The sequence below is a fragment of the Diabrotica virgifera genome, chromosome 9 (genome assembly GCF_917563875.1).
Source record: "Diabrotica virgifera virgifera chromosome 9, PGI_DIABVI_V3a".
Lineage (NCBI taxonomy): Eukaryota > Metazoa > Arthropoda > Insecta > Coleoptera > Chrysomelidae > Diabrotica > Diabrotica virgifera.
In genome coordinates this window covers 125,140,617-125,201,564 of record NC_065451.1, presented here as the reverse complement: position 1 = coordinate 125,201,564, position 60,948 = coordinate 125,140,617, and the positions used below count along the sequence as shown (strand labels likewise).

The 60,948-nt window shown below is 33.3% G+C and overlaps 3 protein-coding genes across 3 annotated transcripts; 1 reads left to right on the top strand and 2 right to left on the bottom strand.

Moving 5' to 3' along the window:
* The first annotated feature begins 474 nt into the window (after positions 1–474).
* LOC126891317 (uncharacterized) lies at positions 475–2,142 on the top strand. The gene has a single exon (XM_050660493.1). The coding sequence runs from the start codon at positions 475–477 to the stop codon at positions 2,140–2,142; it is 1,668 nt and encodes a 555-aa protein (XP_050516450.1).
* Positions 2,143–6,778: 4,636 nt separating this feature from the next.
* On the bottom strand, positions 6,779–22,636 carry LOC114341224 (uncharacterized). The gene is made up of 3 exons (XM_028292019.1): positions 22,412–22,636; positions 22,160–22,354; positions 6,779–7,003 (listed from the first exon to the last, which is right to left on the bottom strand). The coding sequence occupies exons 1-3, from the start codon at positions 22,634–22,636 to the stop codon at positions 6,779–6,781; spliced, it is 645 nt and encodes a 214-aa protein (XP_028147820.1).
* An 8,531-nt stretch (positions 22,637–31,167) lies between these two features.
* LOC114341225 (jerky protein homolog-like) lies at positions 31,168–32,017 on the bottom strand. The gene is made up of 2 exons (XM_028292020.1): positions 31,618–32,017; positions 31,168–31,412 (listed from the first exon to the last, which is right to left on the bottom strand). Exons 1-2 carry the CDS (start codon positions 32,015–32,017, stop codon positions 31,168–31,170), a joined length of 645 nt encoding a protein of 214 aa, XP_028147821.1.
* Positions 32,018–60,948: the final 28,931 nt, after the last annotated feature.

The window sequence follows — 60,948 nt, the reverse complement described above, 5'->3', positions numbered from 1 at the left end:
CCTGTACAACCAAATACAAATTCTAGTAGAATATCCTCATATCCACATTTTTCAAGTGTTCTAAAATATGATAACATTGATTTCCCAATGAGATTAAAATATATATGGAAATTTGAACAAATGAATAATATATCCATAAACGTTTTTGGTATTTTTGAACATAACAGCATAGCACCAGTCTGTTTAAGTAAATTTGACTTTAGAAAACGTGTCAATCTACTAATACTTCCTTATACAAATGAAAATATTGAATATGACAATCGAGATAATAATATTAATTTTGAAAATATTTGTATTGATCACTATCAGATTTACCATTATGTCCTTATAAAAAATTTATCAAAATTAGTTTTTACACAATTAAATAATAGTAATACTAAAAAGTGGATATGTGATCGATGTTTAAATTATTTTTCATCTGAACCTCTTCTTCAACAACATTGGGTGGACTGTTTTACAATGAATAATACTAAAATGATAATTCCCAATTGGAATAAGAGAATCTTGAAATTTTCTAATTTTAAGAACAAAATTAAAGTTTCCTTTGTCATTTACGCAGATATAGAATGTCTCCTATTAAAGTATTCCGATCCTACCATTCCAACGGCGAACATGAGAAAAATTCAACATCATGTACCTTATAGTGTAGCTTTTCTACTAAAATGTTCATATGATGATTCATTAACACAATTTAAAATTTATACAGGAGAGGACTGTATATCCTGGTTTGTTAAAGAATTAGGGTTAATCAGTAAAAAACTGGATGATATCTATTCAAACGTTGTTCCAATGACACCTTTGACAAATCTAGAAGAAAATCAATTTTTAAATGCAGAATTATGTTATATTTGCACACAACCCTTTTCAGATGATGATATTAAATGCAAAGATCATTGCCACAGGACTGGAACCTATAGGGGTCCTTCACATCAATGTTGCAATTTACAGTTACGTGAAACTTTTATGATACCTATAGTATTTCATAATTTGGGATATGATAGTCACTTCCTAATTAAACATTTAAATACGGACATTGAAGGAAATTTTCAAATATTACCTCTAAATAAAGAAAGATATATTTCCTTTACAAAATTTGTACAAGGTACTAAATGCAGTTTACGATTTATCGATTCCTATAGATTTATGTCTGAAAGTATCGATAAGCTTGCCTCCTATTTGACTACTTCTCAAAACAAAATTTTAAAATCGTTTTTCCCAAATGAAATCCAATTTAATTTGTTGACACGAAAAGGTGTTTTTCCTTATGAGTATTTAGATTCTTGGGAGAAACTTAAAGATGAAAATTTACCTCCTAAAAATGCTTTTTATAGCACTCTTACTAAAACACATATTAGTGATGATGATTACAATCATGCATGCAACATATGGACAGAATTTCATAATAATACGTTAAAAGATTTTTCGGAAATTTATCTAACTACAGACGTATTATTATTAGGTGATATTGTTGAAAATTTTCGGGAAACTTCTTTAAAAACATATGGCTTAGATCCTCTTCACTATTACACAGCTCCAGGATTATCATTTGATGCATGTCTTAAGATTACTGGAGTAGAAATTGAGTTATTAGATGACATAGATAAAGTAATGTTTATCGAACGAGGTCTACGAGGAGGAATTTCACAAGTATCCAATAGATATGGCAAAGCAAATAACAAATATATGAGTAAAGACTATAATGAACAAGATCGTGATTCCTACTTAATATATTGGGATTTTGTAAATTTATATGGTACAATAATGTGTTTTTCTCTACCTTATGGAGGTTTTGAATGGATAGATCCTAATGTGATGTCAGATATTACAACCGTTGATAAAAACTCTGATATCGGATATATATTAGAATGTGACATTATTTATTCAAAAGAACTATTTAATATACACAAAGATTTACCCTTATGTCCTGAACATCTAATACCACCAATATCAAAATCCAAAGTAACAAAATTATTAACAACTTTATTTGATAAAAAACACTATATAATTCATTACAGAGCTCTTCAACAAGCAGTAACACTAGGTTTAAAACTTGATAAAATTTACAGAGTCTTAAAATTCAATCAGGCACCTTGGGTGAAGAAATATGTTGATCTAAATACAGAACTTAGGAAAAAAAAGTAAAAATGAATTTGAATCAAATAATTACAAAATGATGACAAATTCCTTCTTCGGTAAGACCTGTGAAAATGTACGTAAATACAAGGACTGTAAATTACTATCAAAGTGGGAAGGCCGTTATGGTGTTCGAAATTACATTTCAAAACCCAATTTTCATAGTCTATCTATTATTAATGAAAATCTTGTAGTTGTAGAAATGAAGGAACACAAATAACATTTAATAAACCTCTTTTTATAGGTTTTTCTATTTTAGATTTATCTAAAGTTTGGTTGTACGACTTCCATTATAACTATACTAAAAACAAATTTGGAGATAACGCAAAACTCCTTTATTGTGACACTGACTCTTTAATTTATCATATTTTCGACGAAAATGTATATGAGCATATGAGGGCTGATATAAATAAGTTTGACACATCAAATTTTTCAGTAAATAATGCCTATAACATGCCACTATGTAATAAAAAAGTTTTAGGATTAATGAAAGATGAAAATGGTGGTCAAATTATGACTGAGTTTGTAGGTTTACGATCAAAAATGTATGCATTAAAAGTATTAAATGAAAAAGAAGAATATAGTATTAAAAAAGCTAAAGGCATAAAAAAAAGTGAATTAAAATCTATAACCTTTAAAGATTATTCTGATTGTCTATTTCATCACACAGTTACGAACGCTACCCAAAATCTTATCATTTCTAAAAAACATGAGGTTTACACAATTCATGACCATTATTCAACAAAATAAAGTTGCCTTAAGACCTACTGATGATAAAAGAATAGTCAATTATTTTGAAACTGATACTCTCCCTTGGGGGTGGGAAGAAGAAGAATGAACTCCTCAATTGCCATTTTAGAAGACCTTCATACAAGAATACATCAAGATCCACACTAAAAAACGTAAAATATAAAAAAATTAATACAAAAAGAATCACTTTTAATTTTATATTTTTTTCTTGTTTTAGTTCATGCGAAGGCGCTACTACCCCCTCCAGTTCTCTCTCTCTTTAAAAGATATATACAGCTACAAGAGATTTTCAATTTCACTGTGTATTGAAGAGCCACAACAATGAAGATGTATTTTTTTTATTTATTATTTGCTATCGTTCTTGTTACACAAATTATTGGAGTTCCAGCATCCAAAACTGTGTTTGTTAATACTGAATACCAAATTGACGATGGTGACTTTATAGTTGCAGAAGTATATCACAATGAAATAATTTTAAATGAATATTTAGCATTCCGTTCTGAAAATCCAGTACCAATGTATTCCTCAGTTACCTGTAAAGATGAGAAAGTAGGAAACTATTCCTGTGGTTTTACAATAGGATCAAATGACCATTATTATCCTATTGTTCCATTCAAAAGCCCAATCTTATGTGGACACTATAAACTTACACAATTTCAAAATAGACCTATCAGCTACAGAGATTATTTTTGGAAGAACGCCGAAAGCTTTTACAAACAAGCTGCTGCTCTGAAGATATCGAATCTATATAAATATACTACATTGAATGACATTTGTTTTGTATACCTATGAATTTAATAAAAAGAATAAAAAAAAATTTCTTTTATTTCTTTCTTAGTCATACTTCTTACCTAAAACCAATCTCAGATAAAAAAAACAATAGTATGAAATTTTTATTTTATTTTAAAATCACGAATCTATATAAATATACTACATTTGAATGACATTTGTTTTGTATACCTATGAATTTAATAAAAGAATAACAAAATATGTCTTTTATTTCTTTCTTAGTCATACTTCTTACCTAAAACCAATCTCAGATAAAAACAATAGTATGAAATTTTTATTTTATTTTAAAATCACATACACACACAAAAGTAACATTTTTTGTTCTTTACTATTCTTAATCGACTTCATCTTCCTCCTCTTCTTCCTCTTCACTAAAAAACCCTTCATCTGGCATTAGAGCATTACAATATTGACCATATCCTAAATCAGTTATGTCCTCACATAATGTATTCAGATTAATATCATTGCTCAGGAACGCAGCACAAACACCTACCGCTTCATCATAATCACATGCTAGATACAACTTTGAACGATCTGACGTTACCTTATACTCATGCCATGCTTCTCTTGATAGGCTCCAAAAAACGTTATACAACTCTGACACTCTATCTCGCACTTCATAATTCTCTACCATTTTTTGTTGTTACTGCTAACACACAATTCACACATTTCTGCTAATAAACCAAATCCCCCACCACGAGCCTCACCGAGCCTCACCGAACCTCGACGATATGTCCTAGAGAGAAAAAGCATTGAAAAGTCCTAGGAATTCTGGGCCCGATATTTTACATTGAAAAGTACTAGGAATTCTGGGTCCAAAAATTAACATGGAAAAGTCCTAGGAATTCTGGGCCCGATATTTTGGGCCCAGAACCACTATAGCTATACTACTAACATAAAATATTTGATTTTGATTTTTCTACCATTAATTCTTTTTTATCATGTGGTACATTTAAATTCATTTTTAATAAATATATACATTGATTAGTTACTTTTGTGCCTAATTATCTAACTATTCGGAAAATAACCCGTACATGATAGAACGGTTAAATAAAAAAATAGCATGGCTTAACAAACTGGAGAAATTTCACAAAACGCAGACATAGCTTCAAACGGATCATATAAACTAGTATCTATACAAAAATTCTGTTTCAAAAAAAAAACATTTGTATAATGTGCATGAAAGTTCAAATTTTCCAACAACGATATGCGATGAGTCACTATACGGTGGTGTACTTGTAGAATTTGCGTAACATCATTTTCATCTAAATAGTATTCCACACCATGTTTTTCAATAACAAGGAATTTGATTGAATCCAAAACCAATTATCGTATCTTGCAGTAGTCTCCACACTGAAACTCCACAGGATCAAACTCGTCTGCATAGAAAAAATCATTCATCTTTTGTAAAAACAGGTTAATTATGTTACTCCACTTAAATTTGTCTATACTGATTCTTCCACCGTAGAATAATTCTTCTTTTATGGCATGTTGACATAAAATGACGGATGCCGTAAACTGTCTAGCTGGAGATCAACTTTAATTATGTAACTGTCTAGTTGAAAGGAGGCTTCTAACAAGTAGTATGGTTCATTCTTCACATCTTCTTCGAATTTTTTTAAAACTTGGTCTAGTTCGGTATTATAATTGATTTCACTTGATGAATCATCGAATACCACAATAGAACTTGATGAACTATAACCACTATCTTGAGAACTCATGTTAAAGAGTGAGGTGAACTAACTGAGAGCATACAGTAAAAATAGTACTTCTGTATTTACTGCAATATACTGAATGTGCTAAGGACCTGATTTAAAAACTTTCACTAATTTTCGGGATATTTATATCAATGTCTAGTAGAAATTAACCTTATGTTGATGGATCTTTAATTATTGTATTTTTCCCATATATCAATTAGTGTGACGTATTTTTTAAATTACCTTCTAATTGCTTTGCTATTAAACAAAAATTAAAAAAAATTATAATATTTTTCCATATATTAGTTAGCGTGATAGGAACAAGGCCCTTTTGACGTGCTGATGAGAACAATAGAAACCAAGATACATAACTAAGACCCTTTTAAGATGGTGCTGTATTTGATTTTTCTATATCTGTTGGTTAAATCCCAACTTTTGTATCTAACGCTATTATGACATGATGTTCTGTTTAATATGTCGATACCGTTTAATTCTATTTGTTAAATACCGCCATATAGTAGTTTAGGCTGTATTGCTAGCTTTTCTTCGTCTATATGATATTCAATATCCGGATTATTATTTCTAATAATTGTTGGTCTTGCTTCATAAATAAAACTCGGATGGCACTAAAAACTTAATACATTTCTCGATTTCATCTGATATAACAAACTTTCATAATCGTAAATCTTAAGCGTGTTCGTCACCTTCATTTTTCTAACCTCTCCTCTAATCTCATCATAATCTGTCAGCTGTCAATCAACAGTCAGTCAAAGAGCTTGTGGCTGGTATGCCGAAACTAACAAGGCCTCTAACATTAGCGGTATAATTTAAATTTGACTACCTAATAATTGTATATATATTTCACTCACCTCATGGTAATGAAAATAATTTATTTCAATCATTATTTGCTGATTATCATATTCAGCTCTTTGCCATAATGTATACAATAGCTGTTCGTTTTGTGACCTTTCAACGTTCTCTTGAATTAATTCTTGGATTATATGGATTAACGCTATTTAGATAGCCGTAAGTGTTGGCACTCTGTAAGGCATCGTCTATTGTTATTACACTTTTCACTTTCTATTTTTATTCCGATAACTGAACGATCTCGCTGGGTCGCAGGTTATAATTCGGTAAGATATCGTACCTTTGTGAATTATTTCCGATAATAGAGCTCACACGGGGTTTACTCTATAAAAGCGGATTGTGAATAATTGTCATTCGTAGCTTTTAATGTTTGTTCAATATTTGTTAGTTACATTGAATTTTTCCATATTGATAACCACTGTATATTCTTAATACATATATAAAAAATACCTCACCGAAAATTAATGTTCGATAATTTCAAATTTGGCTGCTGGATGTTCGTTTCCGATGTTTTGCACTCCTCGGAATACTAGGGAATATCTTTAGCTTGAAAATTCTGGTAGGAATGACACATAGTCCTTTGTTACGCGGTTTGGTAGGAATACCACTTTCTCCTCTAACTCCAGTAGAACCGCTTCTCCGTATTTAGCATTTACCACCTTCGCAGCTATAATTGTAAAATGTGCGTCGCGTGTCAGATCCCTCAATATAATTATTGGCTTCTTATCTGCAATGGATGAAACCTTGTTTAGTTTTGATAAATCCATCTGCAACAATATACATTTTCTTAATTTACCACCGAAATGTTAAAATATTTTTTGCGTGCTTCTATTTTAATTAACAATTACTTGCAATTAAAATGCACCACGTAGACAGAGTAATAGATGCTGATCATAAAAGAAAAATACCGAAATTTAATTAGACATAAATACTAGAACCTAATAAAACAAAAATATTATTAATATTGTGGATATGTATTTTACAAGAAAATTAAATAAAAATTATTTACGTTATAAAACATAATTATTGATATTCCTAAAAGAGGACCACGTAGACAGAAAATAGATGCTGTACATAAATGAGAAATACGAAAGACAGGAATACGAGACATCTAAAATGTTTTTCAAAATAAAATAGTACTTTTAATTTTTCTTTACAGGTTTTACATGATAGACTCTTTACAGCATTGACCCATTTACTAAACATATCCAAATAACTTCTTGGGCTTGGAAAACGGTACTATTTGCTGGTAGTATTCATGTAGTTCGGTCGAATCCATAATTAAGAATTATCCAAAATTGTAATACCGCACTATTTACAAAAAAAAAAAAAAAAATAAAGCAAACCAAAATATGGCGTCGTAAAAGCGTCCTTTTCTTCTCAAGAAGCGAAAAAAGACAATAATAAAAAATAATGACAATGACTAATGACATAAAGTGACAAGAAACAACGTTCAAAAATAAGACTAGCAGTGCCTTCCTACGGTATCGAGCACCAAAAAAACGTGCGTTGACCTTGGCTATCCTTGTTACCAGGTGGTACGTTATCTATGGACAGAACGGAGTTAACAGTCAACCGAATCACGTCGCATCTTATTCCACTAGGTCGCTCTGCGTCGAGGTGGACCACCAAACCAGCTTCATGCCGGCCGGCGTCTGCAACACACCAATATGCTATTGTTACCGGCGAAACAATAATTTACGGTGAGTGATAATCATCTCTTTGACAATTATAACCATTTGTGATATAGCCAAGTTTTCTTCATATTTGCATTCGAACACACATATTTATTCATTTTTTCTTACTAACTGCATTTATATATTATACAGTGTGGATTATACAGTCTTACCCCCCTAGTAAACTCCGTTATTTAAGACAAGTATGAAAAATGCTCCGACCCGTCAATTTTTATTTTAATATAGGTATTTTATATCATAAAAAAATTGTCACCCCTTTCATCCCCTTCACTTGACAGCTACCCCCTCAGATTTTTGAAGTAGCAATGGAGGTCGTGCTATATTTCGTTGGAAAGGATTTGAAAAGAAGAATTCAAAAATGTATAAGTTTGAAATTTTGTATGGTTTTATTTAAAATTATTACAAAAAATAATGTATTAAATTACATCTTTCAAATTAAAGGAACTGCCAAATTATCCTAAAGAAAATTTATATTACTGCAGGAGATGCTCGAAATGTTCTCCATTTACTTCCTGGCAGAAGTAGATTCTTTGTTTCGTTGCCTCCCTAACCCTTTGTATGGTCTGCATATCAATCCTATTACATTCTTCGATTATTCTTTGACGGAGTTCATCAAGTGTCGTCAACTGGCTCCCATACAGTTTGGATTTAAGGTAACCCCATAGGTAAAAATCTAGAGGAGTAAGATCGGGTGGTCTTGGTGGCCAGTCAATGAATCCACGACGTCCAGTCCATCTTCTCGGATACAATTTATCTAAAAAATTTCGAACGCGAGCAGCGTAATGAGGCGGAGCTCCATCTTGCTGGAAAACAATATCTTAGGTAAATTCGCCTGGATTGTTTCTAAGCACATCATTAATTGCAGGAACTATTTGTGTCTCCAACAGATTAAGATAGCTTTTCCCCTTAAATTGCCTTCGATAAAAAGAGCCTATAATGTGATCCCCTAGTATACCTGACCCAACATTTAATTTACTTGGAAATTGAGTATGACACTCTCGAAACAATCGAGGGTTTTCGTCAGATCAATATCTTACGTTTTGTCGATGTACATGACCATTTAAACAGAATGTAGCTTCATCGGAAAAACAAATATGTCTTAAATAATTTGGATCTTGTGAAATACTATTATCCATAGTTTCACAATATTGCAGTCGTCGATCTGGATCATACTCTGTCAATTCGTGCACCATTTTCATCTTATAGGGATAAAATTTTTGCTTTTTTAAAATGTTTAAAACGGTGCCATTTTTATTGTTTTGACTTTTGAATACTAATAATTCACAGGTCACCACTAAAGCTCACCAAATCTCAAGTTCTTGTCAATATTCTTTACAATCAACAGTGCCACTTGCTTGGTTTTTATGACAGTTGTCAAAAGCTAGACACACCAACTAGATTATTTAAAAAATTGCTCGAACCACGATATCTTTAAACGACACAAAAGTATTTATTCTGCAAAAAAATTATTCGGTATAAACGTTCAAGAATAAAAATTAAATAAATTTTGTTATACCGAATGTCCCATATTAAAGCAAAACCAGTGTATCGACTTTTGTATTGTTGTATCGCAAAGTGTATCTCCAAACAATAAATCGTTATTAACAAACAGATCCTTGAGGTTAAATTAAAGTGTGATACTTTTTTGAACTCTTCTTTTCAAACCCTTTCCAACGAACTATCGCACGCCCCCCATTGCTATTTAAAAAATCTGAGGTGGTAGCTGTCAAGTGAAGGGGATAAAAGGGGTGGCAATTTTTTTATGTTATAAAATAACTATTAAAATAAAAATTATCGGGTCCGAGCATTTTTCATATTTGTCTTAAATAACGGAGTTTACTAGGGGGGGGGGGGGTCAGACTTGAAAGTGTGATAGAGTGAAAGGAACATTTATTTTATTTTTTTTTAAATAGTCTTACAAAAAAACCCAAAAAAAGTTTAGATTTTCTTATTTATTTTACTTGTTTTTGTACATTTTTCAATAAAACTTGGAACGCGGAACTTGGTATTATCTATCTACAACTACTGTAAAAATTTGGACCTTCTGTCATCTAAGGATCCAGAGATATTTGACATCAAAAGTTAAAAACCTAGTATTCGGGAAATTGCAAAAACATAAAACACTCTAATACTCTATAAAATTAACGGTACACGGTAAGTTGAGTGCAGACGGTAAAAAAACAATTTTGTAACCATGGATATTTTCTACTATAATGTGTTATATATCGTTGGAAAGAAAAGATTTCAGAGAATAATTTTCAATCATAACCCCAAAAAACTTTAGTCAATTTTCGGACTTTGGCTGCCCTTAAATTAAATGTTCAAACTTCCAAGAGACAAGTGGCTGACGGGAGCTGGCTTGAATATTGAATTTAATCGAAAAGCAATGTTTTTTTCTAAAACAAACATTTTTTTTCTGTTTTCGGGAAACAGTAAAATGTATTTTGAGTTAAATATATTACATTCTTCTTTGTTTTTGTCAAATAATTTAATTAAAAAAAATTTTGGACACCCTGTACAAATAGTTATGTAAATGTTTATATTACTAAATAGAGAATTGAATGACCTTTCAAATGAGCTAGCCCACGAGCCCTATTCTCATTAAAAAAAAAATCGTCGATTACGTCATCACGCCCAGATGGATGACGTCACTAGTATAACATATATGAATAAATATCATAATTAAAAGATAAAAATCGACCTATTTCGGGATTTTTCCTTAAAGTCACTGGTTTACAGAAATAACGAATTTATTCCTTTCATTTGCACCATACTGTATGTCTCACTAAGAGTCAGGTAGAAATTTAAATTGCTTTTTACTTGGATCAATGCAGGGTTGCCACTCCTTTCTACATCTGGATATTCATTTATACTTTCAGCAACAGCTTCAACTGCAATAAGCGGCCTATCTGTCACAAAACTTGACAAAAAATCTTGTTCAGTGAAGACATGCCGATCGAATGATTTTTCGAAAAGCGCTTGTTATATTAACTGAAGTCATTGCTCGTGGATATGCTATGCCCAGCATATAAGCATATGCTCACTACCTTATAAATAATTGTAAATGTCTGACCGAGATGGTTCATCATCCATGCATCTACTGTAGCATTATAGAAACTTTGAAATGACTTTAATAAACCTACGTTAAACGGCTACAATCTTTTCCTACAGTGTGGCGATATAGTTAGGATTGTAATTATTTTTAGATAAATCGATTGCTTCAATAATATATGCATCATAAATGACTTGATTATCCATTAGCAATAAAGAAGGTATGACAGCCCTGGGCACTAAGGCTATCTTCTCCCGGTGAGGGTGGTTATCCCTTATCCGAGGGGTGGAATAATTGATACGCTTACTTGTTGAGTTGGTTTATTTACACTCGCATTAGTATAAGCTGGTAGCACCGCACCCAAAGAACATCTCGTGTAGAAAGAGACACTACCTTTAATGTGGAAATATTACGTCTGATCACCAAAATAGAATGACGAATGTCTAATATAATATTATGAATTCCCTTGTTATAGTTTTACTGTTTATATTTTTAGAAATGCCTATTCAGCATCGACCATGAAAAGTGTTTATAATTGACTATGCAATTATTAGTGAAGCGTGATCTAGGCTAACAATATTTATATAATCGAATGAAGGTTGTAATATTGTTATGATGACATAAATAACTGAAAGTAATTATCGTAGATAATTACAGGGTGTTTTTAAGATATATCTACTGAGTACAGATGAATTCTTGTACACCTTCCCTTTTTAGGAATTTTCCGACTACGGGGAGGGAAATTTGCAAGTCGTGCTACCAACCCATACTGTGTTGTAATCAATACAAAAAATTTATTTTATATACAAACTTCCTAAGCCTACGCAAATACATAAATAATATAAAATGTTCGTTTAACAACATTGTTTCGTAACACTTGTCACTCACTGTGTTTTCGGATTGTAAGCATATAATCTATTCTTATGTATTTCCTTGATTTTATTGTTTTCTATTCTGATTTTACAATTAACGTTATTTCCTTCTGTTATTGTGAAAGGACCTACATAAAGACTATCAAACTTACCATTCTCTTCCCTTTTTACAAGGACTAGGTTTCCTATTTTAAAGTGTTGTGGTGTTGCTGTGAGCTTATTCTTTTCTTGCCGCTCTTTTTTGTGTTTTAATAAGAAGGTTCTGGCTCTCTCGTGTGCGCTTTGTAGTTTGTATCGTAACTCATTGTAGTAGGCATCTATATTGTAACATGGTTGAATCTCCTGTGTAAGGTCTTCCGGTAGGTTAACCTTCCTGCCATATAACAGTTCGAACGGTGTGTATCCATGATACGCGTTAGGGGTTGTATTGTAGCAGTATGTGAACATTCTGCAACACACATCCCAATTTTCTCTGTCTTCGTCTATGAATGCTCTTACGTACTCGTTCAACGTTCTGTGTAGTTTTTCACAACTTCCAATGGACTGTGGGTGGTATGCCGTTGAAAAGTTGTGTTCTATTTTTAATAGCTTTGTTAATTCCTGCATTACTTCGTTCTTATACTCTGTGCCTTGGTCTGTTCTTATTTGCTTCATGAGTCCGTATGTTGGTATGAAATGATCAAAGATTCCTCTTGCTATTGTCTCTGCTTCTTTATTGCACACTGGTATGCTGACCGCGTATTTTGTCAGTTCACACAACATTGTGATACAGTATTTATTACATTCATTACTTCTCGTGAATGGACCTATTGTATCTATGTATACTATGTCCCATGGTTTGGAAGATGTGTCCGATATCACGAACTCTTCGACATGTGTTCTTTTCGGTTTGTTAATTTGACATTTGTGGCATTGTTTTACGTATTTTCTTACGTATTTTTCCAAATTTTTCCATCGGAATCTTGCCTTTAGCTTCTTAATTAGTCTGTTATTCCCGACGTGTCCTCCGAACATCGGGTGATTATGGTATTCTCCTATTAATCTGTGTTTTTCTTTGTCATCTTTTATTGTTTCTGGCACTTCACATATGTATATTTCTATATTCTTCAATTTTTTATTTCCTTCTTTAATAAATTCATCAATTGTGCACATTTTAAAAATAATATCATTTACGTATATTTTTACTTTACGTACTGCATTCTCTACCGCCAGCTTATCAAGCTGTACCAACACTTGGTTTAAATCGAAATGATTCAATCCTGTGGCTATGCTTTTGCTGCATTTTATTTTGTTTTTGGCCCTAATGCTCAGTCTTGGTGAGATTAGTTCTGCTCCAAAGGACAAAATTGGTAGTCTATGCGCCTCTAAATTATTTAGTACCTTCCTTACTGTCTGTTTGGTGGCTTCTGGCTGTAGTGCGAGTTCACTTTCAGCCTTTGTTTGTCTTGCTTCTTTCTCCTTTTCTTTTGCTTGAGCTCTTGTTATAGCTAGTATATGGGCGTTGTCGATGTATAGGTTTTTTAGTTGATGCAATGTTATTCTTGAAAGGCTGTCTGCGTAGTTACTTTTCCCTGTTATATACTCTATTTCGAAGTCATATTCTTCTAGGTCTAATCTGATCCTCGTGAGTTTTGAGGTTGGTTCTTTCATTGCAAATAGGTGTGTCAACGGTTTATGGTCTGTTTTTACTTTGAATGTTGGTGCTCCATATAGGTAACATTTAAAATAATTAATTCCCCAATGAATCGCTAGTAATTCCTTAACGATTATAGGTTTATTACATTCTCCTTTACTAAAACTTCTTGATGCATATGCTATAGGTAGGTCAATTCCGTTATAATCTTGACTTAGGATTGCTGAACAACTCTCATTGGATGCGTCTGTTGTTAAGATAAACTGTTTGTTGAAATCAGGATATTTTAAAATTGGTGGTTTCGTCAGAGATGCTTTAAGCTTTTTGAATGCTTTTTCACACTCCTCGGTCCACGAAAATTCTACTCCTTTCCTCGATAATTTGTTGAGTGGTCTGCATATTTCCGCAAAATTTTTAATAAAACGTCTGTAATAGTTGCAAAATGCTACAAATCTCTTTGTTTCTTCCGCTGTCTGAGGTGTCGGATATTGTTCAATTGCTGCATACTTCGCTTTGTCTGGTGATACTCCCTCTTGAGAAAGATCATGTCCTAAATATGTTACTTCCCTTCTAAAGAATTGACATTTTCCTGGGTTAAGTTTCAAATTGAATTTCCGACATGTCTCGAATGTCTTTTTCAGGTTGTCTAAGTGATGTTTTTCGGATATTCCAATTACTACGATATCGTCCATGTAAAGAAATGCTTTGTCTGGTGTTAATCCTGAAAATGCTATTGACATGATTCTTGAAAAGCTATTTGGGCTTACATTTAATCCAAAAGGTAATCTGGTAAATTGAAATGCTCCATTTTCTGTGCTGAACGATGTGTATTTTCTCGATGATTTTTCTAATGGTATCTGGTGAAAGCCTGACATTAAGTCTATAACTGAAAACCATTTTGCTCTTCCTAGTTGATCTAATATCGAATCTATTCTTGGTAATGGAAATTTGTCTGTAACTATCTTCTTGTTCAGTTGTCTAAAATCTATGCATAATCTCCATGCTTTTCCTCCATCTATAGCTTTTTTCGGTACCAGTACTACTGGACTGTTGTACTCGGATGTAGATGGTTCTATGATTCCTTGGTCTCTTAGGTTTTGTACTTGTCGATTTAATTCCTCTGTTTGCGCATGAGGTGTCCTATAATTCTTGATATATACCGGAGTTTGGTCTTTAACTCTTAGTTTTTGTTCGTAGAAATTGTTACAGGTTAACATATCATGCCTTAGGGCGAATATGTCCGAATATTCCTCGCATAACGATACTAAGTTGTCTCGTATGTATTCTGGTATGTCTAATTTCAGTGATTCTCGTAATTCTTTTTTTCTGTCTTTGCTGTCGTTGACTAGCCTATATATATTGAATAGTTTAATATCCAACGTCCTGATTGTGCTTGCGTCTACATTTACTGTTTCGTACGTTGTGTTCAAAATTTTGATGTATGGATTATTACTTGAAATAATTGCTCTTGCTATGAATATTCCTGGTTGTATTTCTTGCTGTTCCACTATCCTGTCTTTCTTTAACGTTTGAAAAATTTTTACGATTCTGTAAATTTCACATCTAGGCGGTATTATTATGGTGTCATTGTCTATATTATCCAGAATTTTCGTACTAATGTAACAATCGTTGTCCTCTTTAATGTGCATTTTAAGGTTTGCGTAAAATACATTGAAAGTTAGAAATAAAGTCTCTCCCAATGATTCCGTCTGTTGGAATTGGAAAGTTAGGTTCTACCAATTGAAAGATGTGTTCGAATCGAGTTCCTTTTACTTCGAGTGTTGTCTCAACTTCTCCCATTGTTTGCAACTCTCCTTTAGTGACTCCTTTTATTTTCGCCTTTGTGTTTGGTTTCACCTCTTCCTTCATAAAATCTTGTGAACATTTTAGTATTGAAATGTCAGCTCCTGTGTCTATGATAAAAGTGCTTGTGTTTTCAAGAATTCCTGTTTTCATTCGTACAAAGTTCGTTAGGTTTAGGTCGAAGTTGTAAATGTTATATTTTATTTCTGCCTGTGTGCTTCCAACTTCTTGTTCATTCAAAACCCCAACTGCTGGTTTTCTTGCTCTTCTTGACTGTCCTCTATTTCTAGTAACCTTACGTTCCTGTTACGTCCGCCTCTCTGGTTTCCTCTGTATGTTTGATTGTTAAATTGTCTGTATCCTCTGTTCGAATAATTTCGTTGATTATCCGTTGCTTCTCCTTCGTTCCGTTGTCCGAAGTTATTTCTTCTTCCTCTGTCATATTTGTTATGGTATCCTCTTCTGTATTGCTGCTGTCCTCTCCTATTCTCGTAGTTTGTCCTATAATTTAAGACTCTTCCTTGTGCATTTTCTTCAGTCGTATCGATCGACAAAAATTTAGATACTACTTCCTGCGGTGATGTAAAGTTACCTGCTTCCAGTATTAGCTTAGCTTTCTCTGCATTAGCGTTTCGTTTCATTGTTGTTACTACGGCTTCCGTCGTATATTTCTTTGCTAAGTCAAGTGGCATTCCTTCCGCTATGTATGCTACTTTTAATTGTTCTGCTAACTCTTCCACTTCAGATGCGTACACTGCTGCATCTCTATGCCCTTGCCTTTTTTTGGCTAATTTGGCTATTAAATTCTTCGGATTATCACCTTTTAATTCTTTCTTTAGTGCTTCAGCTATCCGTGGAATTGTATCTTCTGTGGTTATTAGGTTCCTAGCCTTATTGGTGAGTCGCGTTTTTATTAGCGTTACAGCTGTGTCTTCATGACCTTCTGCCAATTTTCCAAGTAGTTCTAATGCGTCTAAAAATGGTTGTAATTTCCCTACGCTTCCATCGAACTCGTTGGGTAATATCTTGCTTGCGATATTCAAAAATTCATTGATTGTCAAAGCCATGTTTAATATTGTTATATCTTGTTTTATGTCACCTTTTTCCTCTTTTATTTCGTCGTTAATTATTTCTTCTTCTACTTCCTCGTCGCTTTTTCCTTCTTCTGCTTCCTCGTCGCTTTGTTCCTCTTCAACTTCCTCGTCGATTGGTTGATGTATTGAATTTGGAACCACTGTTCTTACATTTACTGCTTGAAATGAGCGTATAACTTTGTCTCTGATTTTTCCAAAATATTTGTTGCACGATTCCCTTTGTTTGTCCGAAAGTGCTTCCCAGTTTTTCCTAGTCAATTGTGTGAACTTGTTATAAGCTTTAATTAGCTGTGTCGTTACTTCTTCCTTTATGTCCTTAGATTTCGGAACTTTTTTCTTTAAGACTCTTCTGCTTTGCCTGTCTATTTCTTGTGCAATTTCCTCAACTATTTTGACAAAATCTTCCCACGTAACTTTGTTGCTACTCATTTATACATATTTTTTTTTTCTTTTTTCCAGCTTCTGCACTTCTTAGCGAAAATATAAATTCGATAGTCTTACGGTGTATATAGATATGTAGTATATAGATATATAGTAAAAATATAGAGATAAAATAATACGTCAATATATGGTAAAAATATGTAAAAATTGCAGTAGTAATAAAAATTCAGAAATAAATAACGTTATATTAACCCTTGTAAATAAGTAGTTAGAATAATAATTTAAATGTATTATGCATATAGCGTATATTTGTTATATCGTATATTTATTTTGATAGGTATATTTACGATAGCAAATATTAAGATCATAAAAAATTGCAAAAATGTACTAAAAATCAGTAGTCAAATAATAAATGAATAAAAGTCAGCCAAGATAAAGTATACGTTGATAAATATGTAAAAATCATATAAAATTGTATCATTGCGTTCTATAATAACTTAATATGAGGGTAAAAAAATCTTTTTATGTTGATAAATATTGGTAATAGAATAGAATAATTAAGTAAAAATAGGTAAACTTGAAACATATATTAATGTAATTAAGGTAGCACATAATGTTTATACTTTACTTGTGTAGCACACAAGTCCTCGCTGCACGTTCCCACGATGTTCCATCTCCATACTATTCCATTTTCAGCTCCGCGTCGGCCTGATGTCTCCATCCATTTTACATATACCACACTGTTGTCTAAGGTGGTCTAGGTGCCTGAACATTGACGTGTTTCTTCATACCTGTCCTGTTTACCAGTCCTGAGTTCTTCCCTGGTTCTGGATCGCCATATGACAGCCCTGGGCACTAAGGCTATCTTCTCCCGGTGAGGGTGGTTATCCCTTATCCGAGGGGTGGAATAATTGATACGCTTACTTGTTGAGTTGGTTTATTTACACTCGCATTAGTATAAGCTGGTAGCACCGCACCCAAAGAACATCTCGTGTAGAAAGAGACACTACCTTTAATGTGGAAATATTACGTCTGATCACCAAAATAGAATGACGAATGTCTAATATAATATTATGAATTCCCTTGTTATAGTTTTACTGTTTATATTTTTAGAAATGCCTATTCAGCATCGACCATGAAAAGTGTTTATAATTGACTCTGCAATTATTAGTGAAGCGTGATCTAGGCTAACAATATTTATATAATCGAATGAAGGTTGTAATATTGTTATGATGACATAAATAACTGAAAGTAATTATCGTAGATAATTACAGGGTGTTTTTAAGATATATCTACTGAGTACAGATGAATTCTTGTACAAAGGGTTTTCTCTGGTACTACCAGTGTGCTTAATAAAATGCCTAACAACTTGCACAATGCACAACGCACTTTGTATTCATCCAACCTGTTTTGGAAGCTAGTACCCTAAACTTTCAGGGGGTGATCCATTTATCATAAAATCTTAAGCGTGTACTCTCGGGAATACCATATCAGGAGTAGCTGCTCTAGATGCTCCAACAATACAACATGTTGTTGAGAGCGTTCCACATTCGCCACTTGATTTTACTAACCTGTCGTAGACCTCTTTCTGCAAACAATTTTTGGGACTTTTGAACGGTAACGGTTCCTGTCTAATCTAAATTATAGATGCGACTACCATCTCCAAACACATGGAAACGCTTTAAAACAGTTCAACAGTTAAAAAGTCAAACTTTACTAAAAAAACATTTTAACGTTAAATTTATTGAAACCGGTTGCCCTTCTGGGGTCCGGAGGGATAAATTATTGGAATGACGTTTCTGAAATCCTTCATCCAGGCAAGTGAAGCGATGTTTGAAGTATGTCAGTTTGCTGAAACCACTATGTTATTGTAGGCTGGGCTTCACATGACAGTTTTCGGGTATCTTCTCTTGATAGACCATAAAACATTTTGGAACATTTAATTATATAAAAAAATGTTAAACTTTGTTTCTAAAAGGTATACATATTTAAATATATCCCGAAAAAGGACTACATCAAGACAACAAACTTTTTCGGAATAAGAATTCCATCATCAGGTTTTAAATTCCTAAAATAATTATAACCTTAATTAAGACAAACATGGTTTTTAAATTTTGACGAAGGTTAAAATACAAGACGGTTATACTTACAACATAGCATGCCTGATCCACCAAAATAATAAGGTCATACCTTTTAAAGTAGTTAATGTTTATAAAGATTGTACGTATTGCTATTTTAAAGTTAGGATGTTTTAAATTTTCCTAGATTTAACTTCAGGCAACATATAATTCTGCCCCATGTGGGTTGCAATGTCCAGAGGATGAACCTTTATTGACGGACTTGGGTTATTTGATTTAACCTGCTTTTATTTACAGTAGTTTTTCTGTATTTGTCATTTCCTTCTCAGCCACCTTTTTCCATAATTACTGTTAAATTGTTACCTACATAAAGGTTAAAAATATATTCACTTTATTTTGATTATTTCACATTTTATTGTAATTTCATCATTATATTATTTTACAATCTTACTAAACTTTTAAAAAATCGAATCAGTATAACCTACATAGGAAGAAAACCCGTTATTTTTATATTTTGCTGTCTTGATAATGTATAAGGGGGAAACGAGTACATAGTGTTCCAACAAGTGCAGGTGCGACTGACAATTTTGTATGAAGCCCATATTTATTTTAATTGGTGGTGGACCAGATAACAGCTGAGCTTTTATCCAGCAGATAAAACTGTTGTGAACAATGCTACACATAAACTAAAGCGAGAAATTAAACACATTCAACATGAATCCATAGGGAAGTGTCTCAATGAACTAACTGATGATAAAGAGACAAATTCTACTCTATTCAATCATAGAAAACCCTTCTATTTGGACTAGCGATGGCACTTGGGCAAGGAACAAGAAGCAATGAGATTTGCAGATCATTTCAAAAAAAATTCAAACAACAATATAAAAAGAAAACAACCACTGAAAGAGATAAGTTCTTATAATATGTATTTGTAAATGATTATCAAATAGGTTTTTAATATTCAAAAATATAATGGGTACAAGAGATAGCTCATAAGAGTAATTTTTAGTTACACTAATGGATTAAGGCCATAGTCAAAGAAATCTGACAGCACACACACAACCTTCAGAACTCCGTAGATCAGATCAATAATAATTGGAATAAATCATGGAGAATTAAGCTTAATGAAATCAAATGGATTCATATTGATTTTACTAACAAAAAGATTCAATACTTACAAACCAGAATAAATTATGGTCAGGTTCCACATGAAAATACAAGTTTGTTAGTAGAAGAGGTTCACTTAAACCTGTTAAATAGTAATATTTTGGTATAGACTTGTGAGTCTCCGAAAAAATGAAAAAAAAACAGCATACATTCAAGTAACCAAAAATCTAAAACCAACAGTTACCCAAAACATAACTATTAATGATCACAAGTTAGAAGTACTAAAATAATTTATATTTATAATACCTAGAGGCAGTAATTCTGGCTGACAATCTCGTAGAAGATAGTCTCAGCACGAATAACTGCAGGAAATAGAGCATTATACTCTATTTCAACATTAATTAGATCGAAGCTGCTAATAAGACAATCTAAATTAACGCTGTACACATCAATTATTTCTCAGTTGTTACATATGCGAGTGAAATATGAACTGTTGAGAATGATATTTGTTCCTCAAAGAGATGACTTGACTGGTAATTAAACAAGGATTAAACTCTACATTACTAAAAATTTAGTTTAAAATCTAAATAATTAAACATATAAAAGCTAACTGAATAAGATGATAACAGAGTGGTAAAGACTGTATTTTTTGAAAGACAAGATGGTTGAAAATCAGAGGCCATATGAGAAAAAGATGGAGGCATGATGTTAAAGCCGATTTATCTAGAATTTTGGGTACAATAATGGGAAATGGAAGCACAAGATCATAGAAGATGGAGGGCAATAAAAAATAAAAAGAAAGAAAGAAGAAGATTAGCAATTATCGTCTTGCCATGTCACCCTTCCCACAGTATTAAAATATTGTACAAACTTTTCTCTTATTTCTTGTGCTTCTGTGTTTGATCTATTTCCCCCTTGTTGGCTCATACTAAATTTAAAAGTGATTTTTTTATCCACATCACTTCGATACTGTGATATACACACACACACACACACACACACACACACACACACACACACACACACACACACACACACACACACACACACACACACACACACACACACACACACACACACACACACACACACACACACACACACACACACACACACACACACACACACACACACACACACACACACACACACACACACACACACACACACACACACACACACACACACACACACACACACACACACACACACACACACACACACACACACACACACACACACACACACACACACACACACACACACACACACACACACACACACACACACACACACACACACACACACACACACACACACACACACACACACACACACACACACACACACACACACACACACACACACACACACACACACACACACACACACACACACACACACACACACACACACACACACACACACACACACACACACACACACACACACACACACACACACACACACACACACACACACACACACACACACACACACACACACACACACACACACACACACACACACACACACACACACACACACACACACACACACACACACACACACACACACACACACACACACACACACACACACACACACACACACACACACACACACACACACACACACACACACACACACACACACACACACACACACACACACACACACACACACACACACACACACACACACACACACACACACACACACACACACACACACACACACACACACACACACACACACACACACACACACACACACACACACACACACACACACACACACACACACACACACACACACACACACACACACACACACACACACACACACACACACACACACACACACACACACACACACACACACACACACACACACACACACACACACACACACACACACACACACACACACACACACACACACACACACACACACACACACACACACACACACACACACACACACACACACACACACACACACACACACACACACACACACACACACACACACACACACACACACACACACACACACACACACACACACACACACACACACACACACACACACACACACACACACACACACACACACACCACTGCTTAGATAGTTGTGCAGTGCACAACAGGCCAAAGTAATTATTTCCACTTTATCTGCTGACAGACCAATTACACTGAAATACCCTGAAACGATTGGCCAAAATCCCAAAAGCATTTTCTACCACACGTCTTGCTCGGCTGTGGGTGCCTTTATAATTAAAAAATGTAGATCCAGCACTACTTGGAGCTCCATCCATGGTTCCCAAGCAGTGTGGAAAGTTCCAAATATTTTGATATTCTTCCGCAATATTCAGCCAATCTGCTGCAGTATTAGGCACCTAAAAGCAATATAAAAATAAACCATCTCATTCTTAAGAAGCATAAATTCTACTTACTTTCAAGTAATCTTTTAAACGTTTATAAATTAAAGCACATACTTCAGGCACAAATTTTGATATTGTTGATTTCGACACTCTAAATTCGTACATTAAGCTTCTATAAGAGTTGCCTGTTGCCAAGAACCTAAGAGTTATTATGAGTCGGTGTTTTGCAGAGATTGACTCCCTCATATTAGTAGTCTGCTTTTCAATGTCTGGTGTGACCAAATGTAATAAGCGCATTCTCATCCATTCTGATATAATTTAAATATATAGAGGGTTCACTGAACTCCTCTATGAGGTTTAAATTGCCTTTACTTTTATCGCCATTTGATAGCCAGGGTCTAACCCAACAACGCCGTGTTTTTTCTTACTTTTCTCTTGTCGCAGTTTCATAGCTGCTGCGACAAGCAGTATTGCGGATGTCCCAAGAATAATCTTATAGTTATCCATTCTGAACAAAATCGGTAAAAAAGAATATATATTACCAAACAATACAACAATAGGAGAGACCGGCCCTGGCAAGGTATGGTGAAGCTGTACCGATATTGTACTCCTAGTTTTTACTAAAAACAAGTGGTATTATTAAATAGTTTTTTAAAATTAAAGTGTTTATCTACTAGATACTACTACGTAAGTCATCTATACGTAATTATTACTTTATTATTGTGAAAAGAAAACGTCAAATAATAAATATACACCATCGTTCAATCATTTTGTGAGGTTAGCTAGCATGCGGTTGGTTTGTCACTTACCAGAGCCGGACTGAAGCTTTCGCCACCGCAGCTAAAATGACTTCACACAATGTAAACACACCTTCCGATCTAACCAGTCCAGTAAATCAACGTTCGAATATCACAAACAGTTATGCATCAGCCGCTTCAAACTCTTTTCCGAGTAAGACCCAAGCAATTGTATTTAGTTGTATCGATAATGCTAAACTGCAGGATTATTTAATTCCTTTGGGCACAATAATCAACCCAAAAAATATTATTTTTTCATCTAGATTATCTCATAATAGAATCTGCATGTATTTGGCAAACAAAACCGTAGTAGATAATTTCATGCAACAACATGGCTCTATAGAAGTACTCGGCGAAATTGTAACAGCACGGAGACTTGTCTCTCCAGCAGAAAGACTAGTCTTGTCTGGTGTCTGCCCGTCAATTCCTCATCAAGTATTAGTTGAAGAATTACAGAATATTGGTTTAAAGCTTATTTCCCCAATAACATTTCTGAAAATTAGCTCAACTCTTCCCGAATATAGTCACATATTGAGCTTTCGGAGGCAAGTTTATGTAAGCCCTATAACATCACCAATTCCAGATTCTATTCTAATAAATTTCGACCAAACACCTTACCGCATATTTTTGTCACAAGGTACACTCACCTGCTTTATTTGCAAAAATACAGGACACATATCATCCCAATGCAATAACAGTTCAGTAACGGAATCAACTCATATTGATTCAAACAATGAAGTACCAAATCAAACAGATCCAACAAGTATATTACACAAGTTACCAAACACTCAGCAGTCATCAAGTTATGCATTATCAAATCCGAGCATATCACCTACACCTACAAATCTCCATGACCAAGAAATTACTAATACTCCTACTCATAGCAACACTTTCAGTCATCCACATTCAGCGGCAATACCGTTTTCACAAACTCCTAAAGCAATATCCTCCAATCTATCAGCACCTCTTCCATTAGATACAACTGCAGAAAACTCCAATAAAACTGATACATCACCACAATTTTCCGAAACAACCATTTCAACCAATCTTACAATCAAAACTTCAAGCTCGACTTCTGTCATTACCAATGAGTCTGCTCCAGTACTTCCAAAGGTAATAAAGCCACAACAGCTAAGTGAAAACTCTAATAGCACTTGCGAAAACGCAAGTTCTTCCATAAAACGCAGTATTGGTGAGATCCATACTCCTCCTTCAGACTCAGCAATTTCATCACAAAATCTGTTTGCAAAACCCAAATCTTCTAAACCAAAAAAACCGCGCTCATCTAAAGTCCCATCTACACGGGAAACTCTTGAAAATTTTATTGATAATCATACCCCACCATTCGTTTTAAATTGCCACCAATTGTCCTTACTGATTGATAATGTCCAAGGCTCCCCCGACACTATTAGCGTCGTTAAAGAATTTACAACTGATATGCCTGGTTTACTCTATCTTTTACAAAGCAGCTATCAATATGCAAATGATAGATCTACAAAAACTAAGTTTACAAAACTTCAAAAGAAACTTCTTAACTATTTAGGGAAAGAGATTTCTGACTTAGACAGTGACTCTTCTGTAGATAATTGCTCAGTATCATCTAACTCCGAATCTGTTAACAACATTCAACTCGATACTTCAATGGAACATTGATGGATTTTTCCATCGTCTCCCTATGCTACAGCTTCTTTTATCTAAATATTCTCCAGATATTATTTGTCTACAGGAGACAAACTTAAAGACCAATCAGTTGTACAATTCAAAACATTTCACTTGTTTCCGCAATCCGAAACATCCTTTTAAAAAGTTGCTAAAATACCAGCTTTCCCAAGCTCATGAACATGGAAGAAGCGTTCAATTTGTATGGGTTGCCTCACACGTCGGAATAACAGGAAATGAAGAAGCTGACAGGACTGCACGAGAGGCAATTTTAAGTGATTTTTTCGAGCCGATAGACAAGTGTGTTTCCAGTGACTTAAAAGCTTATTTTAAAAATAAAGTGTTGTGTTTGTGGCGAAATGAGTGGTCTCAATCTAATTCTAAGTTAAATAAAATAAAAAATAATGTGTCTCAGTGGTTTCCATCGTCGCGCAATAGACCAGAACAAATTGCGCTTGCGCGTTTACGTCTAGGACATACCAGGTTAACGCACTCTTACCTTTTCACAAAGAGTAATCCACCTATATGCGATCAGTGTAACGTCCGATTAACAGTCGAACACTTTTTAATAGTTTGTAGTAAATATGACCAAGAAAGACAGCGCTACAAGATCCCAAACGCTCTACCACAGGCTCTAGGTCAAAACTATTCCTGCGACAATATAGTTAATTATCTAAAATCCATAAACATTCTGTACAACCTGTAGTTGTTTACTTTTGTTATTTATATTTTGTTCCGTCGCTAATAACCTTTTGGTGGATGCGACTTCTTTTTCTAATAAAAAAAAAAAATACAACAATAATAAAATTTCAACCACAAAAGCAAAGCGTGACTTTGAAATAATTGAGAATGACAGAATGTCAATGTCATCAAATACTTTTAATTGTTGACAGAAAAGTAAAAACACAAACAGTGTAGCATTAAAGTCACTAAAAATATAACCAAATTGCAGAAAACGCGTGCGCGAAAGTAGACATTTTTGCACGCTCGTAGAAAAAACCTTTTTTAGGGTCACCTCCTTTTTTCATATTTAAGTTTTTACTTGTTTTGTAGTAAATAAATAGTTAAATCTACTACAAAAAAAGTCAAAAAATACATGAAAACATGAGGTGACCGTAAAAAAAGTTTTGTCTCTCCTACACAACTCATGAAAAAGCAGATAGGAGGCATTTTCACATCACCGGAGAAATGAAATATTTTTTATGTAAAATAAAATCAATGCAAGCATATTAAAAAACGTTTATTACAAAAAGTAATATTCACTTTTTATTTTCAATTAATTTTTCCAGAAGTTCATTGGTTTTTTTCCATAGCTCCTATTTTTCTCTCCTGCATGCCGTTGGCTCTTTTTAACTCTGCTGTATACTTGTCTATGGATTCCGCATGGGTTTTTATCACCTCTGTTCTTTTGGTTTCTGCAGCCAACTTCCTCTTTTTCATATTATATGAAGATTCTTTTTGGTTACCTTTTCTCTTTAAGGATTCAACTTTACTTCCTTTGGAGAGAGATGAAGTAGATACTGCTGTTGAATTTTTAAGGCTCCCTTCTATAATGGTAGCTGTTTCCATTAGCTCCAAAGGTGTAAACTCCAAACTGGTACTGGCACTGGCATTTGATGTAGACGCCTGTGCCTTGAATGTAGCACATATACTGTTCCTAATCTCTGCATTTGAGGTTGATGCTTTTTCCGGTGCACTGAATGCATTTTCCGGTCTTGCACTTTCAACAACCGGAAGCAAGTTTATGCTGGCATCATCTCCAAATATTTCAGTTAGGATATCATAATATTCCCATGTAATTCTGGCATTCCCTGTTCCTTTAATATTATCTTTAGTTTGTCTGTATTGCTTCTTTAATTTCACCATTTTCTGTCTCATGAGTCCTCAGACATAGAATATCCTAAATTTCCAAAGTTTGTTTTTATCTGCGACCATAACGTTTTTTTCTTTGTTTTAGAATTTCTAAACCCCTATTTCAATTCTCTGTAACTGTTAATTAACAGATTTGTTGTTGCTTGGTTCCACACACTTGATTCTGAAAAAAGATTACAAGACATTTTACTTATTCTCTTACTTAGTTGGTTATTAAGGCCGTATGACACTCTGCATTTTCTTGTAGTATTTCTTATTTATTTATTTATTTTAAAGGTCGAACCATTTACAAAATAATACAAAAAAAAATAGTAAAAGTAAAGATAATGTACAACAAAAAATATCAAAAAATCAACTAATAAAGGACAATTAAATAAAATTTGTAAAATAATAAAATCACAGAAGGGGAAAAATATCAAATATTTAAATCATTAAACTCCTAAGTTGCCTTTTGAAGATGTTAATCTTAGGACAGAATGGACCCAGAAGCGTGTCATTGCAAAAGCTGAGCATTCTCGACAAGGGAAAATGACGAGAATACTCAGTTTTATGAAAAGGAATATAAAAGAATATTCTTATATTGTTTCTAATATTAGAAAGTTATATACATTTTCTTGCATCGTTTCTTGCACATACATTTGTGCCCATTTTCTTTTATCGAAAATTGTCTATAATTCAGCACGTGATTGATCAAAATCTTGTTTGCAACCCTGTGTCACGTTACTTTGGTATGGTAGTACTGCGTCTACAGCTGATTTTAAAGATTTTATAAATTTTTTAAACTTTTAAAAACTTATAAATTTAACATATAATGTTAACCAGAATTTTACTATGGAGCTTTTACTTGAACTTTACTAGAAGCTACTTAGCTAGCTAAAAGTAGTCCATATTAAGTATCAATAAAAAATTATAAATAATACAGTAAAGCCTGTCAGTAACGGCCACTAAAAATGAAAGAACTATTCGACGATATAGAAAGGTGGCTGGTATTGCCAGTTTTTGTAGTCATATAATTGGTTTGAGGAATTTTTAAACTGGCCGTTAGTACAGGTGGCCTATTTTGGCAGGTGGCAGGTAACGCAGGTTTTACTGTACCTACAAAAACACAAATAAATTCATCAAGACATAAATCACATTATGATCCTATTTTCAGCAGCCATTACCAGCAGCAATGTTTTACCAGCAGGATTTACGTTTTTTGCTTTTTGCACACAAATTGACACATTTCTTTTACAAGAAACTGTGTCTGACACCAATTCTTGTACAGTTTCTGATAAAAGAACTTGTACCAGTGTATAACCAGCTCCTAGAAGAAGCTTCTATATGGAACAGATGGTCATGTTTATAAGTAGGCTTGTTGACTAGGGATGTTGCAGTCACAGTGCGGGTGGTGGTGAGATCATGTAAGCTGTCGTAGTCGTTGTCAGGTCTATGTGCCTCCATGGCACCTACTCGGTTGGAACGCAAAATCCTATGCTAAAACGTTACAGGGCAGTACCTTTCTAGGAGAGTATGTCGCACCCTCAGTGCGAGACTGTTGTAAGTCAAAATAAGTAAGTTTCGAGATAAAAACGATTTTGTTTATTTTCGTGCTATTATCGCTGTGCTAATGTCGGTGTGATAGTTGTGATATTTAGCCGGTTGAGCATTTGAAAGTTACTAAAGTTTTACACGGGATAGATATGCATGTTTACAAGCGAATGCCATGATTACTTCATTTTCATAAAATTTTTGACTTACTACAGATTTGCACTGAGGGTGCGATATATTCGTTGGTATGACACTTGTATGCATTGTTTTAACATATCAGAAACGATACAAGAAAATGGATAGTGTTATACGGCCTTTACTAATATAAAAATTAACATTAATTTTTATTTCATTGATTATATTGTGAATGTTCACTGCTTCGTGTCCTTGTGCTGCTAGATTTGCCTTTATGTCATCAGTATCTGTACCAAGATGCAGTACTTTTATGACAAACCTTAATGTTTTTTCGCTTTTTGGCCTAAAAGTGTGGTATTGCGTATTCCTTTTATCAAGTTCAGTGCTCAGTGTTTTAAAATGTTCGGCCTCAAGGACTTGAACTTTTACTCTTTCATAACTAAATGTTTTAATCGTGTGGTTTGTTTAAGTAGGTCATGAGTGTGTTAGACAACACCTACATTATAGATGGGCTATAAATACATAAAGAATTATAGTGTGTCTGCGTAACTTGAAACCATATGGGAAACTTTTTTATTATTAATTTTATGACAAAAAGTCATTCTTTTTAACCCTCTCAGTCTTGACTTTTTGTTTTTATAGATCAAAATTTTTTAATGTGCACTATGAAATAATTGATTTTTTTAAAGATTTTTTGTAGCAAAAAAAAATAAAATATCTTAGTTGACAGCTGACATAAAATGTGCTACCCGTAGTACACTGTGAGCCAAAGGTAAAAAAAAATAATTTAAGCATGTTTTATTTGAATGTATTAAAATTTATTTTACATTACTTTGAGTGGTACAATAAAAAATAATTTTTTTTTTTTTTGGATACATAGATGTACTTTACATTGAATGCAAAAATGTGTGTTTTTCCAGCAAATTTTGGCAATTTACATCTGGTTTGGGAATGTGTAGGTTTATCGTCAAAGTCAGGAAAGTGTCCTATACCATCTTATCGAACTTCTCTGATAGTTCCATATTTTTGACACCATTTTTTGCTAGGTGGAGGAGATGATTTGGGTGAATTATCAGTTGAAGATCTAGTCATTATGTCTTGTCCATCATTACTAATGATTTCTTGTGAAAATCCTCGTTCTTTTTTAGCTATTAGCTATCTGGTAAAAGTGGAGGTTTTGCAAAACGTTCTGCTCTGGCAGTACAGGAGGCATAAATATGCATGTTTTGAAGCCACTGCAATAGTTGGTAGTTAGAAAAATATTTATCGAAATAAAGCTAATGGTTTGGATTGGTTATTCTTTCAGTAAGTTTTATTACGACAGGTGCACTTTGACCAAAAACTTGTTGATGAAGGGAATTTAGTTCTGTAGTAGGACCTTGGTATAAAGCGAAGTCGTAAAGTAAACCGGAACTTCCACACAAGGCATACAGTTTTATACCCCATGGACAAGGCTTGCCTTTTATATATTGCTGCAGGCTTAACTGTCCCTTGAACGGAATAATGTGTTCGTCAATACATAATTTTGTTTCAAGTGATAATTGCATACACCTTTGTCGTATTTTGTCGTAAAGAATTCTAACTTTCCAAAATTTATCAGTGTCATTTGGTTCATTGGCATCAGTAAAATGTAGATCGGTTCGTAATTTTGAAAATCTGTTGTACGCCATATTATTTTTAACAACATTTACACAAAGTTTTCTGTCCCAATAAAGTCTTATACGAGGATAACTTAGGTTTCCCATAATAATATGAATGCCCACAAATATTTTTATTTCGTTGATATTTGTATTCTCAAAGCGTGTAATATTTTGCTGGTGATAAAGATTTGTGTATATAAACATAGTATCAACAAGGTGTCATCAAAATATTTATAAAAATAATCTATTGGTGATTTTAGGTGTGTAAGATTTGCTTCTGTTTTTTGTGCCCTTTGTATAGTAGTGGGCGTTATGTATTTTACATCTTCTCGCCACGTTATTTTGCTTTTTTCCGTTAAATCATGTGCCTTCAAAGATTCCTCCATTAACTGTTTACGCCCTAGTTTGCTTTTTAGTAGATATTGATAAGTAGTATCATCGTTGTTGACAACATGGGATGCCGAGCTTTGCGAAGTGACACTTTCAGAAAATTCTGCCTCCAAATCATTTACTTGACTGTTAGTATCATTATCATTACCTAAAATTAACTTATCAGATAAGCAAAAATAACTAGTTGATGATCTTACCGATAATTCCGTCGTCTCTCTGGAGATCTTAGAACGTCAATATCTCATCAGTCTCTTCATCACAGCACTCTTCCACATCAGAAAGTCCAGCCTCTATCAACTCATACAGTTCTTTTTCACTCAATGGCTTATTTTTCTTATATTTACTCATTTTAAAAGTATATATCTGCAAAAAAATTAAAAAAAGTAAGTAGCTGAGGATTTTCTTTGAATCACATTGTACTAGTAGTAGTACAACTTAAATATCTCTTATATCACCATGTACTATCCGTAGTACATTGAAAAATACGTTGTTTTTACGATAAAAAAAGATGTATTGGTTAAGAATTAATATTTAAGTCAATAAAACAAAGTACAGTAGAACGTCAATAATCCGGATTAATTGGGACCGGACCCCATCCGGATTATCAAATTATCCGGATTATCGAAATTACCTTAAAAATGCCAGTATACACATTAAAGTACAACAAACATTTTAAAATTGTATATTATTATTTTCTCTTACAGAATAAAGGGTCTTGAGGTGAAATTAATCAAAACATTTTTTTTTGTATTCAAACACTGTACCTACTATAATTTATTTATAGGAACATGTAAAACATCAGACGCTACATATTTGAACTTTTAAAAAAATCCGTAATGGCTTTTTGAACTGCGGTAGTGGTTCGTTTTTTTGCAGCTAAGTCCTTAATTCTTTTTAACAGAATCAGCTGCGTGGGTGAGCTCTCATTTTGTTTTTCCAGCCATGACATCAGTGCCTCCGCTGCTACGAACGCTTCGGAATGAGTTGGCCCTGTTTCTTCTGTCTTATCAGAATTGTCGTCACTATCAGATTCCATTGTTTCTGTTTCGTCTGAAAGAAATTGCTTAAATAAACAACCAAAAATAAATGCTTTCTTTTCCTGCCTTTACACAGTATGTTACGTACAAAAGATTATCAATCAGAATGTTGGCAAAATACTGTACGTCGGTATAAAACCAGAATAAGCTCAGGCGTTTGACTAAAATACAAAGGTAAAAAAATGTATAATTAAGGAATACTACATAGTGTACTGTACCTTCATTTAACATGTCAGCTATTTCTTGATCAGTCAAAATCTGAAATCCAGAATCGTTGCTATCAACAGCCAAGCACTCCATGGCGTCATCTTTGTTGCATTCTTCAAATCCCGGAAGTGTGCTGCATATTTCACTTATTTCATTCACAGCACCATCAATATCTCCTTCCTCTAGATCATCTTTTTCTTCTTCGTAAGGCCATAACTTTCTCCAGGCTCTTTGTAAATTGGTTTCTGTGAGGCTTTCCCATGCATCGGCTAGCATGTAAATGCAGTCTTTAAGGTTGACCTTCTTTACAAACTCGATGACACTCTCCTCATCCTTTTCGGCCAATAAAAGGCGACGGAGGAGTTGTTTTCTGTAACTCCTTTTCATCTTCTCGATCACTCCTTGGTCCATTGACTGTAGAATTGCAGTGATGTTAGGTGGGAGAAATTGCACCTCAAACTTCTTGTCGATTTCATTTAATACCTCAATAGGTGGGTGTGTAGGAGCATTGTCAAGAATAAACAGAACTTTACCAGTTTTATTTTTCTTCATTCGGAATGTTTTCACACTAGGGATAAATTCTTCTTTAAACCAGTTCAGAAAAATGGTCGAATCCATCCAAGCATTTTTTTGATTTTTGTAGGCCACAGGAAGAGTTTTCATATTTTTAAAGACACGTGGATTTTTGCTTTTTCCAATACACAACAACCTTAGCTTGTGATTCCCACTAGCATTAGCACATACTATAGCCGTTATTCTCACCTTACTCACTTTAAAACCAGGAGCAGATTTTTCGTGTTTTGATGCCAGCGACTTTCGTGGAAGGGCTCTTCAGTTTATCCCAGTTTCGTCAGCATTATAAATGTCATCTCTAGAGTAACCATTTTTTTGTGCTTTGACAAATTTTTCTTTATATGCAATTCCAGCCGCTAAATCAGAGGAGAGTTTTTCTCCTTGAACATCTAACTCTCTAATGCCGTGCCTATTTTTGAAGTTCTTAAGCCAGCCTGAACTAGCTTTAAAATCTTTCGCTCCATTGAGCTGTTCATTAAATTGTAAGGCTTTTTCACAAATCAATGGGCCTGAAATTGGCTCTCCTAAGCTTCTTTGAGTGAACCAGATATACATTGCATCTTCTAAGGCTTTGTTGTTTGCTGGTCGTGCAGTTTTTCTTTTAAGCGTACCCTCTTCAGAATCGAGTTTTGCTGCAAATTGTTCCAGCTGAACTCTTTTTGCCTTAATGTCACTTATAGTGGATGTTCCTACATTGTAAATCTGAGCAAGTGACACCCCACTTTCACCTTTTTTTAACCTTGTTAAAATTTCCAACTTGGTCTCAACAGTCAAGAAGTTGTGTTTTCTTTTCTTCGACCTCGATGCCATCACGGTTGTAAAACAATAAATTTAACGTAAAACCTGTCGTAACTAACTGTCAACTAACGCACACACAATAATAGTACCGCTCAGAGTCAGCGGACTGACGCGTCTGACGGGATTGTATAAACAATTGTTTCCTATTCTGTGACCAAGTACATACTATCCTTTGCAAGCTAATCCGGATGGAATTCTCCAGATTAAGAGACCATAGGGGAGTGCAATTAGAACGAGAAGATACAATGTTTCGGAAAACATCAAACAAGGTTATATTTTTCTAAAACTTTTTTTGTTAGTTTATAAATATGTTAAAGTAAAAAGTTCTACTCACAAATTTCGCCGCTAATTGTTTATTAATTGCTTAAACAATAACAATTGTTTTGTATAAATAATGTTAAGAATATGGGTAAATTCAACATTTTATTTTGATAAAAAATGTTTTTATTTTAGTTTTGATTATGCTGAACCCGAATCTGACATTACAATTTGCAAATTCAAAATGGCGGATTCAAAATGGCGGATTTTTTCCTAAAATTCCTTAAAAAACAGTTGTAAAATCCGAATTTTTTTTATAAAACGTGTTTGTTTACATATATGTGGATATTTTTGAGAGGTTGCTGAACCTGAATCAAATTTTGATAATTTAAATTATAAAATGGCAGATCCAAAATGGCGGATAACTTAAAAAATAGTTGTAAAATCATAATTTCTTTACAAAATGTATTTATTTCTACATATATTTATTTTTGAGAGCTTTGATAAACCTAACTTAACCCTTAAATGCCCGTGATATGAAAATAACCATAAATGCCCATGTGGGGTCTCCTAGGGACCCCACTAAAATTTTCAATTTAGTAACGTCATTTAGCACTGACTAAAAGGAAAACACGGTTAAAAATAATTTTAAGCATATTTGAATAATTTTTATTTATTTTTCATACAAAATTAACGGCTTTTCTAGAAACAAATTATTTTCAATTCGAACAAAATTAAAATTAAATAATAATATAAGCATATAACTTTTAGTTGCAATTTTTACATACAATAGTTTTTTCTTCTTTTCTGTGCACCTGGCATATAAATTTTTTGCAAAAAGAGCAAACGGTATTCACTTTTCTGTCACAGTTTCGCGGACACTGGTAACAACGAGCACGTTTCTTAGCTGAATGGACGGATTGAGTTGCAACTTCGGTAGTTGGGTTTACCATTGGTATGCCACAATCTTTTAGAGCAGATTTTACATAGGCTTTATGTTTTATATATTTCGCTCTTTTTTCCATGTTGTTTCGAGCAAGCTCAGCCCCTAATTGTAACAGGAAAATACGTCTTCGTGAAAAATTATTTTTCTTCCAATCAGGATTTTTTTCAATGTATAAAATATAGGCATTTAGTGCACATATGTCTATAATATTCATAAAGAGCCTGAATGGCCAACGAGCAGTTCTTCTTTTACAGTAATATTCCCTAATCAGTTTGTCGGCATTATCAACACCACCCTTGGTATTATTATAGTCTAAAATCATCAAGGGTTTGTTTTGAGAGTCTTGACAAATTATATCACTATCGTGTTGACTTGAAAGAAGATGTACCATCCTGTGTATTTTAGGTATGTACGAAACCATAGCTAATTCTTTAGTAAAAGCAAATATTGACGACTCCGCAGGTCTTTTTGTCAAACTTAGTTGTGGTGGTGTATCAGGTTTATTTTTGCGGACGGTCCCAAGTAAAGTAAGGTTTTTAGATAAAAGATATTGAGCAAGAGGAACACTGGTAAAAAAGTTGTCAGTTGTAATTCCTCTCCAACTGCCATGATATGGTTCCACCAGATCTTTCACAACACGAAATCCCTGATTTTTCTCTATTGTACCACCTGGTAGTTTTCCAAGGTACACCTGAAGTTTTGATAAATAAGATGTTTTAACATCCGCGGCAGCCCAAATTTTTATCCCATAGCGGCAAGGTTTTGATTTTATATATTGTCTAAAAGGACACTTTCCTCTAAAACTCACTAACTGTTCGTCAACGGTTATATGTTCGTATGGTTCAAAGGCTTTGTCACAGTTAGAGACGAACATGTCCCAAATTACTCGTATCGCCGCTAACTTATCCTGTTCCTTCCGCTCCACCCTGGTCACTTTGTCATCAAACCTCAAGAAACTCGATAATTCTTCAAATCGGTTCCTAGCTAATGCGGCTGTAAAAAATGACCGGCGTATTGAGGTGTCTGTAGACCATATCTCTCGTGTCGATTCTTTCCCACACCTTAAAGCACCAGCTTTGATAAGTGCTCCTAAAAAGCTATCCAGTTCATTGTTGGTAAGTACCGTCCACTCTTTTTTGTTATTCGGATGTTTTTCGTTCCACTCTTGGTAACGCCTAACAGCTTCTTCATTAGTATGAAGGCATATGACATTCTTCATCTCTTCGGTCAAAAATAAATTGAAATAGTCTAAAAACGTGTTGGAATTTTTACTATAGTTTGTTAAGCCTGGATGTACATTTATAATATTTTTTTGTTGCCTCTTGGATCTCACGAAAGGTAGGCTATTCCACTGCATTCCAGATTTGGATGTATATGTTGGACCACTAACCTCACTAATATTATCGTCCACTTCGGTAGGTTCTGCATCTGATTCCTCGTCACTGTTGACTTCTAAATTGTCCTCAGTTTCCGAAACATTTTCCTCAAAAACATCTTGCTCTTCGCTATCTGATTCGTCGGTAATCTCATAGTCGAAATCGGAGTCTGATATCCCTTCTTCTATATTTCGGATAATTTTTTCATGTTCTTGGTCGCTTATTGTCATTTTCATTCTCTTACGGTCCATTTTTCAATGTAAACTGACGAAAAATGTTAAAAATAATAAAAATATTCTGGTGCCTCTAAATGCCCAATCGGGGTCACAGCGAGACCCCACTTATCTAAATCTCTCTTACAGACCACTGCACCTCACGAATGTTCGTGGTATACTAACAGAAAACGTAGGAGACACGTCCACACAAATACCTGATTGCGCGGTTGCCAAATGTTTCAAATAAAGATATTATAGCCAAAAATGTATGTCTGGGGTCCCATAGTGACCCCGATTGGGCATTTAAGGGTTAAATGTTAACATTATAAACTATAAAATGGCGGATCCAAAATGCGGATTTTCTAAAAAGAACATAAAAAAAGAACATTTTTCTAAAACATTTATTGTCTTTATTTTTAACAGGTTGTTGAATCTGAATTAAAGATTAAAAATTTAAATTTCAAAATGGCGGATCCAAAATGGCGGATATTTAAATGAAAAACAAGTAGAATCAAATCAAACAAATATGGAATTTCATTCAAAAAAAAAAGATAAACAAATAATTTTCACAAAAATATTAAAAATTAAAATGTATTAGAAAGAAAGAACCAATTATTCAAAATCTATCTCTTCAATATTCAAAAAATTGTTGCAATGGAATCGTAAATAAAATGTTATTCTTAGTAAAAAGCTCTGCATATTCTAAAACTTTAAATGCAATCATAAAATATCAATTTTTATCAATTTTGTACAAGATATGTAAATAAATAAAAATTTCAGTTAGGAGTAAAATACCTATATTTTTCATAATACTGAAAATTGTTATTATGGAAAGTTGTTCAGAATTAAAAACGATGTGTCAATATGCAATTACACTTTTATGCAATTTTTTTACATAATACCTCGTATAATATTGATAAAATATAATATTTTATATTTGTATATTAAGTGTTAGACCATGCACAGCTATTTATGACGAATAACTTTCTTCATAAAATTAATAATAAATCAGTTATCATAAATAATAAGTGAAAATTTAATGATGTTTGGTATAATTAATTTGAAACAATATTAAAAAAAAACAAATTTTCGATTAGAAGGATATAATTACATATTGGAACATAGTTTTTAATTCCAAACAACTTTTCTTTATAAAAATTTTCGATATTGTGAAATATAAAGGTACTTTAGTCTTGAGTGAAATTCATATTTTTTGACATACCTCGTACAAAATTAACAAAATTTGATATTTGATGGTTGCATCTTATGTTATATAAGATGCAGAGTATTTTATAAAGAATAACTTTTTTTCGTAAAACTGATATTAAAAAGTTATCAATAGGTTCCAAGTTACGCAGACATACTGTATAAGAGCTAAAAAAAAATTTTTTTGTTGAACATTTATTATTTTTGAAGCTTATTATTAAATTAATTTTAGGTAAGTTTTACAGAAAAACGTTTTGATCACTCTGTATATAAATTTTTTCAGCTGGTAATTTTCGGTTTTTGTATTACATTTTTGTTATCTTTCTTAGTTTTCTCACAAAGAAATTGTTTATTTCATGTTTAATCTAAAATAATTCAGTGCTTTTTAAAAATTACATCCTAGACTTTAAAAAAATATTAAAAAAATTGTATTAGATTTATTCAAACTTGAGTAATACCGTCTTAAAGTGGTGGGAATTCTGTAGAACTACGAAGTTTTCAAAAATTACATTTTTTGAGACAGCGTATTATTTGAATTAAATTTTTGAGATTTTTTTTGAATGAAACATCGTTTAGTAAGATGATTGAGAGGTAAGTTGTGCAAATTTGAGAGCTTTGTAAGTAAAATTGTAATAGTTACACATTTTTAAATCATTTTTAAACAAAATTCATGTAAGTCTCACTTTCCGCCCACACCGTACTTATGTCCATACATTTTATTTCTTTTTATTACAACCATAAGATAGCTTATTTTATCTTCTTTCATGTCCAATTTGTAAAATTTCTTTTGATCCATTAGTTAAAGAATTGCATTAAAAAAACTCAACCGTGCACTTCTTCCAACGCTAGTTTACATTGCGCCAATGTGTGTGAGAAGGGTGACTTTAGCGTTATAAATAAAAAATTACAGAAGCTAGAGATTTAATTTTAGAAAAATCTTTATATAAGGTTTTTTTTGTAAAATTTTCTGAATTTTTCAATGGTCAAGTCAGTTTTTTTCTAAAAATTATATTTTCGGAGTTATTTAAAAAAACATCTAACTTCGCTGTTAATTTGTTTAATAAAAAATGAAGTACCCACTTCTCGAGTAGAACTTTTTGATAAGTTGTTTATTAAACATTTCTTAATGAAATTACAAAAAGTTTTATCTTGTTTGATTTTTTCCGAAGTGAAAATCTAAATGCACTCCCCTACCAGGCCGATATCAAGCACAAAATAATCTGGGGAATTCCATCCGAGAATTATCTTGCAACCCTATGTAATCTTGACCAAGCCAAATAATAACCACCCACGTCGGCGTCGGTGGTGTATTCTTTGACCACGCCCCCTCCCCTTTCCAAAGCCACAGGTCATCGGCCGCTTGACGCTAAAGAGCATATTGCAAGGGCAGATATTACGGAAATTTTATTTTTGCTAGATACAAATCCGGATTATTGACGATCCGGATTTTTGACGTCCGAATTATCGACGTTCTACTGTATAGACTTGTAACAAAAAATGAAAACTTACATTTCAATCTTATTTTACTGCAAAAAATGTCATCCGAAAATTAGGAAATAATGAAAGCAACCGTTTTTCAGGACACGAGGTTGTCAACTGGTACTAAAACTTTTAGAACTACAGACATCGTTATTGGCTACCATTTTACTAAATGGGTAAATCTGCTATTAAGCTATAGATGGCACCACGCAGCAAATCGTTCATTAAGGGCCGGTTGTTCGAACGCTAATCAACATTGATCACTATCAAATACTTAATTGCTGTCACAACTGTCAATGTCAACTTTGGTTGGGTAGCCGAAAACATAATTATTGATGACAATTATGAAATTAGTTAATCAATTATGTTAATAATTGTTATGTTGAATGACTAACTAATCTCATAATTATAATTAACTATGTTTTCAGCAACCCAAACAAAGTTGACATTGACAGTTGTGACAGTAACAACCGGCCCTTAGCATTACAAAAGTGCACTTCTAGTCGGTGTACTATATGTAGTACGCCATGAGCGAAAGGGTTAAAATGCTCTGTGTGGTTTTAAACCCAAGACGCAATCATCAGATATCAAATTTTATAAATAGTATACAGGGTGTCCAGAAACTCTACCGACAAACGAAGACAGGAGGTTCCTCAGATAATTTTAAGACAATTTAACCCAATTCACCTAGTCCGAAAATGCTTCCTAAGGGAGCTAGAGCTCTTTGAAGATGGCGCCATGTAATTAGTTTTTCTTAAATACCTCCAGAACGCTTCTATCTAGAAAAACTAAAATTTGTATACATATTTACTTTCCAGAAATGAATCGATTCCATCCATTGCGAATTTCTAGTACCGGTCATAGGCGTCCGTTTTGGGTAGGGCAACGGTTATTTTATCGGATAACTTTTTGTCTTCAACTTTTAAGCGTTTTTGATACTGGATTATTAAATTGTGAGGTATTCTAGTACTAAAAGGCACTCTTACTTTAAGTCGGTAGGACACACCGTTTTCTAGAAAAATCGATATGAAAGTTTTTTAGTTTTTGAAATTTGAAAAAAAAAAATTGAAAGAAATTAAAAAAAAACGATATATTTTACCAACTTAAAGCAAGAGTAACTTTTAGTACTCGAATATCTCATAATTGAATAATCTAGTGTCAAAAATACTTAAAAAGTAAAGGCAATAAAGTTATGCTATAAAATAACTGTTGACCTACCCAAAATGGACGCCTATGACCGTTTCTAGAAATTCGCCATTAATGAAATCGATTAATCTCTGGAATATAAATAAATGTACCAGTTTTCATCTTTCTAAATAGTTTTTTTTTAATCTTTTTTTTTAATTCAAAGAACGAAAAATTTTTAAATCGATTTTTCTAGAAAACGGTTTATCCTATCGACTTAAAGTAAGAGTACCTTTTAGTACTTGAATACCTCACCATTTAATAATTCAGAGTCAAAAATGCTTAAAAATTAAATACAAAAAAGTTAGGCGATAAAATAACCATTGCCCTACCCAAAACGGACGCCTATGACCGGTACTAGAAATTTGCGTTTTTCTAAATAGAAGCGTTCTGGAGGTATTTAAGAAAAACTAATTACATGACGCCATCTTCAAAGAGCTCTAGCTCCCTTAGGAAGCATTTTCGGACTAGATGAATTGGGTTAAATTGTCTTAAAATTATCTGAGGAGTCTCCTGTCTTCGTTTGTCGGTAGTTTCTGGACACCCTGTATAAGGTAGGTAAAAAAATATGAATTTAGCTCAAGAGTAAAGTAGCTTTATATTTCACAAAAATGTTATTAGAATTTCGAAAAATGTTATTAGGAAACGTTGATTGGAATTAAAAATTATTATTTAAAATTATTATTTATATATAAAAATTTCACTCTTTTAATTACAAATTGTTTTTTAATTTTTCTCAAATTGATACCCAACATCATTTTTATTTGTGATAACTCGGTTATTAATAATTTTACGAAACAGATGTTTTTTATAAAAAGTTCTGCATGGTCTAGAAACTCAGATGCGATCATTAGATATAAAATTTTACTAATTTTATGGAGTATATTAAAAACTATGAATTTCGCTCAACAGTACTATACTTTTATTTTTCACAATATTGAAAATTACTCGGAAAAATATTATGTTTCAATATGTAATCACATCCTTCTAATTGAAATATTGTCTAAAATAAAGGTACTTTACTCTTGAGAGAAATTCGTATTTTTTGACGTACATCGAATAAAATAATTGATAAAATTTGATATATGTGAATCTTAGTTTTTAGACTTTATATAAAGAATAACTTTTTTCGTAAAATTAATAATAAGGGAGTATCATAAATAAAAATGATAGTATTCGGTGATTGGGAATCTGTAACTTGAGAAAAATTTTCTTTTCTTTTTCAATTAGCAGTTGTAAGTGTATATTACAACATAATTTTTAATTCCAAACAACTTTTCTTAATATTAATTTTCGATATGCACTTTACTCTTGAGCAAAATTCATATTTTTTGATATTCCTCGTATACTATTGATAAAATTTTATATCTGATGACTGCATCTTGAATATAAGACCATACAGAGCATTTATAAACAATGTGTTTTTGTGGTAAAATGAATAATAAAAATTTTTCTCATATGGTTAAAAGTTAAGCAGATACACTGTATAAAAAAAATACGTATTCAATTAGAATCAGACTGTTTTTATTTTTATTAACTTCATCCTTTCAACAATTAGAATTACATAAGCGACTTTTAACAAAACTTTTTAACTTTTAAAAAAACTGTTGATAAAATTTAACCAAAATCGTAAATAAGACCTAATAATATTGCATATTGGTTGCCTCTCTCCACGTTATTCTTTTCTTTTGTAGTATTCTTCTTACTATCCCATCCCATGTTGTCCTTGGTCGTCCTCTTTTCTTCCTTTTTTGTATTTTTGCTTCCCAAACCTTCCTCACTGGTCTCATTTTGTCCATTCTTTGCAAGTTTCCCCACCAACTAAGTAAGTAAGGTATGCTTTATTGTCAAAAAAATTTACCAATTTGTGGACAAAGCTTATACAAAATAAAAAATACAATAAAAAGCAAAAAATAATAAAAAACTACAAACAAAATAAAAACAGAAACGGACATCAAGTAAGTGGCGTGAGTTATACTACTTAATATAATTTTATAGTTATTAAGTACACATTAAAAAATTAAAAATTTTGCAAAGAATATGTATACAACGTCAGACCAAAAAGAAGGCGAACAAGGAAAAGGGAAAGGGAAAGTAAATCAAAAGTTCTATGCCGCTGCAAATATGTACAAAAGTACTCGAAAGTAATAATCCTGCAAGTCAATTTGCTGAATTCAAATCGTTTATAAAAAAAGTCATTCACTGTATAAAAAGCTCTCTCTAGCAAATAAGCTTTCAAGGCCTTGCAAAAAGCGGGAAATGCTGTAATAGATTTGATATTAGATGGCAGGTGATTGTGCATTTTTCTCGAATTGTATAGTATAGAGCACTTAACCAGCTCAGACCGTGGGGTTGGCAGATAAAGATTATGCTCCACGTTTCTAAGGGGATAGTTGTGAGTGGGTCTCTCTGGACCTTCTGATGCATGTTTGCGGATTAAACAAACGGATTCAAAAACAAACAAAGAAGGAAGAGTTTATATTTTAAATTTTTTAAAGAATTCTTGGCAATGAACTCTGCTATTGAGTCTCAGGGAGTAACGAAGAGCTCTCTTTTGTAGTTTAAAAATGCGCTCAAATTGAGTCGCACAACACGTACCCCAGAATGGAAGGGCGTACCGAAGATGAGACTCAAGAAGGGCATAATAAACGGTCCTAGATGTTGACAAATTCATTTCCGTAGCAACTAATCTTAGCGCAAAACAAGCAGAACTTAATTTTTTGTGTAAGGCATCAATGTGCAAGTTCCATTTTAGAGACTTATCCACAATAAGCCCTAAGAACTTCACCGATTCAACTACCTCTAGACTGTTGTTATTAAGTACTAAAGGTTGCATCATACTGTTGTAAGGTGGGATTTTGGTTTTAGAAACGTTAAATAACGGGAGATTCGAATCGCACCACGATTTAATGGTGACTAGGTCTGTAGCTATGGTATTGCGAAGATCCATAATATCCGTGTTACTCCAAGTAATACTAGTATCATCTGCAAAGAGACATATTTTACCTTTAATGTTCAGACTAGATATATCATTTATGTATATCAGAAACAATATAGGGCCTAGAACTGAACCCTGAGGTACCCCACATTCTAATGGCATGCAAGAAGACGTCTTCGTGTCAACCCTTAGAAACTGACTTCTTTTATTAAGATATGATTTAAGCCATTTAAGAGCCTTTCCCCTAAATCCATAGTGCTGTAATTTGTCAGTCAAGATGTTACGGTTTACACAATCGAATGCTTTAGAGAAATCACAGAAAATTGTTGCTGTAGAGTGATGGTTGTTTAGACTGGAGTAAACATGATCGAAAAGGAAGAACATAGCATCATTCGTGCATTTGTCACTCAGGAATCCAAATTGATGTGGAGTAAGCAATTTGTATTTCAACAGAAAAGATAAGATTCTTTTTTTTACCAGACTTTCAATTATCTTCGACAACGTGGGCAGGAGTGCAATAGGGCGATAATTCGAAGCAAGATCTTTATCGCCTCCTTTGTGTATAGGAATAATTATCGCTGTCTTAAGGCAGCTTGGAAAAACTCCAGTTTCGAATGACCTGTTTATTAAGGTAGTAAGATGGTTTAAAGTGCAATCGGGTAGAACAGAAAACATTTTAAGAGTGAGGCCATCAGTCCCAGATGACGATTTATTTTTAATGTCATTTATTGTAGAGCGTAGTTCACCTAATACTATGGGTGTAAAAAAGAAACTATTTACATTCTTATGCGAAAGATATGAAATCGGATCCTGAGAAGGAGGTATAGTATTTGTTAAATTTTTTGCCACATTTACAAAGCAATTGTTCAGGGTCTCAGGAGAAGTCGGGATTGTGGTGGGAGAAGAAGTCTTATCTCTCAGTTCATTTACGATAGACCACGTTTCCTTAGCAGCATTACCTGATTTAGCCAGCCTCGCATTATAATAAATTTCTTTGGCGGCCTTTATGGCTTTATGGTAAATTTTCTTGTGAAGCCTAACGTAATCATGGAAGGATATGTTGTCCGAGAATTTTTTTAGGTACGATAATGAGCGCATGTTCTTTGCAGATATACGTAGACCTCTAGTTGACCAGGGTCGACTAAGTTGTCTTTTTTCAATGTATTCCAGAGTAGCTTCTAGATTTAGATCTTCTCGTATATCAGTATTTCTTAATCTATCATGTCTGGTCACACCCTTTACTCTTCTTAGATGTTTCATCTCGACAGCTTGAATTCTGCTTTTTGTCTTTCATCCAACACCCGTGTTTCACACCCATAGTTTAGTTTGCACACCCACGGCAATCGAGTAGTTTTTGTTATTGGTATGTATTTCGGAACTCTCGGTGTAGTTTCAGTTTAAAAATATTGATATTGACAAACGAAAATCTCGCAAACCCTAAATATCAAGCAATCAGTAACACAGCAAATTATATACCGATTTTTCGATGGAACTTAGCAGTGAAAATTATTTTATTTGTTGTTAATACCTTAATGGAGTGAAATTTTAACCTGTCAATGTTTACACAAAAAGCTTATTAAATTTACATAAAGAAACAATGTCACAATTATAAAAAATAAATAGGTTATAATTGAGTGTGATTTTGTTTTGTGTAACCCCAGTATCTGTGTGCATACAAGAATTATTACTATATTTAAAAAAAGAAAACTTAATTTGTAAAATATTAGAAAAATTAATGTCGATTGATAAATTGTTTGTGTTATGATTGTATTTATCTAGTAGTAATAAATAGGGAACATTTCATTTACTTCTTTCAGGATCTAGTCTAGTGTCAGACTTGTGGGATATAATTCGGTCTTTAAGACATCTTAATGTTTGACCATAATATACTTGTTCACAGGATCCGCACAGTTTACAATAAACAACATCACTTACCGATAAGAGTGCAGATAGGGCTTTAAGTTTAGAAAAAACTTTGTTAACTGTTAGAACCGTTTTATATGCAATTTTGATATTATCAATTGATGAGAAAATTCTACTAAGTTTATGCCCAATGTACTTAATATATGGAAGATATATCTAATTGTGGTTTGCTTTGATAAAGGATCTGCAGGCCCAACCCTCTCTTGTGATGAAGACACATTTTCCTCGTTTTTTAAATGATTAGTTAAATTTTGTGGAGTGTTTTGTAAAGAAAATATTGTCTACAACAGGTCGGTGATATTTCCAATATACTCTGTTACGTGCTTTAATTCTTTCGTTTATCTCTATACTCCTTCCGTTTTTGTTGTCTACAATCACTCCCAGGTATTTGAAGCAATCTACTCTCAGGAATGAGTAGTATTGGAAAACGATGGACAAAAATGTATACTTTTTAAAAGGATATGTAAAATCCGTCTTTGTAAAGTTTTAAAGAATATGGCTATCTTAGTTTACCTTGTAAAAGCTTTGACATCGTTTACTTACCATCGGAAGATAATTTCGCCGAATTTAATACAAACGGACTATGTACATTTAATGGAAATTCATTTGCAAAGATCGAAAATATAAAATTTTATACACCGGTTTGGAAGAATTTTGCTGTAGAAGACAGTTATAACCAGGACGATATAAACAATCTCAATAAGGTTACAATGGAACATATTGATGTCAAAATAAAAGTTGCACAGTGTCTACGGTTGGAAGAACTGGAGGAGGGAACGGAACATATTATAAGGGGAATAAGAGAAATTGAATTTAGAAACAAAATAAGATACATTTTGTCGTTAGAAAATTCAAGTGATTTATATGTATCTAACTACTGGTTGGAGAAGGAAATAAATGATTTACATATAAGTCTACATTATAGGATTAAACTAAAACTAGACAAAATCACCGAGTAAAAATAAAGAATGAGCTGTATTTTGTGTTTAGAACTTTTTATTTGTATTAAAAATAATGTTAAGTCTTTACTTCTTTATTAAAAATATATTATTTAGGTCAGAAAGTTTTGTTTTTTCTTTCCTGTCCTAACCATTAAAACCAATTTAAAATATTAGCGCATGCTTACCTACGTTAGCTTGTGACCTTGGAATGGTAGTTGAAACACGGTAGTGTTTCAACTACCGTGGGTACTACAATGGGGTTACTGCAATGGGCGTAGTAACCCCCATTTTTACCTATATTTGATAATGTTCAAATAATGTTCTTAATGATTTTTTATGTATTTTGTGAGCAAAGTTAAACTTCTTAAAACAATTTTTACAAACATTAATATTATAATTAGTGATTCTATAAAAATAATTCCATCTACACATTTCACTATCATTATACTCATGATCAGATTTTTAGGCTGATAAAACGGTATTTCTCATTCGTGATGAATCATGTTTGAGCAGTCAACAAACTGAATGTCGGCAAGAGGTCCGTTAGAGGCTTGTTCGGTTAGCATATTCCATTTATAATCGGATTACTCATTTATAATCCTTTTATTCAATATCCATGGTAGTGGTGAATATTTGATGAAGCTTGCTAGATTGTTAATATTACAGCATATTGATTTTATGCACGAGTTATCTAACGTTGATGGCATCATCTGCAATATAAAAGAATATGATGTATTATAATGCTTTCAGGAAAGCGTCTTAAAGCGATTATATTTTTAATGAAAAATTATGGTATATTACCATGTCTAGTGCTAGATATGAACCCGCTGCAATGCTACGAGACTTCATTATCTGCACAAATATTACCACAATCTACTAACTTTTTATACCGATTTAATTTTAATAATGGTTAAATAATAAAAATATTACAGAATGATGATTATTTATTGAAATTGTACATAAAAACCAAGTAATATTATTAATAAAAGAGATGCAATTTATTATTATATATTTTATAACTACATTAAAATTAAAAGTAATTCTAACAATTTTCTACTTTTTTTTTGTACAAAATTTGCAATGGCGAATGACTGAAAAAGTTGAAAGAAGGCGCTTACATAAATGACATCTTACTGTTAATGTCTCCAAATCACTTATTTTTCCAGAAAAATGTTCTGTTATGAGACGAGCTGTTGTAATAGTAGCGTCGTCCAACACTAGAGCTGCTAAACATGTACAGCAGAATGATGATTCGACGCATATAAATGTTGAGTTAGACACATCGTCCACGCATATTCATTTAAAAGCTGAATACTCTTAATATTTTCGACACGCGTGACTTTTTTGTCTACGTCGGCGAGGTCCTCATTGATATAATCCATTTTTCACAATTTTAATTCCTGTAGTGTTGGTGAGGAAATTAAACCGTTAACTACTGTAGGTGTTAAATCCACCTAAAACAATAACAAATTGCTATACACAACTTCACTCTCTTCGAAAATATCGAGAAAAAAAAAGCATCTCTTGTGTGAGATTTATATAAAATATATCTAAAACTAAGCCTCTAATAGAAAAAAGTTGCAAAATTTAAGCAAGTCGTTTAGAGTAATTTAATTGAGAAAATTACATATACACAAAGTACGACTATAAGCCAAGATATATCTAATATGTTCTCTGTACGTTAAGCCGTTTAGGCATTAGTAGTTTAGGTAAATAAATTGGACTAAAAATGGCGGATAATAGCTGAAATATGACATTCAAGGCACATTGAATTAAAAATGCCGAAATGGACTAAAAATGGCGCCAACTAGCGGATAATAGCGCCAACTAGCGGATAATAGCTGAACTATGGTAGATTTCTTTGACGTAATGTCTGTGTCAAAGCAAATTGGATCAAAAGTGTTTCCATTTGTTGGACGTTTTGTTCCAACGGTAGAGAAGGCTGCTGTAACAAGATTTGTAATGGCATATCATGTTGACCTTTATCCAATGGATTAGAAGTTATAGTAGGAATATCTTTAATTCTAAACGACTAAGGCAGCAAACACCTACAGTGTTGCTATAATCCATAACAAAAAAAACTAAATATTCAACTCGAGCACGATGATCAAAAACAAACTCATTGCAAAAGCATGTTATAGTGCGTTCACTAATAACAATGAGACTCGAGTTCTAAAGGGTTCACTACATGTAAAGATGTCGGAAGTCGTTCATACCGGACTTGAATGACGAAACATGCACTAGTCATAGCTAGTGGTATGTTTGCTTGATTCTACTTTGTAAAGGCATGGCCAAGGATTTCACAATTAAGTATTCGCAAAAGATATAGTGTGTACAGAAACTAAAAAAGAGGTTGCTACTTCTGACGAAATTACTTGTACCGGAATAGCCTAAACAAAAACGAAAAGAAAACACGAGTAACCCTCCGAACTGCCAAAGCACCATTACCATCTTGTTCACTGCAGCGAACCAAAAGAGAGTGAGAAATGAGTAAAAAAGGCTAAGGAGGTTCTCAACCAATATATTGTTGTCAAAAAATTGAAATAAGTGACCAAAAGAATATTTGCATAGTTGTTGAAATCTACATATCGTTAGGACATTGATAGCTACTCGTAATCACACGCCTGTCTTGCAGGGGCATTTTCAGTGGGGTCGTAGTTGGGAAAGGGTCGAAGTCGGGAAATGTCGCGATTGGTTGGGGTTTAGGTCCTAGGTAGATATGACAGCTAGTCGCAAGAAGGTTACACCGTAGTATGGTGAAATTTTTAACGACAATTGGATTAATATTTTGTGATGACCACAAGAGTGGAGCTATCCTGCAAATGCCATCTCAGTGACTAACTAACGGAAATCCTCACAAGTCATTCCTAACCTTTCTCCGTGCCTAGTATCTAACAGGAAACTTCACTCCGTATTAAACCAACACAAGAATATTAAACCACTATCCTAATTCATGGTCATATTCTAAGTTATGGACATAGAACAGATTGTTAATCGATGCGGATCTATTTTCTAATGTGAACAAAAGGTCCGTAGAGATGGATGTTATGCAAAAAAATATGAAATAAATGTTGCAAGATTATTACAACTCTGTGATAGAAAGCTCGTCATCCTCTTCTTCAGAGTAAAGCGGCTTAAGGTCCTTAATGTGCCAATTTCCTGCGCTAGAACCATCCAGGTTCTTAATCGTATACACAAAGGGGAACAACTTTTTGATTACTGTGCCTTGAACATATTTAGGGGCTAACTAGCGTTTCGGAGCGGTCGACAGAACCATATTGCGTCTCCAAATTTTATCACCAACGTTGAACTGTATATCTCTTTTGCGTAAGTTATAATGCTTAGCAATTTGTTTATATGCCTTATCTAGGTTTAGCTTAATTTCCTTGAATACTTTATCTAAACCTCTAACTTCAGAGACATACTTCTCTCTATCGACAGAAGAGAATTCTATGTCCTTTACATCGCCTGGAGATTGACTATAACAGTTTCCAGGTATGATGGGGATTTCGCTTGTGTATATATGAATTCTTGAAATAATTTTACATGCTTGTTTACATACATTTTAATTTCCTCTGTTGTTAATCTTATTGGCGAGCCGACTATTGAAATTCTATCTTGGTTTTGATTTCTACGTTTTTGAAGTTCGACTCTATTCTCTACCAAAAGTTCTCTTAAATACTCTTCCTAAAGATCTTTATCGTCTAACCAAATTTGAATTTGGTAATACACTCTTTTAATGTGCTTCTCTAAGGGTACGAGCGATGCCAATAATTTTACTACAGTGCTTTTCGTTGTAGCTTTACTATTTTAAAGGCAATTAATCAGATTTGCCCAATTTTCTTTTTGCAGGACACTACTGGTATTCTTGTATTTATTGCAATTTCTATTTTACTTTTAGCAGCTGTGACATATTTTCGATGAGTATATTTTTTTGACACGAAGTATGAAGGTAAACATATTCAGGAAAATCAAGTTTCAATACATTTTCATCGTCTCTCTCAATAGACGTTCAATGTTGTTTGTCTTTTATACCGACTAATCCAAGTTTTTCATCCATTCTTAAATTGCATATCGATGGCTTAGTGTGAAAATTATTACCAGTAGCTGTAAAAAGTGAACAGTATGTTTATTTATTTATTTATTTACGGGTTTCCCCAATTTCATAAAAAATATACATATACAGGGTGTCCCAAAAGTAGTGGAACGGTCGAATATTTCGCGAACTAAAGATCGGATCGAAAAACTGAAAAATAGGTGTTCAATCATTTTCAAAAATCTATCCAATGACACCAAACGCCAACCCCCACTACACCCCTTGGAGGTGGGGTGGGGGGTAACTTTAAAATCTCAAATGGAAACCCCCAGTTTTTCTTGCAGATTTTAGTTTTTTACATAAAAGTAAGCAACTTTTATTCAAGACATTTTTTTGAACTGTGGATAGATGGCGCTATAATTGGGAAAAACGATTTATCCTGATACCATAGGTAAATTATAGAAACGGTCTAATATCTCACGAAATACACTTCCAAATGAGAAACTAAAAAACACATTTTTAATTTTTTTCGAAAACCTATCGAATAACACTAAATATGACCCTCCAACCCACCCCCTGAATGTGGGGTGGGGGGTAACTTTAAAATCTTAAATAGCAACCCCCACTTTTTATTACAGATTCGGATCCGTCATGAAAAATTAAGTAAATTTTATTCGAAACATTTTTTAGAATTGTTAATAGATGGCGCCTTAATTGGAAAAATTCGATTTATTAGCGCCATCTATCAGAAATTTTAAAAAATGTTTCGAATAAATATTGCTTCATTTTTTATGACGAATCCGAATCTGCAGTAAAAAGTGGGGTTGCTATTTAAGATTTTAAAGTTACCCCCACCCCACATCCAGGGGGTGGGTTGGAGGGTCATGTTTGGTGTTATTCGATAGGTTTTCAAAAAAGATTAAAAATCTGTTTTTTGGTTTCTCATTTGGAAGTGTATTTCGTGAGATATTAGACCGTTTCTATAATTTACCTATGGTATCAGGATAAATCGTTTTTCCCAATTATAGCGCCATCTATCCACTGTTCGAAAAAACGTCTTGAATAAAAGTTTCCTACTTTTACGTAACGAATCCAAATTTGGAAGAAAAACTGGGGGTTTCCATTTAAGATTTTAAAGTTACCCCCCACCCCACCTCCAGGGGGTGTAGTGGGGATTGGTGTTTAGTGTCATTGGATAGATTTTTGAAAATGATTGAACACGTATTTTTCAGTTTTTCGATCCGATGTTTAGTTCGCGAAATATTCGACCGTTCCACTACTTTTGGGACACTATATAAACAATAAGTAGAAGTAAAAGTAGTAGTAGTAAAGTCCAGTAAAACAGTAAAAAAAACAAAAAAATTAAATTAAATGAATTAAATGAAATTGTGACAGCATAAAACTGTAGTAAGTACATTACGATAAAACATAATAATATAATAATATAATATAAACCGTCATTAATCAACTAAATACAGACAATAAAAAGTTAATAAATTACATAATACAAAAGCATTGTTCATGGCAAAAATTAACAAATCTACTGAAAATATAACATTAAACATAAGTGCTGACCGGAAAAATTGATTTTAGTCGGTTTTTAAATACTCTACTGGAAGAAGAGAATAAATCGATGTCCAAATCATTCAGGCGACTCAAAAGTATTTATCTATTGTTGAGTTAAGACCATAGTTTGTTGAATGATGAGGTACATGGAACAAGTTATTGTTTCTCAGATCATGGTTTGGAATATTAAAGGTTATTAATTTTAATAAATCAAGGCAATTGATTTCACTATTTAATAGTTTGTAAATAAAAGCTAGATCATTTTTTATAATTCTACGGTCTTTTAAGGAGTGCAAATTGAGGTCACTACGGGTGATGGTATAGTTGTGGTTTAGTTCAATAACATTATATCCCAATCTGTACGCTGAAAATCTTAAAAACTTATTTTGAACTCTCTTAGACAATATTGGAGAATTCTAATATAGATATAACCAATGATGAGTAAACAACCTTTATTGTATTAAAGGAAAGATCAGCACAACTGCGAAGTATATAACCCAATACTTTTGAAGCCTTTGCTGTCACATAGTTAATGTGATCCACAAACGTTAAGTTTTCATCGAATATTACTCCTAAATCATTTACTGTTTTAACATAATAGAGCGCTTTACTGTCGATGACATATGATGATTGATATTTTTTGCAACTTTGTGGAAGCTAATGAAATGACATTTATTAACGTTTAAAAAGAGTCTGTTTTTGTTACACCACTCAACTAAATTATTGAGATCATTTTGAAGGAGACTACAATCTTCATGATATTTGATAGATCTATACATCTTTAAATCATCAGCAAATAGCAAGTACTTAGAGTGATTAACCCTTAATAAGACATGGGATATAAGGAGAATTCATTTGTTTGTTTATATACTTTTGGTATCTAAAGGAGGTAAATAAAAGATATTTTGGTTGAAATAAAAATAATTTGAAAAAGTAATAAAAACAATGGTGGGAACTATTTTCCCGTTGTTCCTTAAGGAATGTTTGTAGGTGGGAAATTAATTACCCTTGTTCAGTTTGTCAAACAATTTTTTTAATTAAAAAATACAAAAATGCATAATATGGGTGACAAAACTAATTTAGGTCTCAACTACAGCAATGTGAAATAATTTAAAACATTTTTTTTTTTTGGCATAAAGTTATTTGACAATAACTACATATAATGTTAGTTCGTTTTTCTTCTTTTTTTGTTGAGCAAAATTTGCATCTTGTATAAGTTTTTTGAACATCTGGTAAATGTGGTCCTAGATTTCTGAGCCGAATTTCATCTGGAACACCAAAGTTTCCCGTTTTTTTTTATTTTTAAATATCACAGTCACCTATGAGAAATCTTCCAAGTCGAAGCCTAAAATCTTTGTGGGAAGTATTTTTTTGATTATGAATTCTTGTGTACATAATATATGCATTATTCACACTTGCATCTAAAAGAAAAAAGAACAATCTCATCCACGATTTTCTAGACTTCCTACTTATGTGATATGATGCCCTAAAGTGGTCAAAATGATCAACACCTCCCATGTTTAGTGTATCATCTGCAATAAATTTTGGTGTCATCTTTTTGTGTACGTTTTATCATGGTAACTTGATGTGGTTGATTAGCAGTTGTAATAACCGTGACTTCTTTGGTATCCCACAACCACTTTATTGCTGTTATAGGGCAACTAGTCAAACAATAGAATTCATTCTTTCGAAGTTTTTCATTTTTGGTTTGCTTTTTCCTCATGAAATCAGGTAAACCTTTGCGATTAGGCCTGACTGTACCTATAGCATACAGCTGTTCAGCATATAAATCTTCCAAGAGTTTGCAGCTTGTAAAAAAGTTATCAAACACAACCAAAGACTTGTGTGGTATATCTTGGCATAATTCAGTTACAACCTTGTATCCCAAGCCATCATTTACTGCGTTCAGTTTTTCCAGTGTAGATAATAAGCTGGTACAGATACCCAGTAAAAGCATCACACTTTGCCCAAATTTTATAACCCCGCTTAATTGGCTTCTTGGACATATACTGTTTGATAGAACTACGTCCTTTAAAGTTTACCATACATTCATCAGTAGAGAATCAACTTCCAGGATTGGCTTGTTCTTTGAAAATCTCATTTAGTCTATCTATAAATGGTCTTATTTTATACAATATATCAAAGTTAGGTGAACCTCTCTCTGCAGCTGCTGAATTGTCATTTAGATGGATATTTTCTATTAATTTTTTGAACCTGGTTATTGTAAAAGCTTTGGAGAGAACAGGATTATTATAAAAAGGATCACTTGACCAATATAAATCTTTGTCTGGTAAAGGGTGCAGTCCCATTAAAATAAAAAACACCTAGCAATGCCCTTGTTTCTTCTTGGCAAGTGTTTTCGTAATTTTTGCTGTCTTTTTGTAGAGCATATAAATTCGTTTGAGCAACAATTTGTTCTATTAGATCAGACGGGAAGAAATTCTCAAAATAAAATATTGGTTGGCTTTTATGGGTGAATTGAACATTTGACTGTAAAACAGACTCAAATTTTGGTATTTCTGGGAACATCTGTTTCAGAGGTTCATTGTCTATTAGATATTTGAATTCCTTGCTCACCAGTAAAATTAGATAGGGTAACCACTGGGCTCTGTTCTACCAAGACACTTTGATTTTCTTGTGGGTCGTTCTCATATGTGGAATTTATCTCAAAAGATGTAAAAGGAACAGGCTTCATCAGCTTTACAAAGCAGTTGCTCAATTCTTTTATCAATAACGTCTTCATCGGACTCACTACAAACAGAAGTAGATGGGGATGGTACAAGAATGTCATCATCATCATCAGAGTCGGAATCAATATCAGACCAATCTTCTTCTAAGGCACTAAGAAGTTCCCGTTCTGATAATCCCTTTATTGAATACATAATTCTAAAATATAACATCAATTTTAATGTTTCTGATGCATCACTTTTGCATTTTTTTATGGATTTGGACAAGGGGAATAATTTTCCCACCAACGTCAAAGACAAAAATCAGTATCTTTTCATAAATGTGTATAACCAATTACAATGTATTTAGCTTGCCCAAACATCATATGTATCACAAATACAATTACTTTGTACTTACCAGACTTTTTGGAGCAGATTCACCAAATAATTTGCGAAATTGTAATAAAAATAAACTTTTAGTGGCAAGAAATCTCAAAACCTAACATCTAATTGTCGATTGTCAACTAAACGTCAGATCCGTCTAATAACTGTCAGAATAGTTTGTGTATTCATCCATGAAACGAATACGTAATATCACAAAATTCAACATTCTGTGTATAGACAGCGACAATCGAAATTTGGCGGCAAAGTAAAGTGGGAAAATTGTTCCCGTTGTCTTCTTAAGGGTTAAAACATGCACCTATTTCGTTAACCCATTAACGCCCAAGTTTTTTTTTATTTAAAAATCTTTACTTTTAGGGTTAATTTGATGAAAATGTTAATAATAATTTGATCCATAAAACAAGTTTTTCGGTTTCTGATCTTTTTTTTTTAATTATATGGTGTTACCATATGGTAACGCTGGGCGCTTAAGGAATTTTTAGGATCGTTGAAACCAAAATTTTTAATTTTTTTAAAATATTTATTTGAGAATATTTTCATCGTCTGGTGTGGTATCCTATAAAACAATTAACACACAAACCAACGTTGCATTTTTTACACATTGTTCGTCCAGATGTTGTACATTTGTCACCAGCACATCGCCTTCTACTGCTTGATGTAAAAAATGGTAGAAACGATCAAAACGAAGATCTGGCAAGTTCTGTCTATATAGACTAGGTCTTCCTGTATATAAGGGACAAATTCCATATCTTGCGAGAAGAACTTGGGCCAATTCTCTCCTAAATGATAGCAAGGATATATTTCTTTATATAAATGCCATGAACTATGGACTGCAACATACAACAACCCTGTTATAATTTGCCAGTACCATTTTTTACTGCAAATTGCTACTCGATAAGTTGAAACACTTTGATCCATCCAGTCGGTACCCACCATATTTTGTTGTATTCAGCAATATAGTGAGGCCGACTTACTTGAATGTGGCCTTTTTCTTCATGAGAAAATCTTTTTAACATGCCCAATGTAGAACCACCACAACTCGTAGATACTATTGTAACAACAGAGTTATCTTTCCATCGCACCAGTAACACGATCGCTTCTGCTGACAAAAATCCATGACTGAAAAAAAAAATAAGATTATGACTCCGTAAGCGCCCACCGCAACCATATGGTAACGGCGTACTTTGACTATTCCTACCGAATTCGCTACATTTAATTGTTGATAAAATACAACAATTTATAATAAGCTGGGGTGTAATAAACTTAGTTTTTTTTTTAAATATGCAAATATAGTTACTAGAAGACTATCAAAAATTGCTTACGCAAAACGGACGTCCATCTTTTTCTATAAATTTAAACCATACTTTCCTATGATTATCTCTCGACGGTTGAGAAAAGGCTAAAATACGAATCCGTTACGTTTTATGGGTGCCTGAAGTATTCCTAGAAACGATAGTTCTCAAAATATGTGGCTGACTAATTCCATGGGCATACCGCAGAATTTTTAAAAATCATGTGTTTTACGTTACCATATGGTAACGCTGGGCGCTAATGGGTTAATAAATAGATTGAACAGAAGGGGCGAGCAATGAGCACCTTGTGGAACTCCAGATTTTATTGGTATTGCATCTAACATAAATGAACCTGTTTGAATTTTCGTGTGCGACCTATTAAATAGCTAGCAAACCACTTTAAAAGCTGATCGCTGAAACCATATGCTTTAAGTATATGTAGATCGAGATTCCACTTTCTAAAATTCGTATATGTTCCAAAATTGAAAAAAAAAATCGTTTGGCTTTTTTACAATAATTCCTTTCATTTTAAAGATACCGTATTCATTCAAAAACCATATTATAGGAAATTTCAATAACCGTAAAATCTTTAATATTTAAAGGTAGAGGGTTAAAGGCGCAATAAAGTTGATACTCGCGCTACCAATCTAACTTAAAGTAGTAATATCTCTGACAATTTTTATTCTACAGTAATGAAAAATAAAACAGATTATACATAAACACAATTTTTGTTAAAAAACCTTACATTTTTGTACTGTATCATTTTTTTCGTATCTGTTATTTTCGAGTTACATGGAGAAAAAGGCAGATTTTTAAGGAAATTAAAAAATGCACTCTATAATTTGATCTTGTTTTTTTCAAAAACCATGTGCTGCTTATGTGTTTATTTTGACCAAAAAAATTTTCCACCCCCGAGAAGGGTTGGGAACCACCCCCCAAGATAAAGCGGCATAGGATATAGGGTAGACTTTGTTTCTTGAGTTCGAAGCCAAATTGAAAATGTTTATTACATTTTTAATCCCAGATATCCTCATTTACTGCACTATTTAAAGATTATTATACAATGATTATACCTATTATGTTGTATATATTTTAATAAGAAATTATGTATAGATTCTATACATTTCAATAAACGCGTTTGACTGTATAAATATATAAATATAACATACATAATAAATACCTTAATGTTACAACGAGTTTCTCTTCGGGTGAAATCCAATCCCTCACTGTACTTTCACATGGTGATAAATATTCTTTTAATAAACGTAACAATTCAAAAGTCAAAAGATGTTATACTCATGCGAAAATAGTTGAAAAACTTTGGAAGGTATTCTCTCAATTTGGGGTAGATTGTCACAAAAGACCCCATAGTTAACCTATCGTTAATTAAAGGGTGCACCCACCATTTTCTTGGTCGTCTTCGCCTTGCTCTGTATCGACGATATAACAACCCAATACATGTTAAGTCTTCTACCTCCATATTTGTAGTGGATGCCGGCTCTGAAGCAAACGCGGAGCAACCGCTGTCATGTGTACGATACAAACGTCGGCTAACCGCGGCCTCAAACGCTGGTAAACCGCCCACATATAAACAAGGCCTAAGGCGCATAGCCCAACGACATAGACGGCCCGAAGGGTTTTTTTAGCGTAGTAAGCCAAAGATGGGAATAATGATCTGTTATCACGGTAAACTTTGTACCTTCTACATTGGGTGCAAAAAAGTGCACTTTTCTGCTGCAAAAATAACGGCTAAGCACTCGCGTTTCGTAACGGAATAATTGCGTTCACTTCTGGTAAGTGAGCGACTGGCATACGAGATGACTTGCTCCCCTGACTCAAACTCCTGAGTAAGGACAGCACCCAGGCCAGTGTTACTAGCATCGCATTGTATTGAAAAGGGCTTTTTAAAGTCGGGTTGGATAAGAATATGCGCTGAAACTAGCGCTTCCTTAATAGCAATAAAGGAATCTTCAGATTTCTGGTTCCGATTAATGACTTGCTTTTTGCCTTTTTCTTTGAGGAGGTCATTAATTGGAGATATAGGAGACGAGAAGTTTTTGACAAAGCGACGATACCATGAAAAGTCCGACAAAACTTTTAATGTCAGTGCTGGTGGTAGGTCTGGGATAGTTTATTATAGCCGATTATTTATCGGGGTCTGAGCGTAGAGAGTTGTCTCCAACGATATAACCTAGAAACTTAAGCGAGGTTTTGAAGAACTGACACTTCGGTCAATGTTGGGCAAGGGGTAGGAATTGCGACGGGTGATCTCATTAAGTTGACGACCATCAAAATAAAAACGGAATTCGCCATTTTTCTTCTTCACTAACAGGACATAGGAACACCAGAGCGAGTTAGAAGGTTCGACGACTCCTAACTTTAATATTTCATTTAGCTCCTTGTTAAGAATATCTGACATATAAGGGGACAAAGGGTAGGGACGTCTCTTAAACGGTTTTGAATCTCCTGTATCAATGGTTAACTGAATCTTATTAGTCCTGCCTATGCTTTCAGCACTACTAACTACGTCGAATTCTTTAATTATTTTTTCGGCAACAGAACGAGAAGAGGAGTTTGAGGACTCAATTGAACAGAGATACTTAAACGAATCTGAACCAGATGTATCTAAACCTTTGTTTGACCCATTAGTATTCCATTCATTGTTTTTAAAATCGATTATCAACGAAAATTTTTTAGCAAAATTGCTACCTAAGATAAAGGAGTATGACAACGAAGGCACTATGAGACATTTAATTACTCGACAAACATTATTTGCAACAATGGGCAGGTCCACTACGCCAACTACAGACTTAGTAGAGCCACCTGTCAGAGTCACGCTTTTATCTGATAATTTGCTTATTTTAATATCATTTAATTCTAAGAACTCAAGCCCTTCTTTACCCGCTACTGTTGTTGAGCAACACCCGTGTCTAGTAAGGCCCACCACATATGGTGAAACGCAAATGTAACGAAACTGAAACTGTCAGTTACTTTTGCATTTGATTTGAGTTTATGCAGTAGACGCCTATGAGAGACCACACATGATGACACCATATGGACCGTTTCCGACCGGCCCAGTGCGTAATTTTCCTAAACTAGATGGACAAAAGTCTTGAGCTAAATTGAACAAGTTTACTATGCCATAAAATGTATCGAATGAAATTTAAAGACATTGTCAAGGTTTTATACATATATTGCAACAGTATATACTTAACATATATCACAAAAATGACAATATACGAAGAAAATAAAACAAAATTATTTTTACGTACAAAAAATCCAGAGAGGATTAGTATTGAAGAATTGAATACTAATGACAACTCCTGAAACTGAACACGAAGGAATTCAGTCAGGACAATCAGATTCTTCAGACTCGCTATGAGTATCAGATTTATCAGAATCTGATTGTTCTGACTGAATTCCTTCGTGTTCAGTGTCAGAAGTTCTCATCTCTCAAGCTTTCCAGTAGTTACCGGATTGTTCCGAAATTACGTTGTCAAATTTCATAGCTGTTGAAACATGTTTTAGCATCTGTTTCGGGATCTAAAAAAAGTTTTGCTTGTAAAGTTTTTACTGTCCCCTGTATATACTGTCTCCTCCGTAAATTTCACGAAACTCTAGCTTTAGTAGGAATAAACTAATAATTAATAGTGAAATTACTTTCTATTGTTTCTAATAATTAATAATTTTCACTGTATTTCTATCGAAAAATTATATTTCAGGAAATACACTTCGAAAAATAACAGTGGAAAAATATTTCAAGATTATCAAACTCTGATTACTGTATTAATTAATATTATTTTATTATTACATACTAACTTCATTCGTTCAGTATTAACTTCAGATTATATTGACGTAAGCACGAAGAAAACAGTAGGTACAAAATTTTTCGTTTACTTACAGAATTCCTGTTCAAGTCTATTTGTTTTTTTTTGTTTCAATTTCTTTGGAACATTTTTGTTTAGGTCTTTTGTGAGTGAACATTTCAAATTTGAACATTTATTATATATTTTTCTCCTTTTCTTGGTACGGTAATATTCCTAAAAAATATAAAATTTATGAAATGTCACAATAAATAATTTTCAGTAGTTTTACCAGATTTTGAGTGGAAAATCTCTCGACAATTTCTTTTTCTAATCTATAGCTTGTAGCCATCGTCCTCGTCATGGATTTTTTTTTTTCAAAATATTGGCATATACGATTTATTAAAGATAACAGTTGTTCGTCTTCATATTTTTTATTCCTCTCATAGTAGTTTGCCAACATATCTCCTTTAGCATTCTCATTTAGTATTTTTGATAAGGTTATAGAGTTACCTTCATCAGGTGTTGTTGGTCGAAAATAAAGTGCAAATCTTGATTGAGTAGAAGCGGAGGAAACAGAAGAACATGTTGGCGATAATGGTTGTCTACTTAAATTTAGGAAATTTAGATCTTGAATAACGTCATTATAAGACAATACTATAGAAGTACGCCAATCTTCTAAGTGGTGCTCAAATAAAATTTGGGTTCCCAACTCGAAATCTTTAAACAATTTCTCTATATGATGTCTTTTTATGACTTTAAGGACATTGATAAATCCCTTTTGATCTGAAATTAATAGAATTAAAAATAAGCCAAATATTTTTTTGGTTTTAAACAGAACAATTCGAAGTAATATTAGATGTGCAGTAAGTATAAAAATTCAAAAACCAGTTCTGCAAGTTATCAGAAGGGAAAGAATTGAAAATTTAACGTAAAACATAAAAATTCTGAATGAATTCTGTCCAATACTAAATAAATAGGTAGATATAGTTTTCCAATGGTTTTAATGTGAATTAAGACAGTATTGCCTACTCATTACCCACCAATTAAACGATCTAATACTCGTGACAAATTCCATGACTCTAATATTACGGGATCCGAATATAGGTCGATATGTACCCATCTGCTTGCCGGATGAAACATTGTTTTTATTAAATTTCATACATATACAAATATTTACAAGCCAACGGTGGCAAATTTTTAAAGACACACAGTGTACGATTTGATTAATCTAGGTGGACAAAACTCTGGAACTCTCTAAAAGGCTTCTAAAATACATTTTGTGATAATATCATAGTTAATTGTTGTAAATAAAAGGCATGACCAAATTTTAAATAGTTTTAATTAATGTTTTAATAAACATTTTATATCTCTATCATGTCTAGATAATTGTTTTAGTGGAAGTTTTCGCAACAAAGATATATTAAGTCATACTTGCTTCGGTGTCTTGAAATTTTCATTGTATATCCCAGTCTGACTCTTCTTAATTCCTTATTTTTAGCCTCGGAAGGTTCTTCAGACATTTGGCCTACCGGTATTAGTGAATTTTTTATTATATCTGCTTCATGTACCAATATTTTGTGAACAGTCACAGGCATGTTATACCATGGGTACAAATTTAAATATAGTTCCCTAATCTTTATATAGTCTTAAACAAAAGAAGATGCGCTGTCCCGGCCAGACAGCAATCTTACATTTTTTACCAAGAAACTCATAAGCGCCCAATACTCCACAAGGAG

Coding starts and splice junctions, on each gene's coding strand:
- LOC126891317 (XM_050660493.1), top strand. CDS start 475: ATGATAATTCCCAATTGGAATAAGAGAATCTTGAAATTTTCTAATTTT.
- LOC114341224 (XM_028292019.1), bottom strand. CDS start 22,636: ATGCGCTTATTACATTTGGTCACACCAGACATTGAAAAGCAGACTACT. Junction 22,355..22,411: donor GTTTAAAAGATTACTTGAAA/GTAAGTAGAATT, acceptor TATTGCTTTTAG/GTGCCTAATACTGCAGCAGA. Junction 7,004..22,159: donor TTTTGGCCAATCGTTTCAGG/GTATTTCAGTGT, acceptor ATATTGTTGCAG/ATGGATTTATCAAAACTAAA.
- LOC114341225 (XM_028292020.1), bottom strand. CDS start 32,017: ATGGACCAAGGAGTGATCGAGAAGATGAAAAGGAGTTACAGAAAACAA. Junction 31,413..31,617: donor AGCTGACATGTTAAATGAAG/GTACAGTACACT, acceptor AATTTCTTTCAG/ACGAAACAGAAACAATGGAA.